Here is a 72,089-nt window from a genome sequence, read left to right as displayed (position 1 = left end):
TAACAAAATGTGGAAAAAGTAAAAGGGTCTGAATACTTTCCGAATGCAATGTACACTATAGTCATTTAGCAGACACTCTTATACGGAGCGACTTACAGGAGCAATTAGGGTTAAGTCCCTTGCTCAAGGGCACATCAACAGATTTTTCACCTAGTCGGCGATGGGAATTTGAAACAGCGACCTTTCGGTTATTGGCCCAACCTGCCGCCACCAATGCACTTCAAGCAATGATGATAGTTGGAGCGATAGATGAAGGGAGGCAGGAAGTGTTGCTGTTGTTGTGGCCTGTGATGGCTGGCTGGTCGGGCACTGAGGAGTTTATCTTTCTCTCTCTCTGCTTCCAAATCTGCTAATTGGAGACTGAACATCTGTTGTGTTTGACCTTCTGCTCTTACAGTTACAGTATATGGGTTATACAGCTGAGTGATGGGAGGGTGGAGGGACATACATAGACTTAAAACAGAAGCAGTAGCACTACAAACCCAAACTATCCCCAGATAGAATAGGAGAGCACAGGACAGGACAAAATAGGGTAGGATAGGATAATATAATACATTGATGTAAAATAGAATAGTATTTCTCAAACAGGCTAGGGAGTCATTCAAGGACAGCAAGTGGAGACTGTATGAGTTTCTTCACAGCGAGAGGCAGACTGTATCTGGCTACAGAGAGTGAGAGTGAGATATTGCAACGATTGCATGTGCCTAGTAGGAATAGATGAGGTTGGTTAGCGGCTTGATAAAGGCTGTGTGTGCAGTGACACACCTCGCTGTGTTTTCCATCCTGACTATTAGATTCAAATGGATAGTGTTCCTTCCCAGTGATGCATCTGACGCACATAAAACAATCTAATCCCACTTCAACAACCATCGCCGGGCACACGCATGCAGACACACACGCCCACACACACATTACGCATACGCATGCAATCACTGTATACTCACATTTAAACACACAGATAGACACAGTACTAAGCCCTGAGCTCACTGGCTGATGGGTCATCAGTGGGCCTGGCTGTAAGAGTGTGTGTATTATTTAATCAGGCCGTCCCTCTCTCGCCTGCAGCTGTGCTTCTGCACCTCCACTCAATTCAACTTAAAGGGGCTTTATTTGGCATGGGAAACTTGTCTACAGTGCCAAAGCAAGTGAAATAAACAATAAACAAAAGTGAGAAGACACAAAACCACACCAACAAAAAACTATTAGAATTGAACAGTGAATATTCAAATCAAATCAAATCAAATCTTATTTGTCACATACACGTGTTTAGCAGATGTTATAGCGGGTGTAGCGAAATGCTTGTGCTTCTAGCTCCGACAGTGCAGTAATATCTAACAAGTCATATCTAAAAATTTCACAACATATACCCAATACACACAAAACTCGTAAGGAATGGGATGTAAGAATATATACATATATGGACAAGCAATGACAGAGCGGCATGGACTAAGATACAGTAGAATATTATAGAATATAATTCAGTATATAGATATGAGATGAGTAGTGCAAGATATGTAAACATTATTAAAGTGACTAGTGTTCCATTTCTTAAAGTGGCCAGTGATTTCTAATCTATGTATATAGGCAGCAGCCTCTAATGTGCTAGTGGTGGCTATTTAACAGTCTGATGGCCTTGAGATAGAAGCTGTTTTTCATTCTCTCGGTCCCAGCTTTGATGCACCTGTACTGACCTCGCCTTCTGGATGATAGCGGGGTGAACAGGCAGTGGCTCGGATAGTTGATGTCCTTGATGATCTTTTTGGCCTTCCTGTGACATCGGGTGCTGTATGTGTCTTGGAGGACGGGTAGTTTGCCCCCGGTAATGCGTTCGGCAGACCGCACCACCCTCTGGAGAGCCCTGCGGTTGTGGGCGGTGCAGTTGCTCTACCAGGCGGTTATACAGCCCAACAGGATGCTCTCAATTGTGCATCTGTAAAAGTTTGTGAGGGTTTTAGGTGCTAAGCCAAATTTCTTCAGCCACACTGTCTGTGTGGGTGGACCATTTCAGTTTGTCGGTGATGTGTACGCCAAGGAACTTGAAGCTTTACACCTTCTCCACTGCAGTCCCGTCGATGTGGATAGAGGGGTGCACCCTCTGCTGTTTCCTGAAGTCCACAATCATCTCCTTTGTTTTGTTGATGTTGAGTGAGAGGTTATTTTCCTGGCACCATACTCCCAGAGCCCTCACCTCCTCCCTGTAGGCGGTCTCGTCATTGTTGGTAATCAAGCCTACTACTGTTATGTCGTCTGCAAACTTGATGATTGAGTTGGAGGCGTGCTTGGCCACACAGTCATGGGTGAACAGGGAGTACAGGAAGGGGCTGAGCACGCACCCTTGTGGGGCTCCAGTGTTGAGGATCAGCGAAGTGGAGATGTTGTTTCCTACCCACCTGGGGGCGGCCCGTCAGGAAGTCCAGGACCCAGTTGCACAGGGTGGGGTTCTGACCCAGGGCCTCAAGCTTAATGATGATCTTGGAGGGTACTATGGTGTTGAATGCTGAGCTATAGTCAATGAACAGCATTCTTACATAGGTATTCCTCTTGTCCAGATGGGATAGGGCAGTGTGCAGTGTGATGGCGATTGCATCGTCTGTGGATCTATTGGGGCGGTAAGCAAATTGAAGTGGGTCTATGGTGACAGGTAAGGTAGAGGTGATATGATCCTTGACTAGTCTCTCAAAGCACTTCATGATGACAGAAGTGAGTGCTACAGGGCGATAGTAATTTAGGTCAGTTACCTTTTCTTTCTTGGGTACAGGAACAATGGTGGCCATCTTGAAGCATGTGGGAACAGCAGACTGGGAAAGGGAGAGATTGAATATGTCCATAAACACACCAGCCAGCTGGTCTGCGCATGCTCTGAGGACACGGCTAGGGATGCCGTCTGGGCCGGCAGCCTTGTGGGGGTTAACATGCTTAAATGCCTTAATCACATCGGCCATGGAGAAGGAGAGGCCACAGTCCTTGGTATTGGGCCTCGTCAGTGGCACTGTGTTATCCTCAAAGCGGGCGAAGAAGGTGTTTAGCTTGTCTGGAAGCGAGACGTCGGTGTCGTTGATGTGGCTAGTTTTCCTTTTGTAGTCCGTGATTGTCTGTAGACCCTGCCACATACGTTTCGTGTCTGAGCCGTTGAATTGCACTCAAAAAGAGGACTCTTCTCTAGGGTCATCTCTCTGTAAGTGAGGGCTTTGTGGTGGAAATTGTGGGCATTTCTTCCTTTCAGGTGGTTGTAGAATTTAACAGCTCTTTTCCGGATTTTGATAACAAGCGGGTATATTCATAATTCTGCTCTGCACGCATTGTTTGGGGTTTTGGGTTGTACACAACGTATATTTTGCAGAATTGTGCAATTGGGTGTTTGTCCCATTTTGTGAATTCTTGGTTGGTGAGTGGACCCCAGACACCACAACCATACAGGGCAGTAGGTTCTATAAATGATTAAAGGCCCTTCTTGCCTTGTCTTTTAGATCGTTCACAGCCTTGTGGAAGTTACCTGTGTTGATGTTTAGGCCGAGGTAGGTATAGTTCTTTGTGTGCTCTAGGGCAACGGTGTCTAGATATAATTTGTATTTGTTGTCCTGGCTACTGGACCTTTTTTGGAACACCATTATTTTTGTCTTACTGAGATTCACTGTCAGGGCCCAAGTCCGACAGAATTTGTGAAGTAGATCTAGGTGCTGCTGTAGGCCCTCCTTGGTTGGGGACAGAAGCACCAGAACATCTGCAAACAGTAGACATTTGATTTCCGAGTCCAGTAGTGTGAGGCCGGGTGTTGCAGACTGTTCTAGTGCCCTTGCCAATTAATTGATATACTGTATATACATTCAAGCTGCATCCCTGTCTCACCCAACGGCCCTGAAGAAAGAAATATGTGTGTTTATTGCCAATTTTAACTGCACACTTGTTGTTTGTGTACATTGATTATATAATGTCATATGTTTTTCCCCAACACCATTTTCCATCAATTTGTATTGCAGACCCTCATGCCAAATTGAGTCAAAAGCTTTTTTGTAATCAACAAAACATGTTTTGTTTTGTTTGTTTGTCAATACGGGTGTGCAGGGTGTATATGTGGTCTGTCATACGGTATTTTGGTAAGAAGCCAGTTTGACATTTGCTCAGGAAATTGTTTTCACTGAGGAAATGTTGGAGGCTACTGTTGATACTGCAGAGGGATTTACTGAGATTGCTGTTGACGCAGATTCCACAGTAATTATTGGGGTCAAATTTGTCTCCACCTTTGTGGATTGGGGTGATCAGTCCTTGGTTCCAAATATTGGGGAAGATGATGATACTGAGTTTAAGTATAGCCAATTGGAATTTGTGGTCTGTATATTTTATTATTTTATTTAGGATACCATCAACACCACAGGCCTTTTTGGGTTGGAATCCAATAACAAGCCCCCCTCACACACACACACACACACACACACACACACACACACACCCATCCATTCACTGTCAGTGTCTCCTGAGTCCCCCTGCGGTCAAATAAATTGTCCGTAGAGCTCCGAGACAGGTTTGTGTCGAGGCACAGATCTGGGGAAGGGTACCAAAACAGTTCTGCAGCATTGAAGGTCCCCAAGAACACAGTGGCCTCCATTATTCTTAAATGGAAGAAGTTTGGAACCACCAACTCTTCCTAGAGCTGGCTGCCTGGCCAAACTGAGCAATCAAGGGAGAAGGGCCTTGGTCAGGGAGGTGACCAAGAACCTGATGGTCACTCTGACAGAGCTCTAGAGTTCCTCTGTATAGATGGGAGACAGAAGGACAACCATCTCTGCAGCACTCCACCAATCAGGCCTTTATGGTAGAGTGGCCAGACGGAAGCCACTCCTCAGTAAAAGGCACATGACAGCCCGCTTGGAGTTTGCCATAAGGCACCTAAAGACTCTCAGACCATGAGAAACAAGATTCTCTGGTCTGATGAAACCAAGATTGAACTCTCTGGCCTGAATGGCAAGAGTCACGTCTGGAGGAAACCTGGCACCATCCCTACGGTGAAGCATGGTGGTGGCAGCATCATGCTGTGGGGATGTTTTTCAGTGGCAGGGACTGGGAGACTAGTCAGGATTGAGGCAAAGATGAACGGCGCAAAGTACAGAGAGATCCTTAATACCTGCTTCAGAGCACTCAGGACCTCAGACTGGGGAGAAGGTTCACCTTCCAACAGGACAACGACCCTAAACACACAGCCAAGACAAAGCAGGAGTTGCTTCGGGGCAAGTCTCTGAATGTCCTTGAGTGGCCCAGCCAGAGCCTGGACTTGAACCGATCAAACATCTCTGGAGAGACCTGAAAATAGCTGTGCAGCAACGCTCCCCATCCAACCTGACAGTGCTTGAGAGGATCTGCAGAGAAGAATGGGAGAAACTCCCCAAATACAGGTGTGTCAAGCTTGTAGTGTCGAGGCTGTAATCGCTGCCAAAGGTGCTTCAACAAAGGACTGAGTAAAGGGTCTGAATACTTATGTAAGTGTGATATTTCAGTCAATTTTTTTTTATAAATTAGGAAAACTTTATAAAAACCTATTTTTGCTTTGTCATTATGGGGTATTGTGTGTATATTGATGAGGGGAAAAAAACAATTTAATCAATTTTAGAATAAGGCTGTAACCTAACAAAATGTGGAAAAAGTCAAGGGGTCTGAATACTTTCCGAAGGCACTGTATATGCACAAACTCTACCGAACTGTTCCGACTGGGAAGCATGCGGACGCCTTAACCCACAGAAATTGCCTTCCTTTACCCCCTATCAAGCCTCAAGGTGACCGCTAACATTTTTATATTACTGGTTTATATAAGCTAACTTAGCTAGCTAACTAGCAACTTGGCTAGCTAGCTATCTTGTTCCAGTTAGTTTTCACGTCAGGAATGAAGGTAGAGTAGCTACCTTGCAAAATCAACACAATTTTCATTCATGATTTATGCATTTACAGTTTGGAGTGGACCACAGAACAACACTACCATCACGTTGGGTCTGAACTGCGAGGGACCACCGCTGATGACCCAATCTGCACTCATCGCATCTATCGTCCATAACAAACAGGGCAAGCAAGGGTATTGAGGATGTGCAACTTTTATTTTCTGTTAAATAAATAAAATACGTTTTTTAGCAAAGACAGGCCTAAATTTGCATCTTTACAGAAAACATGTGCTTTGATTGGAGCTCTGGATTTGCTAGGCTGCATTTTCCAAAAATAAATAGCAGAGATGTGTTTTGTAAATAGCATGCTTAGTGATGTGGACACCGAGGAACTTGAAGCTCTCGACCCGCTCCACTGAGCTGTTTGTAGGTTTGATCAGAGGCTTGCTTTCTACCACTATCACTCACTGGGGACTTCTGGAGTGGTATTATTTTTCTCTAAAATGTTCCTTTCCCTTTCTCCACCCTCTATTTATGTCTCTTCTGTGCCTTATATTTGGGGATTCTGTGAGGAATGTATCCTGAGCCTCTCTGGGAAGGGGGATGAGAGGGATTGAGAGTGTTCTTTGAACACTGTTGCAACGTTGTTGGAATGTTGTATAAACGTTGTTACTTACATCATTGGGCGACATTGTCAGCACGCTTCTGCTCTTCCTCATCTTCCGTGGAGTAATCCTTCCTATTCAACCAGCTTCACATACACACCTGGAACAACACACACACGCACGTGTTACTGTTGTAGAGTGCAAAGAGGAACACGCACATACATGTGATGTTATTGTTGTGAGACACATATAAGTGAGACACATGTTAGTGTAGTTGTTTAGTGTCTGTTATAAAATGTACATAGTAAAATAAAAGACAAGATGGTTTCAGAAAGAGAGAGAGAGAGAGAGAGAGAGAGAGAGAGAGAGAGAGATTTTTTCATTTCATAAATTTTTAGGATACAGCTAATTTTGACTTTGCAGCTGGCCCACCTAGCGGAAATCGCTCAGTTCTGCCTCCAGGACAAGATTCATGACAATAAACGTCAAGCTGCTAAAAACGCTTTTTAAAAACTCTGCTGCCACCAATGCAATGCGCCGTTTGGAGGATTCGAAGCTTGGACCATCTGCTATGTGAAAGATAAGACTTGGACACAAGACAGCACATGGATCTCAACAGGACGTGACTTTATTCCAGGACATGTGACCCCCATCTCAATTAGTTCACGTGACACAGGTTAATTTATAGACACAGGTTCTGCATTAGGAATCCATGATGAACATCCAATTCTCATCCTTACAATTTTTTCCCAAAATTTTGACGGATCACTAGCAGAGTCTGATATAGAACTTAGAAAGTAGCTAAGTATCTATTGTACAGTATACAGTAGGGGTTGTGTCTAGATTACTGTAGTATGTAGCTTGAGTGTTACACAACCTCAGGGTGAACCCTGCCATGTAACAGTGATAAGAATCTACAGGATGTGGAGGAAATGAACACCTATTACTTATGTGGTTATTGAATTGAGCAAACAGTGATGTGAGATGCTAGAGACAGACAAATGTCTGTTTTCACTGTACAGCGTCAATGCCATTCACATGGTGGTCTATTAAGAACTACTGCAATGTGTGGGACAGAGAGCTCTTTGACTGGGATAGATCTGACCTGGGTGAGAGGGGGAGAGAGGGAAAGGAGTAGAGAGAGAGGGTGTGTTCAAACCCAGGGCTTCTCTCACCCATGACACTCCTCTCCAACACTACATCAGATGGTGTGTGAAGGAATAGATCAGGGTAAGGCAAGCACACCAATGATAAGTAGACCCACAGTGAGTTAGACTGAATGATCCAATCAACCTGGGAAAACCAGGGTATTTGCTTACAGTATGTTCTTTATAGTTTCACTCTGTGTTTTGGTGTGGAGTAAATCTGCCCTCCTCAATGGCTCTGTGTTCGCTCTCTGTCTCCATTCAGGCCTCTGTGTTCGTACACTATCTTATTCTGACTGTTGACTCACCCTCCAACCCCCATATCAGTTCCATAGTGCACTGCTACTCAAGGGAGAGCCGTTTTCTGTCAAACCTGAGGTAACTGATCAGATTTGAGAGTTCCACAAAAACATGACACTTTCAAATACAGTATCTATTAAAGCTGCAATATGTAACTTTTTGTATTTTTTTAATGCTCAAAAGCTCCAATAGGTCAGTAGTGGTCATGTGATGCAACAGTAACAATATTGCGCCTCTAGCCTGCCTGAGAACCGTTGTATTCATTGGTTTATATTTTCCCTGTCGGGTCAGATTTCCCCGCCAGATTTTGTGGGGCGCACAATGAGTGACGTGTTTTCCGTCAGTGAGGAGGTGGTGTGATACTGTAGCTAGCTAGCTGAGCCCATGGCCAACACTTGGCTAATGGCTAGCGGAGATAGTTAGCTTACAGACATGGGAGACGCGAGGGGCAAATAACCTGACCCAGCAGTAACTAGTCCTCCATCTAAGGCAAAGAAACAGAGAAATTTGGAGAGCAGACAGGCAAAAAGGGAAAGCGACAGAGCCCGGGCCAAGACGAGAGTAAACCTCGGATTTGCGTTCACACAGTGGAGTGTCACGAACGGCAACGTAACAAAAGGCAACGTAACGTGACACTCACTATGGCTAAAACACATACAAGCCAAACCAGAGTACGAACAAGATCCCACAACCCAGGCAGGACAACTGGCTGCCTAAGTATGATCCCCAATCAGAGACAACGAGTGACAGCTGTCTCTGATTGGGAATCATACCCGGCCAAACATAGACGTATAACAACTGGACTCTAAACATAGATATACAACAACATAGAACTAAACATGCACACCCTGACCAAACTAACTAGAGTTCTATAGGTCAGGGCGTGACATGGAGAGAACTAAGGGAGTTGAAAGGATTCAAAACCGACCCAGAATTAGCTTTCTTTCTGCTGAAAAGGTAAGACATAGCTAGCTAGATAATATCCTGCTAGATATAAAGTGAATTGTTGCTATTTAGTTGTAAATATATATTCGAGTAATATTTTGGATTACTTGTTTTGATTGATTTCAAGCCACGCGTTCAATAGTTTGTATTAGCTAGTTAGCTTGTTAGCAGACTGCAACATTGGTTTGTTTCATTTGAATATAAAATGTCGCTTCACTAGTTAGTGATAACTAGCTAACTTATGTGTATAATGTTACTTGATCTTGTGTTACATTTCTGATGTCTGTGGTCTGAAAACCACGCTGATATTGGCTACTTAGCTAGCTACTTCAGTTCACACAAGGGCACTGGCACTGAATAGCTACAAAGCCCAGTTCAGATACATAAGATTATACACAACGCGATGGTGTGTTTTATCTGTACGGTCTAGTTTTAGAACATCTCATGTCGCTGGCTGGAGTATTCAAGATTCAACATGTCAACTTCAGCCGAAGTCTTGCGACGAGATGGATCCATTTAGCCATTCAAAGACCTGTGCGCTAACATTGTCATGAAATACATGCACCAGAAACAGGGTAAAGTTTTTGACTTGTCAGAAATGTCAGTAAGCCAGGGTACCTTTGTTCAGCTAAGCAGCTCGCTAGCTAGCCAAGCAGAGAGCTAGCTAGCTGTTTTGCTGTACATAGCTAGCCTGGCTTGCTGACATTTCTGACAAGTCAAAAACTGTACCCTGTTTCTGGTGCATGTATTTCATGACACTCGTTTACTGGCAACTTTGTTTAAAAGTTTCATCACGGAATTGTAAAGGCGCACCGTTACTGTGGAAACGTTCTCAACTGCACATCTCGTGTTCTTGATCTGAATGTCCCGTCTTTGGTAAGCTGTTGTACAACCCAACATTCTAAAACTAGCTTGTTTTATATCTGATCTAGGTTAGGGATGGTTAACTCCAGTCCTCTGGACTTGATTGGTGACACACTTTTGACCCAGCCCCAGCTAACACATGACTCCAATAATCAACTAATCATGGTTTTCAGTTTAGAATGGAATTAGTTTCAAGTGTGATAGTTAATTCTATAGACAAAATACTCACCAAATATTATTCTATCTTTCAGCTAAAGGAGACTCTGCAATAACAAGTCTCGAAGGTGGTGTCTACACATTGAAAACTGCAAAGGACTACACTGACATCCCAGAACTTCAGAGAGCAGTGTTGTGAAGACTGAACTCTCAATTGGGGCTACCAAGAAGAATGATCCTGAGACTCTCTGAAGTGTCACCACCAACAATGCCTGAACTGCTACAACTTCAAGGAGACGTCGCCACGCAACACAGGGTGCAGTAAGCACACCTCAGGTCAAATAGTTTTATTAGGGAGATAAACAAGAATGCAAGGTAGTATCTGTAACGTTCCTCAAAATAACAAAAGCACAGTGTAAGGGACGCATTCTGATAAAGTACTGAACTGATATCACCCAGACCAAAAAAATATATATATACACTACCGTTCAAAAGTTTGGGGTCACTTAGAAAATGCTGTGTACTACTCCCTTCACAGAACAGCACAAACTGGCTCTAACCAGAATAGAAAGAGGAGTGGGAGGCCCCGGTGCACAACTGAGCAAGAGGACAAATACATTAGAGTGTCTAGTTTGAGAAACAGGCGCCTCACAGGTCCTCAACTGGCAGCTTCATTAAATAGTACCCGCAAAACACCAGTCTCAACATCAACAGTGAAGAGGCGACTCCGGGATGCTGACCTTCTAGGCAGAGTTGCAAAGAAAACGCTATATCTCAGACTGGCCAATAAAAATTTAATATTAAGATGGGCAGTCTGAGATATGGCTTTTTCTTTGCAACGTGCAACTTTGCAACTTTTTCTTAAATGTGCTGAGAATGTTCCAAAGCCAAGCAACTATCGTGGACCATTCCCAGAATGTTGTGTATGCAAAATAACCATAGCTCTCACCAAGTTCTAAGAAACATATGGTTCTCAGAACGTTATGTGTTAGCTGGGTAAGCATTTCACTCTTAGTCTGCACATGTTGTTTACGAATCATGTGACAAATAACATTTTATTTTATTTTATTTAGACCAGACTAATGAACTACCATTTGGAACTACAACCTGTGATGACGTTGAATCATATTGAATTACCCCTAATCGTCGGAATGAAAAACTGTATGTGGGTTTTCGGTGGCTGTGTTTGATCAATGGTCGTCATCCGTTCTGTCTGTATACTGTAGCCAGATCCATTCAAATTACTGTATTTGTTTGAAGAACCTTTGTGTTTCTCAGAAGAGCTGTTCATGTTCTCCATGTAGCTTAAGACGGATGTGTGTGTTTGTGTGTGAATGTGCATGCATGCATGCATGCGTGTACAGCAGGGGTGTCAAACTCATTTTAGCTCAGGGGCCACATGGAGGAAAATCTATTCCCAAGTGGGCCGGACCGGAAAAATCATGGTATATATAACTTAAAAACAACAACTTCAGATTGTTTTCTTTGTTTTAATACGATCAACATACAACATAAAGCTGGAGCCTGAGGACAGTGTGTCCAAAATAGTACAAGCACAACATCACTATTAATCATAAAACACGTCAAGTTTATTTGAAAATTCTAAAGAAAAAGAACACACAAACACACAATGCCTCAGTGATTAACAGAACTGTTTCACAGATCACAGAACTATATCAGGGTGTCATTTCTCAGGCAGAAATGTAGATAAAAATAATGAAATCCTGTTCCCCAAACAAGTGCAAGAACCACAGAGTCAAGAATAGGTTAAATATACAAATAAAATAAAATCAATTAAAAACAATAGCACATCAACATAAAAACATATAAACATAAAGCTGGAGCCTGAGGACAGTGTCCAAAAGCACAACATCACTATTAATCATAAAACACCTCAAGTTATTTGAAAGTTCTGAGGACAAAGAACACACAAACACACAATGCCTCAGTGATTCACAGAAGTATATCACAGATCACAGAACTATATCAGGGTGTCATTTCTCAGGCAGAAATGTAGATACAAATAATGAAATCCTGTTCCCCAAACAAGTGCAAGAACCACAGAGTCAAGAATAGGTTAAATATACAAATAAAATCAATTAAAAACAATAGCACATCAACATAAAAACAAACATAAATCTGAAAGCGTTGCTCAAACTCCCGTAACAGTCCCGTTATTTTATCTTTGAACCGCTTCATGTCTGCCACATGTTGGGTCGCGCACACATTTTTCAGACAGGGGAAGTGAGCTGCATCACCACCGGCAAGTTGCGTCTCCCACAATGACAGCTTCAACTTGAAAGAACGTATGCTGTCATAATACTGCGTGACAACTTTGTTGCGCCCTTGCAGCTGTTTGTTCAAGTTATTCATGTGCTCTGTAACATCCACCATAAATGCAAGGTCCTGCATCCATTCTGCGGAATGAAATTCTAACACTGGTTTGCCCTTTTCTTCCATGAACTGTTCAATTTCTTCTCGTAAATCAAAGAAACGCCTCAGCACAGCACCTCGGCTTAACCATCTTACCTCAGTGTGGTATGGAAGGCCATAGATGTGGTCTTTCTCTCTGAGAAGGCTGTCAAACTGACGGTGATTCAGGCTTCTGGATCGGATGAAATTAACAGTTTGGATGACCACCTTCATGACGTTATCCATCTTTAATGACTTGCAACACAAAGCCTCCTGGTGCAAAATACAGTGAAAAGTCAAAAAATCACGTCCTCCATTTGCAGATTGCACTTTCTCTCTGAACTTTGTCACAACGCCTGCTTTTTTTCCCGATCATTGAGGGCGCACCATCTGTAGCCAGGCTGACAGCGCGGACCAGTCCACTCCGACCCTGTCCAGCGCGCTGACGAGTGCGGTAAAAATATCAGCTGCTGTCGTTGTATCTGTCATCGGCACCAACTCCACGAACTCCTCGGTGACGGTCAATGTGTCATCAACTCCGCGGATGAAAATGGCCAGTTGTGCAACATCTGTAATGTCCGTGCTTTCATCAATTGCAACCGAAAACGCAATAAATGACTTTACTTTTTGCTTCAACTGGCTGTCCAAATCCACTGAAAGATCGGAAATCCTGTCTGCAACTGTGTTTCTTGTCAGGCTGATATTTGCAAAAGCCTGCCGCTTTTCAGGGCACACAATCTCCGCTGCCTTCATCATGCATGTTTTTACAAATTCACCCTCACTAAATGATTTTGAAGCCACTGCGATTTCATTAGCAATGAGGTAGCTAGCTTTCACTGCAGCGTCACTGATGTCTCGGCTGTGAGTAAACACAGACTGCTGTTTCTTCAGACCCGCCAACAGTTCATTCACCTTCTCTCATCTCCGCTGTCCTTGAAAGTTGTCATATTTGTCGGCATGAAGACTCACATAGTGGCGACGAAGGTTATATTCTTTCAGCACTGCAACATGCTCTGAACACACCAAACATACAGCTTTCCCATTCAATTCCATGAATAAATAGGATGACCATTTTTCTTGGAACACTCTGCACTCTGCGTCCACTTTTCTCTTTTTTGACAGAGACATATTGGGGCAATGAGGGTGCCAAAGCACATAATGTTAAAAGTAGAAGCCGTAATAAATATCGCGGGCAAAACAAAGTAGCTCATTGGCTGCACGTTCTTGACCTACTTGCTCTGCCCCGGTATAAACAGTTTGCTTGCTTAACACAATTGCTATTGCGCCATCCAGTGGACGCAATTGGAACAGCGGTTTATTTTATTGAAAAATTGCAGCGCATTTTTATACTTTACAAAAAAATAAAAAAAACTTTTTTTTTTTTTTTTTTCTCAAAATCATCTCGCGGGCCGGATTAAACCCGTTTGCGGGCCTGATCCGGCCCGCGGGCCGTACGTTTGATACCCCTGGTGTACAGTAAATACCACAGTAGATCTGAAGAGCAGACATAACCTTGTCATAACCTTATAATTATAATGGCTGCCGCCCAGGCCAGGCCGTGATGGGAGTACTAACTACAGGCCAGAGCCCCACTAAATCACATGAGTGAATAAAAGGCTGGACACTTAAATATGGACGCTTAAATAAATGTCAGCTTTCTGTGGGGATTATTGTATGATTTGGGGGATGGGTAAATGTTGATGTACTGGGGAGGCAGAGGTGGTGGGTGGTGAACAGAGATGATCAGTGAGGTATAGGACCGGGAGGTTAGCTAAATCACCTGTGATAATGGAGACATTGAGGAGCAATTGGGGTGGCATTGGGAGAAACTGAGGTGGCATTTGGGAGATATTGGGAAACAGATGACAAAATCGACTGTTGAATGCTAATTTTTGCAAGTTCATCCTAATGTTTTATCTAGCTTTGCAGAGTAGACACCAGCACATCAACAGGGATTGTATTGTGGAACTCTGTGATATTGTGTTGACATATAAGTCAGACTATTGCTCCTGGGTAGGTACTTTCAGCATCATTCTCATGTTTTCTTAGGAAGCTGAAATATAGAGAGCCTTTATGGTTAAAATAAAATATGAAGTCATCCTCCCTGAACCAAGAGGGAAATATCTCTCTGTGATGAGTATTGAATTATACACATTGGTTGGAGGACATTTAATGGCAATAACATCAATTTTCTCATTACTTTGCCCGGCCTGGAGATGAAATGGTATTTGAAGTGTAACTGTTCAACTGCGTCATTTAAATTACATCTGTCTCTTTGTCTTACAGTAGAGCTGCTAGAACAAAACGGGACAGAGCGTTTTGGGACATACTGTACAAGACAGGAGCGCTCAGCTTCCATACAATATTCAGACAAGCCCCTCTTCTCTGATAATGACTGTTGGTAAAGTCACCAATTGCAAGAAAATTTTGCTTTTTCACCTCCCAAATTCCTCATACCAACACACATGTTGTTAATGGTTACCTCATCTACAGGTGTGTATTATGTGTGTGCTTATGGAGCCTAAGGGTGTACAATGAAGACATATGGATATTGACATTAGCCAAGACTAATGAGGGACAAGATGCTAGCAGAAGTTTGCCCAACAGCCAATCATTGATCAAGAGCGCTGGAGGTGAGTGTTTGATTGGATGAGTAGTGGCCTGTGGAAGAGGAACAGCAGCCAACCTCTCAAACACACTGAACATAATGATTGGGTATGTGACATTAGACAAACCATAGCGGTAAAGCATACTTTGTACTGTACAATATGGGTGCCTGTGTGTTAGTATCCTGCATTAAAAACAAAAAACTATGTTTTAAGTGAGAAGTTGGCATTGGTCTGAAGTGGGAAAATAAAGGAAATTCACATGAGCATCACAATGCCTATTCCACCCATGCTCTACCAAGGTTTTCGAGCACACCGTGTTTACCTACTACAGTAGCTATATTGGTATTGTACTTCAAACTATGTTTAGGCAGGTTGCTTAGAATTCAAACCTTCTCAAATTCATATTAAAATCAAATCAAATCAAATTTTTTATTGGTCACATGCGCCGAATACAACAGGTGCAGACATTACAGTGAAATGCTTACTTACAGCCCTTAACCAACAGTGCATTTATTTATTTATATTATTCTTAGAGGTGCTTACACTATGATGTGATTTTTCCCGCATACAAGGTAAAGTATTGGATTCTTCACACACCACAGTAAGACATTATTTTAATTAAATGAAAGCAAGCTTTGCTTTTATACTTACAAGACCACCAGGATTGATTGAGCTGTTTTGTCTTGTAGTAATGTGGTGCATGCCTGTATTTCCTTAAAACTTCATTTTAGCATGTCTTTGAAAAATAACAATCATAATAACATCCTTTTTGGTCAGTAGATGCCCAACATAACAACAGGTGGTGGCATGTTGGAAACATTAGTTCAGATAGATAGAGAGGTCTATAGAGCCTGTATGCATTTCTGATTTCTGTAAATGTTAGCTTACCTGTGTAATATTCACATAAGCTCAGAAGCACTTGTGTTTCAAACATGGTCCTGTTTTATCAATTGCTGTGCTGATCAATGGACAGTTCATTATCTCTGTCAAAATAAAATGTAGCTTAAAGTTATGTTTGTACTTGTATTTCTTTTTGCAATAAAGATGGTGACAATAATACACATTTGCGATAGGCCTATCTAAAAATCCATACAGCCAAATTATATATATATATACACACACACACACACACACACTACTGTTCAAAAGTTTGGGGTCCCTTAGAAATGTCCTTGTTTTTGCTATTTTTTTGTCCATTAAAATAACATCAAATTGATCAGAAATAATGGAATATCTACATAGGCGTACAGAGGCACATTATCAGCAACCATCAGTCCTGTTTTCCAATGGCACGTTGTGTTTGCTAATCCAAGTTCATCATTTTAAAAAGCTAACTGATTATTAGAAAACCCTTTTGCAATTATGTTAGCACAGCTGAAAACTGTTGTGCTGATTAAAGAAGCAATACAACTGGCCTTCTTGAGACTAGTTAAGTATCTGGAGCATCAGCAATTGTGGGTTCGATTACAGGCTCAAAATGGCCAGAAACAAATAAGTTTCTTCTGAAACTTGTCAGTCTATTCCTGTTCTGAGAAATGACGGCTATTCCATGCGAGAAATAGCCAAGAAACTGAAGATCTCGTACAACGCTGTGTACTACTCCCTTCACAGAACAGCACAAACTGTCTCTAACCAGAATAGAAAGAGGAGTGGGAGACCCTGGTGCACAACTGAGCAAGAGGACAAATACATTAGAGTGTCTAGTTTGAGAAACAGATGCCTCACAGGTCCTCAACTGGCACCTTCAGCTCATTTTCATTATTTAATTTAAACTCCAATATGCTGTGGTAGACAGCTAAAATAATAATAACTTGGTCAATGTCCAAATATTTATGGACCTGACTGTATATATATATATATATATATATACAGTACCAGTCAAAAGTTTGGACACACCTACTCATTCAAGGATTTTTCTTTATTTTTACTATTTTTTTACATTGTAGAATAATAGTGAAGACATCAAAACTATGAAAAAACACATATGGAATCATGTAGTAACCCAAAAAGTGTTAAACAAATCAAAATATATTTTATACTTGAGATTCTTCAAATAGCCACCCTTTGCCTTGATGACAGCTTTGCACACTCTTGACATTCTCTCAACCAGCTTCACCTGGAATGCTTTTCCAACAGTCTTGAAGGAGTTCCCACATATGCGGAGCACTTGTTGGCTGCTTTTCCTTCCCTCTGCCGTCCGACTCATCCCATATGTGTTATTTCATAGTTTTGTAGAAAATAGTTTTAAAAAATAATGAAAAACCCTTGAATGAGTAGATGTTCTAAAACTTTTGAACGGTAATGTCTATATAAAACAAAGGAAAATCGTGTTTTTGACTGAACTGGGCCTTTAAAATTGAAAGATTTTCATTTTCTCTGCTACGCTACAGCATATGCCTGGAGGACATATGGCTATGCTTGATATTGTACTCCAGTACATACTATGGTAAACATGGTAAAAGGTTAAATGGATAACAATTACTTCCTTTGCGATTCATCGACCTTTGGAATGAATATCAAAAACGACTGTTCGTTCCCAGTTTGTTTTCAGTATACACCAAGAAAATACCAGTTGTATTTGGACTGTAACATAAAGTGTTACCATGAAACGTCTGCATTGATATCTCATAACAGTGGTTGAGCTGCAGGCAGATTACCCACCTTCACATGACCCCCAGAAGGTTGTCTATTTGGATTGGTCATGACAGCAAGTACATAGATCTAATAATATTGATCTAATAATTGTCAGAAATTCTTTATACACTGTACTGTACTGTACTGTAATGTCCTCAGCACCCCTGGGTAGAGTACAGGCCATCTGGAGGGTAGACCAAAGCCCAAACTAAAGAACTATGGAGCCATTGTTTTCAGAGCCTGGGTCTTATGTTTACTATTCAAACAAGGTCAACGTCACCGCTGTAATCCAATCTATGAAGGAATCTGTTATAACACATCAACCAACTCATTATCATGGACCATCAACAGTAACGCCAACAGAAGCACCTCCTACTAGACTAGAAGAGGCCAGCTAGCCTACAGTAGCTCTAGCCGGCTGTGTGTAATATCCAACTTTAATCCAATCTATCCAATCTCTGAAAGGATCTGTTATACTACATCATCCAACAGTCATTAGTCAACCAACTGTCATTATCATGGACCATCAACAGCTACTCCAACAGAAGCCTCCTAGATCAGAAGAAGCTGGCTTCACAAGCTGTAGCTGTGTCACACCAGCCTTCGCTTTGGTTCCCACTCCTGTCCAGCTCAGGCGTCACCAGCCATCTAGCTGCTGCCGAACCTACTGCTGGCAAACGCCCTTCACTCGTCAACCCCGGACTTGTCTCGTCATTATTACACACACCTAGTTCCAATCCCCACTCTATCACTGTATATATACTCTGTCTGCCATTTGTCATTGTCGGTCATTGTAAATGTTACCTGTTTTCCTGAGAGGAATCGCGCCTAATATTTCCTGAGTACTTTATATTTTGCACTTTGGGTTCGCCCTGTGCATTTTTGTTTATGAAGATATATTTTGAGCACAACAGCATTTGGGATTCGTCCCGCTTTGATCTATGATGCTTAAATAAATTCAGTAGTTCTAAACCTGCGACTGCCTCCTGCCTACTACTCTCTACACCAGTGACAAGCTGGTTGTTCGTGTAATATTGCGGTATCCATATAATATAATACAATATTAGATCATGCTTTTGTATATATTGGTTTGCAGCAGAAGCAATACATGTTCAATAACAAAGAGTAATATGACATTGCAAAGCAATCATTTCGCCAAAGAAATCCTCTCTCCTGTAGATAGTGGAAAATTTGAATTAGAGGCCGTGTGTATGAAAAGCATAAGATACACAGATTGATCACAACAAATTATAGAGCACACAGAAACACAATTAGATTTTTCTCCTTTCAGGTATTGATGAGAAAAAACATGATTTAATGTATTTTAATACATTATTTCATGCTATGAATTAATCCTACAGTACTTCTGCGTCAGAGTCCACACATGGCTAATCTACTTTAAACCACACAGATGTCTGAAGCACATAGGTGCTTTAAAAACCCTGCATGGATGGATGATGGCACATTTATATAACCCTGTGTGACGGTTTAGAACTAAATAAACATCTTCCTTGGTGATTGATGCCTGCCAAACCTCCAATCTGTTTACATAAGACACACACACACCAGTGAGTGACACACACACACACACACGTGCACACACGCACACACATATGCACACACACACACACACACACACAGAGACACACACACACACAGACAGACAAGAAAATACCATTTCTGAATGAATGTTTTTTCTGCATTGAAGGTGATGATCCCTGATTGGATTGAGATGTTATGGGATGTATTTCCTGTTGGAATAGGAAGTGAGCTCGGATGTGATATGAAATCGCCCTGTGACATCAAAACTCTATTTGATTGGTCCACAATATGGCTTTTAAAATCTGCGTTTTGTATTGTCAACTATTGTTTCTAACCCTAACTCTAACTCTAGATAGTGTGCAGACAGAAGATAGAGCATTCTCTATTACTAAATGTGACATTTCATGAAGAGATCAAGTCGATATGGATCCAAAACATACAGTGAGGGAAAAAAGTATTTGATCCCCTGCTGATTTTGTATGTTTGCCCACTGACAAAGACATGATCAGTCTATAATTTTAATGGTAGGTTTATATGAACAGTGAGAGACAGAATAACAACAACAAAATCCAGAAAAACGCATGTCTAAAATGTTATAAATTGATTTGCATTTTAATGAGGGAAATAAGTATTTGACCCCTCTGCAAAACATGACTTAGTACTTGGTGGTCAGACATTTCTTGTAGTTGGCCACCAGGTTTGCACACATCTCAGGAGGGATTTTGTCCCACTCCTCTTTGCAGATCTTCTCCAAGTCATTAAGGTTTCGAGGCTGACGTTTGGCAACTCAAACCTTCAGCTCCCTCCACAGATTTTCTATGGGATTAAGGTCTGGAGACTGGCTAGGCCACTCCAAGACCTTAATGTGCTTCTTCTTGAACCACTCCTTTGTTGCCTTGGCAGTGTGTTTTGGGTCATTGGCATGCTGGAATACCCATCCACGACCCATTTTCAATGCCCTGGCTGAGGGAAGGAGGTTCTCACCCAAGATTTGAGGGTACATGGCCCCGTCCATCGTCCCTTTGATGCGGTGAAGTTGTCCTGTCCCCTTAGCAGAAAAACACCCCCAAAGCATAATGTTTCCACCTGCATGTTTGACGATGGGGATGGTGTTCTTGAGGTCATAGGCAGCATTCCTCCTCCTCCAAACACGGCGAGTTGAGTTGATGCCAAAGGGCTCGATTTTGGTCTCATCTGACCACAACACTTTCACCCAGTTCTCCTCTGAATCATTCAGATGTTCATTGGCAAACTTCAGACGGCCCTGTATATGTGCTTTCTTGAGCAGGGGGACCTTACGGGCGCTGCAGGATTTCAGTCCATCACGGCGTAGTGTGTTACCAATAGTTTTCTTGGTGACTATGGTCCCAGCTGCCTTGAGATCATTGACAAGATCCTCCCATATAGTTCTGGGCTGATTCCTCACTGTTCTCATGATCATTGCAACTCTACGAGGTGAGATCTTGCATGGAGCCCCAGGCCGAGGGAGATTGACAGTTCTTTTGTGTTTCTTCCATTTCCAAATAATCGCACCAACTGTTGTCACCTTCTCACCAAGCTGCTTGGCGATGGTCTTGTAGCCCATTCCAGCCTTGTGTAGGTCTACAATCTTGTCCCTGACATCCTTGGAGAGCTCTTTGGTCTTGGCCATGGTGGAGAGTTTGGAATCTGATTGATTGATTGCTTCTGTGGACAGGTGTCTTTTATACAGGTAATAAACTGAGATTAGGAGCACTCCCTTTAAGAGTGTGCTCCTAATCTCAGCTCGTTAACTGTATAAAAGACACCTGGGAGCCAGAAATCTTCCTGATTGATAGGGGGTCAAATACTTATTTCCCTCATTAAAATGCAAATTAATTTGTAACATTTTTAACATGCGTTTTTCTGGATATTTTTGTTGTTATTCTGTCTCTCACTGTTCAAATAAACCTACCATTAAAATTATAGACTGATCATTTCTTTGTCAGTGGGCAAACGTACAAAATCAGCAGGGGATCAAATACTTTTTTCCCTCACTGTACTAATGCAATTCAATACTCTATAATTGTGTATAATTTCATCACTCTTTTGTTGCTGAGAATTTTCCTGCACCACACGAAATGCAGATGAGCTTTTTTTTATTTACATAAATTCACTGAAAACCCACACTAACACATGGTTATATTAACAGTATTTCCCTTTTCATGTAGCCTACTTTTGGCCAGATAATAGCCTAACCACCGATCAAGCAACATTATGGACTAAACGTTCAAATCATGTTGCTGCAGGATTATTTTGCTGTAACAATATAGGTCAAATGACGATCCTACATCTGTAGCCTAAATGTCATGGTAAGCATTCATTCACTTTGTGCTGGCATGTAAATGTCACTTTGCAGGGTGATGTGACGTCAGTTCAGTGCATTGCCTGTTTGTGTGGGAACCAGAGAGCTGTGCAGTGTCAATATTTGACTTGTCCCTCTGTGCATAAATGACAGAGATGTCTGGGGCAGCGATTGCATTACCTTGTCTCTGACATGTTGAGAATTACTACACCTAGTGAGACACATTGGGCGTCAGGTAGCCTAGTGGTTAGGAGCATTAGGCCAGTAACTGAAAGGCTGCTGGTTCGAATCTCTGAGCCGACTAGGTGAAAACTCTGTTGAGGTGCCATTGAGCAAGGCACTTAAACCTAATTGCTTCTGTAAGTCGCTCTGGACCTGCTAAATTATGTAAATGTACTCTGACCACAGAGTCTAATTACACAGTCTGTCACCGCAGGCTGTGTGGCTGTGTCCCAAATGGCACCCCCCTGAAGTGCACTACTTTTGACCTGGGCCCATAGGGACGCAATCATTTCGGATGCATCCTGTGAGCGACACCCAGCAGGAGGAAGGAACAGAATGAGTGCCTAGTCTGGCAGAGATATGAGGCTTGAGAGGGAGTTTCTGAGAAAAGTACATTAGACATAGGGAGATGCTCTGATCTTTCTTTCCATTGCTTCCATCTAAATTAGGGATGTCCCCAACAAAAAACAACAACATCTTGGTCGACCAAGAGTCGTCTGTTCTTTCGACCAATCAACTGGTCGAAATGTTAAAATGTGTATTTTTCCATATATAGAACAAAAATCAATTATACTACTGAGCCTGTCTGATTCTGTGATTAAATAATTAAGAGACACAAATGACTTAAGAGGGAACCAGAGATCAAGATAGCCTAACCAGAAGAAGAAAACCTGTTCCCGAACCTCCTCCTCGCACTGCTGATGGCCTTTGCAGATTCTGCCATTACGCTCCCAAAGTTGCCAGTAATAGGCTAACCAGTGGTTGGCAACCTTTTCCATTTGGAGTTCCAATTTATCTTACAATTTCAACTGTAAGATAGTTATGATAAAAATATGCACATTTCCATGGAACAGTTTCATTTATTTTATAATAAAGTCTTCGTATCTCAAAATCATTGTCATGTGGTTAATACAAATACCATCTAAATCTAAATGAAAATTATACAAATCTAAAAGTAACTTATATTGCCAACTATGTAGAAATAGCCTACATAAAGCCAACAAATAAAAACAGAACATATCCTGATAAAAATAAATCACATTGGCTACAAGGAACATGAAACATTGTATCAACTATCAACTTGGTCCAGCCTGGAAGTTTGCTCTAACAAACTTGCAACATTGTATAAAATATCCTGGACCCTCAGAGTTTCCCTAGCCCTGAGCTCCGGACAGACCCAGCTGTAGGCTATTTGCGCAAGGGATAAGAAGAAATCAGGTAGGCCTATTTTATGATGTTTCCACCAGATCAGAGTGGAGGAACTATTGTCATTTTCAATGGATGTAAAAACCAACTTAGTTTACTTGCTATTTGAGGTGAAGAACAAATTACTTTGAGAAGCTCCACAGTTCATTAGTTGTGGTGAGTTAAGACAATCAGAAACAGTATCAGATCCCCAAATGGACACATATATAAGCCTACATTTGCGCGCAGGCCAGGTAGCCTAGGCCTACTTCTATGTGTAATCAGGTGCGCATCCTTACTCAACATTGACAGGAGCGCTCCAAACAAAACACAATTAATAAATTGACATCTTGTAAATGGAATGAAAGAAACAGAAACGTGTTTCTCACAAGTATAGCCTAGGTTGTGCGCTCTGAAAACAAAGCGTCCACTCCGACAATAAGAACATTAAAAGACTGTAATAATAATATATTGAATGGTTACCATAATTTCTGTTAATGCAAACAAACATTGTAGATTAGAAATTATGGGAATTTGCAGTAAATGTACTACTGGTGATACTGGTGTGCCATCCCTGCTGTCTCCGCAATGGATTAGTCCACTGACACAGGCATCAATCAAGATGTGCAATAACAAAAAAAATGTTTAGCAACTGCTCGACTAAAAAATTATCTGTCGACCAACAGCCTATCCACCAAACAATCCACCAGTCGACTAAATGGGGTCAGCCCTAATCTCAATGTCCCTGTCGCTCTCAGTCTCTCCTTTTCTTTGTTGTTCTCTACCGCTCTTATGTTTCTCTTTCTCTGACAGCCTGTTACTTTCTGTCAGACAGGCAGGAAGGAAGGCAGACAGAGAGTCAGACAGAGTCAGACAGGGCTAGGAGTAAGGTGCTCAGGGGAGCTTCACTAATGTGGTGGAAAACAAAGTGAGAAAATGTCAGCGATTGGCAGCTCTGTGGTAAAAACAGGAACAGTATGATGGCTAAAGAAAACAGATTTATGCTTTTTCTATGAATTTCCCAGAGGAAAGAAAGTTGCACCTGTTCTGTAAGAAACCATGTACCCTATAAATCACACACTTACTAAATGGCTTTTAATTTCCACATTCCCTCCCTCCTTTCTCTCATCTCACCCCTTGACAACCCCAGACATTGATGTGCTGTTTATTTGCTGCAACAATTCCTCTAGGTGAATCACTGTGGATTTGTGATCACCTTGATTTCTGGTGCTTTTCCCCCATGCAGTCTCCTCTAAATGTGCAGGTGAGAATGACCAGTTGGGGATATCGTGCAATCAGACAAATCTGAGTAAAAGCTGAAACATAACACATTGATTAAGATTTTCTCCCAAAAGAGAAAAGAAGAAGAGAAAACATTTTCACTGCTGCTTCAATCTGGAAATGATTTTTGGTTCACAGTAGCGCATTTTGTAATGTGCTCAATAAAAACAAAGACACTGTACATCTTAGATGTGCCCATTAGATAACCTGGGACATTTAGCCCTATGCTAACCTCAACCAAGTAGCAGTGTTTATTTCAAGTAACAAATTCCTCATCAGCCTATCAAAGATTTTAAACGTTTTCTCCACAAACCAATGGCATTTCTTAAAATAGGTCAACTCGGCCACCAGAGGGATATATTTAAACCTCCAAATTCAAGGTTTAACTGTGTTCCCCTTCACTTGGTCTGTCTCAAGTGTAGAGTGCCAATATTGCATGATCGCATCCTTGACAAGACTACTTGACTGCCTGGCTGCACATGTGGATGTGTTACGAGTGTGTTTCTTTTGACAATGAAGCACCGGACGACAGCCATATAGTTTTGAACCTAGAAGGAGACCAAGAGACAGGAGAAGGCAAAAAGGAGTCCACTGAGATTAGCAAGAGGAACGTCGAGTTGGTCATAAAAGCATGGTAAGCTACTGAGTGAGAGTCAAGCTAGCTAGCTAGCTTGGCTTGATAAATGCCTAACTAGAGTGGGCTGGACATGCCGAGAGATTAGTTCGGATTGGTCTGCCATGTAGTACGCATCTGACTATAACATGAGCTGGTCAGTATGTGTAGGTAATCCTTTCTGATGCAGCTTTTTTGAAAGATATCACGTAGTAGAACTGCAAAAGTGTCGCTCTCCACTTTCTGGAGGACCGAGTTTTGAAATCAGTGGAATGCCCGGTGGAATTAGAGTATGATAGCTAAGGAGATGGAGAAAATTCTGGCATTTGATTGCAAATATGCAAACGGAGTCAAACAGAGAACACACAGAAGGCTTTTGTATAAAACACCTGTCTTCGGATTACATCTTCTAACTAAGGGCAACCATGGTATCCGTAACAGAGAGGGAGAAGAGTCCATCCATGTATATGGGTAAGATAGTCTAGCTAGCTACATTTTCAGATATTATGAAATATTTCAGAAAGTCGTTTTCATTTCAAGTTCAAGTGTACTGTTAGCTAGCTAGCTAACGTTAGCTGGCTGGCTCGCTAGCTAATGTTACGTGTATGATCTGTGTAGTAATATTATTCGTATCTCAGAGCAATTTGCATTGCTTGTTATAGCCTAATGTTAGCTAGCTAACATTGAACCTGGTTGGTTAGCTACCTGCAGATTCATGCAGGGTAGTAACGTTATTAGTTGGGATTATGGTTCATTGTTTCGCTAACTAGCTAGCTAGCTAGCTTCATGTCTAAACAAAAGACTCCGCTATGCAAGTAACCATTTCACTACACCTTCTGTATCCTGTGCATGTGACAAATAAACTTTGATTTTACTTGATAAAGTATGTGTTTACCAGAGACGGTAATGTGAAGAACATGATGTGCAATAAAGTCAAATTATGATACAATGTTAGGCCAACGAGACAGTGTCCAAGTTCTAAAATTCTCAGGTAGAATGCCCTGCTTTTATTTCGTCACACTCACAACCGTAAGCTATTTTCTGTAATTGGCTCGCCATGAACTTGTAAATACTGATCTTGTGAGTTTATTTTCCTGTAATAATGAAGACAAATTAGCCAAAGTGAAGACGTTGTCAGCTATATGTGATGGTGATTACTTGAACTGGCTAGCCAGCTAACTTAACATTAGCTAGCTAGCTAACAAGCTAGAAACGAACCAAAACATTATTTAGAAAGTTGCTTTTAGTTGCCTGGTTTGCTAGATTGACATATACTAAATTAATTTTTAAACAGGTGGGTTTATTGGTGTTAAAATACACTAGTTATGCTATTTTGGACCACCAGGCTGCTAATGTCATGCAGCCTGTAGTTTTTGTGTTCATACATTTTCATAATGACAAGTTTTATGTCGGACGACAATAGAATGTTCATGACATCCCTGCGACAACTGTCGATAGACGTAGTATAAACCTGACTTTAGTCTTGAAATCTTTGGTTGTTTAGTACATGGCCTCATGTGAATTCTTAAAGAGATGGCTGGGGCGAAGGCTTAAGAGGGTGTGAACGATGCTGAATGGGTGTAGACAAAAGAAGGGCTCTCTAGTAGGTTTACCAAAACATTCAAGGGCCATTTTCTCAAAAGTGAGGTTACAAGTTTATCAACTTTCAAAGCAGAATTACTTTCCCATTGTTCCTCAACTGTAGTGTATGATTTACCATTTTCTAGCTCTGAGTCTCTACTTTTATCCAATGTAAAAAACACAATTTCAAATGTTGCTACATCAGACTGAATCGAGCCGGTCGGTCACAAATATACACTGGAGTTGCTTACCAAGACGACGTTGAATGTTCCTGAGAGGCCTTGTTACAGTTTTTAAATGAAATCTACTTGAAAATCTATGGCAAGACTTGAAAATGGCTGTCTAGCAATGATCAACAACCAACTTGACAGAGCTTGAAGAATTTTTTAAGAATAATGTGCAAATACTGTACAATCCAGGTGGGAAAAGCTCTTAGAGACTTACCCAGAAAGACTCACATCTGTAATCGCTGCCAAAGGTGGTTCTAACATCAGGGGTGTGAATACTTAGGTACATTGATTATTTCTGTATTTCATATTCAATACATTTGCAACATTTCTAAAAACATGTTTTTACTTTGTTATTATGGGGTATTGTGTGTCGATGGGTGAGAAAAAAAATATATTTAATCCATTTTGAATTCAGGCTGTAACACAACAAAATGTGGAATAAGTCAAGGGGTATGAATACTTTCTGAAGGCACTATATCTTTAACGCCTATTGATGAAGGTATCTTCTTTCGGGGGGACTTTTGTTCTAAACGTTAACACACATTGCTTGGGGTATGGTTTTGGAAACATAAGGAATGTATCTTTCATATCAGCGATAAATCATTTAAAAAAACAAAAGGTTAAATCACTACACACCTTTATAGGGTTGGGTTTAGTGTTCCCTCACGGCCATATCTCCATGATACTGCATTTGTTTACGGAAGGCAAACGGAAGACAGAGGTGACCACCTGTGCTAATTAGCTATCTAGCGTGCTCCGAACACTTGTGTGTAAGCGTAACTGGGGAGGAAGTTCAGCAGAAGTATAGTTTGTCGGCTGTAGGCACACACAGTGTATGGATCTGTGCAAACAGTAGGTGTATCTTTTTATTTGAAAGACAATTTCTTTTTTATCCTGAAAAACTCCCCAGTCCTTAATGATTACAAGCATACCCATAACATGATGGAGCCACCACTATGCTTGGAAATATCGAGAGTGGTACTCAGTAATGTGCTGTATTTCCCTCATTAAAATGCAAATGAATTTATAACATTTTTGACATGCGTTTTTCTGGATTTTTTTGTTGTTATTCTGTCTCTCACTGTTCAAATAAACCTACCATTAAAATTATAGACTGATCATTTCTTTGTCAGTGGGCAAACGTACAAAATCAGCAGGGGATCAAATACTTTTTTCCCTCACTGTACATACATTCATACTCACGATGCAGTCCGCCTCTCACCATCACATCCTGTTATTGAGCAGGACCAGAAACGGAACCCTCCATCTCTTCTTTAGTTCTAGATGTATTAATCTGTCAAACGTCCAGCCAGCAACACATCATCATCTCTGGCTAATGCCCCTCTGCCTGCCCTCCCTCCCGCCCAAGTGGAGATACTCTAGAAATGTAGAGTAAACTAATGCACAGTGAGAAACATGCCCACCTCCCTCTCCCTACCCCACTCAAAATGGGTATGGTGCATACTATAGTATAGGACCTAAGAGGGATTTGACACCTCCAACACACAAGGCATGACTAATAGCATACAGTATGTATGTGTAATATCAACTAGGCCAATACTAGGCCAATGGGCCCCGATTAGAACCCGAGTTAAGCGCGTGTAAATGGAACGTTATTCCCTTTTTATGAACTTCTCTCTCTGTTCGTATTCTGACCTTGAACTTAAGCATGAGAACTGAAAACCCTATTGAATGAAAACTCCACGAGAAAATCTGTTGGCCAGCAAGTGGGAGGGTTTTCAGCGGTTGAATTACATTTATTCAGCGCACTCAAGGGAACCATGCCTGCAAAGCCCGTTACGCACCTTCATAAGGTAAGTCTGAGAAGTTCGTAGGAAAGGCGTGCGTAAGAACGGCGTGATTTCCTAAATCAGAATTGGGCCCATGGTGAATAGAACCACAGTGTTCCAAGTGTTGGTTGGGTTTATAACGCCTCTTCTTCAGGCCCACAGATGTATTATTTCATTCCATCCAAGTAAAATAAGCTATCAGAGAGATTGATGATAACCAGGCGAGCGCACAGGTCTAACTGATTAGACTCCCTCTCACATGCGCACACACACACACACACACTGTCTTCATTGACAGACTGAGTCTATCAAAGGAAAGGAAAGGGAGTGTTATAAATCAGTTGATCAGCCAGCCAGTGTCACAATGTCACAACTTCCGCCGAGGCTGCCTCCCCTCCTTGTTCGGGCAGGTTTCGGCGTTCGTCGTCACCGGCTTACTAGCTACTGCCGATCCCATTCTCATCACTCCACTTGTCATGTCTTGTCTTGTCAATCACACACACCTGGTGCTCATTCACCTAATTAGCATGTGTATAAGTGTTCCCTCTGTTCCCCTTGTCTTTGTGAGTGATTGTTTTATTGTGACAGCGAGGAGCTCGGTTGAGCTACTCTTCCATTTGTTATTGCCAAGGTGGAATATTTCCCTTGTGATAGTTTCGTTTTGACGCTGGGTGCGTTTTATTTATGTAAACAGAGTAAACTCTGGACTTCGGTGTTTTACCTCCTGAGCCTGACTCCTTCATTCACACCTCATCACATCATCAGTATCTCTTTCCCTGAGCCTTAAGGGCTGATTGATGGTCTCCAGGCCCATTGACTACTGCTGCTGAGAAGGAGACCATTTGACTCACACTCTGTTCTCCATCTAAGGTGTGTATGTGGTGTGTGTGTGTTTCCATGTGTGACTCAGACCCTGTTCTATGACCCTGTCCCACAGCTCACCAGATGGTAGATAATCGGGGCCGGCGCCAGAACGAATCAGTTGGACGGGCTTTTCATTTCTATAGGCGGGCAAAAAAAAATCACGGGAACTCCTGTGTACACACATTTTGTTAATGGGTCTTATATTAAAGACCATAGGCAGCTTGTGAGTTTCAAGTTTGGGGAAGCTTACAATTTATCCTACCATTTCTACTAGGGCTGCACCGGACAAAAAAATATATTGTCGACCAAGAGTCATCTGTTCTTTCGAACCAATCGATTGGTTGAAATTTTAAAACGTGTATTTTTCCATATATAGACACATCCTATGTGTTTTCATCAAATCAGCTATATGCACTGAGCTTGTCTGAATCTTTAAGCGAACTGTTTGATAATTAAGACACACAAATAACTAGAGGGAGTCCGACCGCAATTGATTTGATTGTGCCGGGCCAGGCTCAGACTTGCTGCGCTGCGTGAAAAAAAAAGACAGCTAGTGACTGTGTGACTAGCACCCGTTGTCTCTCTCTCCTCCCTGCTGCAGCGAAAATTAACATTAACAGTGTGTATCGTGCTGTCCATGGTGCTGAAGCTGAAAAGTTATGTTACTGAAATCCCAAAAAAACATTCCCTATTTCCTCAACTCTTGCTCTCTTTACGTGACACATGTACACATTGCATGCATGTGACCAATAGGGCCTGACCTATAGCATATCATAATTGCATCAATAAATTGGTTATAACAAACTCTGAACACAGTAACACGTGACAGCAAAATAGATGAATAGGATGTGACAAATAAACTCGAAATGGGGGAATGTTTTACTGTTTGCGCAGGAGGTAAAATAACCTCAGGAGGTAAAACAACCTCAGATGTGTGGAATAAATTTGACTAGTTGTGGAAAATACTGGAGATCAAGAAAAATAAGGTATGGAGCAAGCGCTGCGTGCATATTATGTGTGCCAAACAGGTGCTGTTAGATTACAATAAAACAATTCTGATGATTTGGAACAATGTAAACCACACTAAATAAATTATAAGCGTACCAGAGAGTCTGTTGTAATGTTTTTTTGTTTTTTTGTAAAGCCTTTATTACGGCAAAGACTAAAAACAGTTGTATTCATTCGCCGAAATGGAACAGTTTAGGCCTATTTATTGTTTATGCAAATTATTCAATGGTCGCTTTGTTCTTTTATTTAAAAACTAAAATGCTTGATTGCATTTCTCATCATGAATGACTCATATGCTGTGTGATGACATGATCGCATAAATGATTGATTGATACAGTGGCCTATATACAGTTGAAGTCGGACGTTTACATACACCTTAGTCAAATACATTTAAATTCAGTTTGTCACAATTCCTGACATTTAATCCTAGTAAAAATTCCATGTCTTAGGTCAGTTAGGATCTTGCGGTCGGAGGCCAAGCAGTTGCCATACCAGGCGGTGATGCAACCAGTCAGGATGCTCTCGATGGTGCAGCTGTAGAATTTTTTGAGGATTTGAGGACCCATGCCAAATCTTTTCAGAATATAAAATATAAAATATATTTTCATTTGTTTTACACTTTTTTGGTTACTACATGAATTTCATACTATGTGTTATTGCTACAATGTAGATGTCACGATCGTTGAACGGAGTAGACCAAGGCGCAGTGTGATGAACGAACATACTTATTTTATTGAATGAATGCACGAGCAACAAAACAACAAACGATAACGTGACGTCCTATGTTAAACACGGAACACACCAAAAGGAACAAGATCCCACAAACACTAAGGGAAAACAGACTGTTTAAATATGGCTCCCAATCAGAGACAACCAGCAACAGCTGACACTCGTTGCCTCTGATTGGGAACCACTCTGGCCAACATAGAAATACAAGAACTAGACTGTGAACATAGAACAAAACATATAGAAACTACACACCCTGGCTCAACATATAGAGTCCCCAGAGCCAGGGTGTGACAGTAAAAAATAGTAAAAATAATGAAAAACCCTTGAATGAGTAGGTGTTCTAAAACTTTTGACCGGTAGTGTACATTAAAACGTTTAAACAAAATTGGGATCCTTAGGGTTAAGATGTTTTGTTTTGTTTTTTCCCCCACAAGTGTTTAATCACGGTGCAGCTGGCTCACCTGCTCTTTCTCTTCGCTAATGATGTGAGTGTGTGTTCAGTCTTCGGTCTGCTGCGTGTAGAATGTCCTAACCTATTCATTAATGATAGGCCCTGCTTTACTGAAGTTGCAAGACATTGCAAGCCAAGAAATTGAGAATTACAGCATTCCATTGTGAGATACAGCTTTTGATTGCCAATAGATAGGCCTAGTGCACGGTTCTGACTCTGTCTGCCTGGTGGCCGACCTGCCTGTACTGTGCCCCTCCCCTCTCTCTCCATCCCTCACTAGCTCACTATGAAAGATGGGAGTGTTTGTGTTCTCGGAAGTACGGCAACTAATCATTATCCACCATTCCAAAAATACTGAATCTTAGCAGTCGAATCCTAGCGGAAGATATTTTTTCTTTCTACTAAATGTCTTGGTAAGTCACGGTATTTAACTAACTTTAAAGTACATTTTTAGGAGAGCGTGGCAGGCTGCGCGCAGACAGCTCGAGATTATTTGATTGACAGTTCTGGTCTCCTAGTGATGGACGTTAGTCCCAATTCAGAAGCAGCATTCCTTTACAGACAAGTAAAATGGCCATTCAGTGGCACTTCGAAACTATCTCCAGAGAAGGTTTCGTGTTGGCATTTAAAAAGCTGTAGTGTACCATTACAGACAAACAAACATGCCGTAGCCGAGGTGCTTTCAAGGATATTTAACTGCGGTAGATATAACTTCATTGCACGGCCCTAACGTTCATACATATGCAATAGGACCATTATTCTGCATTGTGAATTGACATGGATTTTTTTTTGTTCTTATCGTTTTAACAGAAAACCGATTTTAAAAATGGCAGTTAAAACGTTAAAACTAGTTTCTATACATGAGGGTGACGGAGAGAGAACCTGCAGGCTGTGGAAATTCAAAATGCTGCATTTTAGACAAGCCGGGAGAACAAAATACAGCCTAGAGGGTCTGAAACTGCAGTTTGATCTAGCCCTACAAAGCTCCAGTGTGTCTCATAGACTCATGTGTAACAGCACAGTGAATACAGGTGGTGGATCAGGAAACAACATTGCATGGATTCGAACTGCGAACACCATGTGCACCTCACAGAAAACATAATCCAACATCAAGGGGCCAATGTCCAGTTTGACATTGTACAGAAAGTCAGCAGGACCATATGAGAGCAGACAGACCTCATGCAGTGATTTCATAAAGATTGTGAGCTGAAACCAGAGTCTGGAAAGCACTTAATCTCAAGTAGAGTGCCATTTAATAACCATATAATACGTGTGATTCTTGATCAGAAGGTGTTTGCTTTGACACCTGGCAGATTCTACCCAAGCTTCCAGAACTTCCAAATAAACCTGTTGCACAAAATGGACTATGAGGAACTATTGTTGTGGATCAACAACCATAAAAAGAACAATATATATATATTAAAAAGTAGAATAAAACAACAAAAAAGTGTTGAGAAAAAAAGAGCAGAGGTAAAATAAAATAACAGTAGGGAGGTTATATATACAGGGGGGTACCGGTGCAGAGTCAATGTGCGGGGGCACCGGCTAGTTGAGGTAGTTGAAGTAATATGTACATGTGGGTAGAGTTAAAGTGACTATGCATAAATAATTAACAGAGTAGTAGCAGCGTAAAAAGATGGGGTGGGGGGGCAGTGCAAATGGTCCGGGTAGCCAAGATTAGCTGTTCAGGAGTCTTATGGCTTGGGGGTAGAAGCTGTTGAGAAGTCTTTTGGACCTAGACTTGGCACTCCGGTACAGCTTGCCGTGCGGTAGCAGAGAGAACAGTCTATGACTAGGGTGGCTGGAGTCTTTGACAATTTTGAGGGCCTTACTCTGACACCGCCTGGTATAGAGGTCCGTGATGGCAGGAAGCTTGGCCCCAGTGATGTACTGGGCCGTATGCACTACCCTCTGTAGTGCCTTGCGGTCAGAGGCCAAGCAGTTGCCATACCAGGCGGTGATGCAACCAGTCAGGATGCTCTCGATGGTGCAGCTGTAGAATTTTTTGAGGATCTGAGGACCCATGCCACATTTCTTCAGTCTCCTGAGGGGGAATAGGCTTTGTCGTGCCCTCTTCACGACTGTCTTGGTGTGTTTGAACCATGATAGTTTGTTGGTGATGTGGACACCAAGGATCTTGAAGCTCTCAACCTGCTCAACTACAGCCTTGTTGATGAGAATGGGGGCATGCTCTGTCCTCTTTTTCCTGTAGTCCACAATCATCTCCTTTGTCTTGATCATGTTGAGGGAGAGGTTGTTATCCTGGCACCACATGGCCAGGTCTCTGACCTCTTCCCTATAGGCTGTCTCATCGTTGTCGGTGATCAGGCCTACCACTGTTGTGTCGTCGGCAAACTTAATGATGGTGTTGGAGTCGTGACTGACCATGCAGTCATGGGTGAACAGGGAGTACAGGAGGGGACTGAGCACGCACCCCTGAGGGGCCCCCGTGTTGAGGATCAGTGTGGCAGATGTGTTGTTACCTACCCTTACCACCTGGGGGCGGCCCGTCTGGAAGTCCAGGATCCAGTTGCAGAGGGAGGTGTTTAGTCCCAGGATCCTTAGCTTAGTGATGAGCTTTGAGGGCACTATGGTGTTGAATGCTGAGCTGTAGTCAATGAATAGCATTCTCACGTAGGTGTTCCTCTTGTCCAGGTGGGAAAGGGCAGTGTGGAGTGCAATAGAGATTGCATCATCTGTGGATCTGTTGGGGCGGTATGCAAATTGGAGTGGGTCTAGGGTTTCTGGGATAATGGTGTTGATGTGAGCCATGACCAGCCTTTCAAAGCACTTCATGGCTACAGACGTCAGTGCTACGGGTCGGTAGTCATTTAGGCAGGTTATCTTAGAGTCCTTGGGCACGGGGACTATGGTTGTCTGCTTGAAACATGTTGGTTCGTCGGAGGGCATAGCGGGATTTCTTATAAGCATCCGGGTTAGAGTCCCGCTCCTTGAAAGCGGCAGCTCTACCCTTTAGCTCAGTGCGGATGTTTCCTGTAATCCATGGCTTCTGGTTGGGGTATGTACGTACGGTCACTGTGGGGACGACATCATCGATGCACTTATTGATGAAGCCAGTGACTGATGTGGTGTACTCCTCAATGCTATTTGAAGAATCCCAGAACATGTTCCAGTCTGTGCTAGCAAAACTGTCCTGTAGCTTAGCATCTGCGTCATCTGACCACTTTTTTATTAACCGAGTCACTGGTGCTTCCTGCTTTAGTTTTTGCTTATAAGCAGGAATCAGGAGGATAGAGTTATGGTCAGATTTGCCAAATGAAGGGCGAGGGAGAGCTTTGTATGCGTCTCTGTGTGTGGAGTAAAGGTGGTCTAGTGTATTTTTTCCTCTGGTTGCACATTTAACATGCTGGTAGAAATTAGGTAGAACGGATTTAAGATTTCATTGACTCGATTTTGTGTATAGAGCACACTTCTGTAGGCAAAACATAATTCAGTTTTTCCTCCAAGTCTTCTTCCATTTTCTGCAATGTGGCAAACTAGCATATGGAACAACTCTCTACAAAATCTGTCCTACCTGGTCCGAAAACAGTGACTAAAGTAACACGTATGTCACGGTTTCGGCCGAGGCTGCCTCTCTCCCTTGTTCGGGCAGGCTTCGGCGTTCGTCGTCTCCGGAATTCTAGCTGCCACCGTTGTATGTTTCATGTTCGTTTGCTTTTGTCTGTTTGTTTTCACACCTGTTTCTCATTTGGCGTAATTAGTGTCCTATAAGTTTCTCATTGTGTTTGTCTAGTGTTGTGTGTTATTGGATTTTGTCAGTCATGTGTAGGGTTTCTACATGTTCGCTCGGTTGAGCTTCCCTCCACTGTTTTGGAGAGTTTACGCACTTGTCTGGTGCGCTCTTGGTTTCGTTTTGCCTTTGTGCGTATTTGTTGCGCCTTTGGATATTGTATTAGTATTTTCCGTGTTGGATTTATACTAAAGTCTTGTGGACTATACTCCGGTGTCCTGCGTCTGATTCCACCACATCACCCACCTACACTTGCGTGACAGAATAACACACCCTACTTGGAATCAGCAGGAGCCGAAGCAGCCCCGACGAGGCTGGAGGCCCAGGTTCGGGAACAACAGGACCAGATACTTCAGATGGGGACCGCCCTGCAGGAGGTGATCACCACCCTCCGAGGCTGGGGAACGCCTCCACCACCTCCCTCCCTGCCAGCACCATCGGCCAGTCCGCCCATTCCAGCGCCAGAACCCCGAGGAATCCGACTCTCTCTCCCGAGGGCCTACGACGGAACCGCGGCTGGGTGTCAGGGATTCCTCCTCCAGGTGGAGCTGTACCTGGCCACCGTACACCCGGCACCCTCGGGGCATGAGAGCGTGTCCGCCCTGATCTCCTGCCTGTCCGGGAAGGCGTTGGAATGGGCCAACGCGGAGTGGAGGAAGATCGACGCCGAGACTATCACATACAACGAGTTCTCCCGCCGCTTCAGGGCGGTGTTTGACCATCCCCCGGAGGGGAAAGCGGCGGGGGAGCGTCTGGTCTTCCTCCGGCAGGGGAGGAGGAGTGCCCAAGAATTCGCTCTTGAATTCCGTACTCTAGCGGCAGATGCAGGGTGGAATGAGCGGGCCCTCGTCGATCTATACAGATGTAGCCTACGAGAGGACGTCCGTCGGGAGCTGGCTTGTAGGGACACCAGCCTCTCTTTCGACCAGCTGGTCGACATGTCCATCAGGCTGGATAACCTACTGGCTACCCGCGGACGTCCTGAGGAGGGTCCGTCCATTTCACCCTCCAGCGCCTCCGAGCCGTGTCCTATGGAGCTCGGGGGCGCTGGCGCTAGAGAGAGGAGGAGTCGGTTGGCTAGGGGGTCCATCCACTGCACCAACTGTGGTCGGGGAGGACACACCGCGGCTAGGTGCTGGGGATGGCCTCCTAGGGGGGATGACGACAGGTCCCGCACTGGGGATTCCCTCCAGGTGAGTAGGCGCCCCACTCACCCAGAGCTCACTGTTGCCCATTTTTGTATGCCTGTGCGTTTTCCACAGGTAGCACCTCATTCCCAGCATAAGGCGCTGGTAGATTCAGGCGCGGCTGGGAATTTTATTGATAAAAAGTTTTGTTTAGCGTTAGGGATTCCCCTTATTCCTGTTGATGTTCCTTTCCCCGTTCATGCCCTAGATAGCCGTCCGTTGGGTACGGGCTTAATCAGGGAGGTCACGGCGCCACTTAGGATGTGTGCGCAGGGGGATCATCAGGAGATGATTCAGCTGTTCCTGATTGACTCTCCTGCGTATCCGGTGGTGCTGGGCATGCCCTGGTTAAGTACCCATAACCCATCTATTTCGTGGCAGGAGAGGGCTCTGATGGAGTGGTCTGCTCAGTGTGTGGGTAGATGTTTGGGCGTTTCCGTAGGGGCTACCTCGGTGGAGAGTCCAAACCAGGTGCCCGCATTGCACGTTCCCCCTGAGTATGGGGATTTGGCTATTGCGTTTAGTAAGGCGAGGGCGACGCGGTTGCCGCCCCATAGGCAGGGAGATTGTGCGATAGATCTCCAGGCAGGAGCTGCGCTCCCACGGAGCCATGTGTATCCTCTGTCTCAGGAGGAGAAGAAAGCTATGGAGACTTACATAGACGAATCTCTGAGACAAGGATACATACGGCCTTCCACTTCCCCTGCGTCCTCGAGTTTCTTTTTTGTGAAGAAAAAGGATGGTGGTTTGCGCCCGTGCATCGATTACCGTGGTCTCAATCAGATTACGGTGAAGTACAGTTATCCACTCCCGCTGATTGCGACCATGACTGAGTCGTTGCATGGGGCGCGTTTCTTCACTAAATTAGATCTCAGGAGCGCGTACAACTTGGTGCGCATCAGGGAGGGCGATGAATGGAAGACAGCCTTTAGTACCACCTCGGGCCATTACGAGTATCTGGTCATGCCATACGGGTTGATGAACGCTCCGTCAGTTTTCCAATCATTCGTGGATGAGATCTTCAGGGACATGCAGGGGCAGGGGGTGGTTGTGTACATTGATGACATTCTCGTGTACTCGCCTACCCGTGTCGAGCATGTGGCCCTGGTGCGTAGAGTGTTGCGGAGGCTGGTGGAGCACGACCTGTATGTGAAGGCAGAGAAGTGTCTGTTTTTCCAGGAGTCTGTCTCCTTTTTTGGGGTATCAGTTGTCTGCGTCAGGGGTGAAGATGGAGGTAGACCGGGTGTCGGCCGTGCGTAATTGGCAAACACCAACCACTGTGAAGGAGGTGCAGCAGTTTTTGGGGTTTGCGAATTACTACCGGAGGTTTATCCGGGGTTTTGGACAGGTGGCAGCTCCCATCACGTCTCTTTTGAAGGGGGTCCGGTGCGTCTGCAGTGGTCGGCCGAGGCGGACAGGGCGTTTGGGAGGCTGAAGGACCTGTTTACCTCGGCCCCGGTGCTGGCGCATCCGGATCCCTCTTTGCCGTTCCAGGTAGAGGTGGACGCGTCAGAGGCCGGTTTAGGAGCCGTGCTTTCACAACGGTCTGGCGCGCCACCTAAACTCCGCCCCTGTGCTTTTTATTCTAAGAAGCTCAGTCCGGCGGAGCGGAACTATGACGTAGGGGACAGGGAGCTGTTAGCCGTGGTACAGGCTCTAAAGGTGTGGAGGCACTGGCTTGAGGGGGCTCAACACCCTTTCCTCATTTTGACGGACCACCGTAACCTGGAGTACATCCGGGCGGCGAGGGAGGCTGAACCCTCGCCAGGCAAGATGGAGTATGTTCTTGACCAGGTTTACTTTTAAGATCACGTACATCCCTGGGTCACAGAATGGTAAGGCAGATGCGCTGTCTCGGCGGTATGACACGGAGGAGAGGTCCGTGGAGCCCACTCCCATACTGCCGGAGTCGTGTCTGGTGGCACCGGTAGTGTGGGAGGTCGATGCTGAACTCGAGCGGGCGTTACGCACCGACCCTAGTCCACCACAGTGCCCGGAGGGTCGGAAGTACGTTCCGCTCGAGGTTCGGGATCGATTGATCTATTGGGCTCACACGTCACCCTCCTCTGGACATCCAGGTATCGGCCGGACAGTGCACTGTCTTAGTGCCAAGTACTGGTGGCCCACGTTGGCAAGGGATGTGAGGGTTTATGTTTCCTCCTGCTCGGTGTGCGCCCAGTGTAAGGCGCCTAGACATCTGCCTAGGGGTAAGTTGCTACCCCTGCCCGTTCCACAACGACCATGGTCCCACCTCTCTGTGGATTTTATAACAGACCTTCCCCTCTCCCAAGGGAATACTACCATCCTGGTCGTTGTGGACCGGTTCTCTAAGGCCTGTCGTTTGCTCCCCATGCCGGGTCTTCCTACTGCCCTACAAACTGCCGAAGCACTATTCACCCATGTGTTCCGGCACTACGGGGTACCCGAGGACATTGTGGCTGATCGAGGTCCCCAATTCACCTCCAGAGTCTGGAGAGCGTTTATGGAGCGGTTGGGGTCTCGGTGAGCCTCACCTCGGGTTACCACCCGGAGAGTAATGGGCAGGTGGAATGCGTAAACCAGGATGTGGGTAGGTTTCTCAGAACATACTGCCAGGACCGGCCGGAGGAGTGGTCAAGGTACGTTCCCTGGGCCGAGATGGCCCAGAATTCCCTACGCCATTCCTCCACTAACCTAACTCCATTTCAATGTGTTTAGGTTACCAGCCGGTTCTGGCACCCTGGCAGCAGAGCCAGATCGAGGCTCCTGCGGTGGATGAGTGGGCGACTCGTGAGGTCCATCTTGGATTCGAGACGTCGGATGGGGGGTCTCCAGTATCTAGTGGAGTGGGAGGGGTACGGTCCGGAGGAGCGGTGCTGGGTGCCGAGGAGAGACATTTTGGACCCGTCGCTCCTGGACGGAATTCCATCGGGGGCATCCGACGCGCCCTGCTCCACGTCCTCCGGGTCGTCCCCCGAGGCCGAGTCGGCGCACGTCTGGAGCCGCGCGTCAAGGGGGGTACTGTCATGGTTTCGGCCGAGGCTGCCTCTCTCCCTTGTTCGGGCAGGCTTCGGCGTTCGTCGTCTCCGAATTCTAGCTGCCACCGTTGTATGTTTCATGTTCGTTTGCTTTTGTCTGTTTGTTTTCACACCTGTTTCTCATTTGGCGTAATTAGTGTCCTATAAGTTTCTCGTTGTGTTTGTCTAGTGTTGTGTGTTATTGGATTTTGTCAGTCATGTGTAGGGTTTCTACATGTTCGCTCGGTTGAGCTTCCCTCCACTGTTTTGGAGAGTTTACGCACTTGTCTGGTGCGCTCTTGGTTTCGTTTTGCCTTTGTGCGTATTTGTTGCGCCTTTGGATATTGTATTAGTATTTTCCGTGTTGGATTTATACTAAAGTCTTGTGGACTATACTCCGGTGTCCTGCGTCTGATTCCACCACATCACCCACCTACACTTGCGTGACAACGTACCACCCCCACAAGGAGTGTGTTGGGGGGAGGGTTCTTGAAATGTAACATCAAATCAAAATCTTGCCACTGGGAGCCAGCAGACCATTCAAACCATTTTGGCTAATACAAAATTCTCCAGGCCTCCAAGGGAGGTGTGACAACGACGTGGTTTTTGAGGTTCAACGCGAGACTAGGATTACCCAAACATGGGTTAATTTAACCATCAATAACCACCATATTTTTATTGTCCTGCTGGGTTGACCTAGCAGCTGGGTCTTTTTTTATGTAATCCTTAGGTTATTTTCAGGAAGCGCTTCTTATTAGGGGTGTGGCTTTCATCTGGATCTTATTGGCCACCCATGAGAGTGAATGTCATTCCTGTTCATCATGTTCATTTCAATACTGCAGATTCACATTTTCCTCTTTTTTGGGGGGCTTCTACAATGAACAAAAATATATACGCAACATGCAACAATTTCAGAGATTTTACTGAGTTACAGTTCATGTAAGGAAATCATTAAATTTTAATAAATTCATTAGGCCCTAATCTATGGATTTGACGACTGGGAATACAGATATGCATCTGTTCGTCACAGATACCTTAAAAAAAAAAGTAGGGGCATGGATCATTATCATGCTGAAACATGAGGTGATGGCGGCGGATGAATGGCACAACAATGGGCCTCAGGATCTCGTCAAGGTATCTCTGTGCATAACATTTGCCATCGATAACATGCAATTGTGTTCGTTGTCTGTAGCTTATGCCTGCCCATACCATAACCCCACCGCCACCATGGGGCACTCTGTTCACAACGTTGACATCAGCAAACCGCTCGCCCACATGACTCCATACATGTCTGCCATCGGCCAGGTACAATTAAAACCACAATTCATCCATGAAGAGCACAATTCTCCAGTGTGCCAGTGGCCATCGAAGGTGAGCATTTGCCCACTGAAGTCAATTACGATGCCGAACTGCAGTCAGGTAAAGATCCTGGTGAGGACTAAGAGCACACAGATGAGCTTCCCTGAGACGGTTTCTGACATTTTGTGCAGAAATTATTCGGTTGTGCAAACCCACAGTTTCATTAGCTGTCCGGGTGGTTGGTCTCAGACGATCCCGCAGGTGAAGAAGCCAGATGTGGAGGTCCTGGGCTGGCGTGAATACATGTGGTCTGCAGTTGTGAGGCCGGTTGGACGTACTGCCAAATTCTATAAAACGGTAACTGCTCTGGTGGACATTCCTGCAGTCACCATGCCAATTACACGCTCCCTCAAAACTTGAGACATCTGTAGCATTGTGTTGTGTGACAAAACTGAACTTGTATTGCCCCCAGCACAAGGTGCACCTGTGTAATGATCATGCTGTTTAATCAGCTTATTAATATGCCACACCTGTCAGGTGGATGGATTATCTTGGTAAAGGAGAAATGCTCACTAACAGGGATGTAAACAAATGTGTGCACCAAATTTTAGAGAAATAAGATTTTTGTGCATATGGAACATTTCTGGGATCTTTTATTTCAGCTCATGAAACATGGGACCAACACTGTTGTTTTTATATTTTTGGTCAGTATATAATATTAAGATGATTTATTACACATTATAATAAGGTATACCACCTTATTGCATAATAAGGTATACCAAATTATTGTATCTGAACAATGGGATTTACATAGGCTTTTATGGAACTTCTGTAAGCCTCATTGAAGCAGTTGGGTAAACCAAACAACCCAGCATTTGTTAAAGTGTGGTGATCAGTAACGACACCATACACACACACACTCACACACCCCGTGGTGCACACACTCTGTGGTACACACACCAATAATGAAATCAGATTACTGTCACCACAGATAGCACTCTAAATTCAATTTCACCCACTCTGGGGTCTATCCAATTTCATGTTGATTTAATATGTGTAAATACTATGATTGCATGATTAAAGAGACTCATTGATTTATCAAGCTTAGGTATTGAATATTAACGCTTTGCTCTCAGAATCCACTCACAACACTGCTTATTTATCAGTGTTTTTACTATACTTCACACACACACACACACACACACACAGAGAGAGAGAGAGAGCGAGAGCGAGAGAGAGAGAGCGACTGTGAATTGTCTGATTGATGGACACACTAAAAGGGTTTGATTTTGGGATGAAATTAAAGGAAGAGAAAGTGATGTGTTCTCTGAGAGAGGGATGGAGGAAAGGAGGGAGAGACAATTATGAAAAGACACAGAGGGATTTGAAGGTGAGAGGTGGAAGAATGGATGTACTGTGATGGAGAGAGATGGAAAGAGGAAGCTTTCGAGAGAGAGAGAGAGAGAGAGAGAGAGAGAGAGAGAGAGAGAGAGAGAGAGAGAGAGAGAGAGAGAGAGAGAGAGAGAGAGAGAGAGAGAGAGAGAGAGAGAGAGAGAGAGAGAGAGAGAGAGAGAGAGAGAGAGAGAGAGAGAGAGAGAGAGAGAGAGAGAGAGAGAGAGAGAGAGAGAGAGAGAGAGAGAGAAGGAGAGGGCTGTGGGAAATCAGGGAGAGATAGAGAGTGAGATGAGAGTGAAGAAGAAGACAGACCAGAGAATATGGCTGTCTAATGGCATCAGGACAGACAGGCTTGTTTGCTCAGGGAGGGTTCATTCGCAAGCCCGTGTCCTTTAATCATTCAGACTAGACCCACTCTCTCTCTGGCACTGTCAACTCAACACAAGGGTGAAGGAGATGCAAAACATGTCTTGCAAACTCTAACGAACATAGGAAGCTTCAGTTCTGTATGATATGTAGTTCCTCTCTAACTATAAATATAGACGTTAATCATTCATTCAGAAAATACAGTACCAGTCAAAAGTTTGGACACACCTACTAATTCAAGGGTTTTTCTTTATTTTTACTATATTCTACATTGTAGAATAATAGTGAAGACATCAAAACTATGAAATAACACATATGGAATCATGTAGTAACCAAAAAAGTGTTAAACAAATCAAAATATATTTTATATTTGAGATTCTTCAAATAGCCACCCTGTGCCTTGATGACAGCTTTGCACACTCTTGGCATTATCTCAACCAACTTCACCTGGAATGGTGGAAAAGCCGCCAACATGTGGTCATCAAATGTGGGAACTCCTTCAAGACTGTTGTAAAAGCATTCCAGGTGAAGTTGGTTGAGAGAATGCCAAGAGTGTGCAAAGCTGTCATCAAGTCAAAGGGTGGCTATTTGAAGAATCTCAAATATAAAATATATTTTGATTTGTTTAACACTATTTTGGTTACTACATGATTCCATATGTGTTATTTCATAGTTTTGATGTCTTCACTATTATTCTACAATGTAGAAAATAGTACAAATAAAGAAAAACCCTTGAATGAGTAGGTGTGTCCAAACTTTGGACTGGTAGTGTATATCAATTACAGTGGGGAGAACAAGTATTTGATACACTGCCGATTTTGCAGGTTTTCCTACTTACAAAGCATGTAGAGGTCTGTAATTTTAATCATAGGTACACTTCAACTGTGAGAGACGGAATCTAAAACAAAAATCCAGAAAATCACATTGTATGATTTTTAAGTAATTCATTTGCATTTTATTGCATGACATAAGTATTTGATCACCTACCAACCAGTAAGAATTCCGGCTCTCACAGACCTGTTAGATTTTCTTTAAGAAGCCCTCCTGTTCTCCACTCATTACCTGTATTAACTGCACCTGTTTGAACTCGTTACCTGTATAAAAGACACCTGTCCACACACTCAATCAAACAGACTCCAACAACTCCACAATGGCCAAGACCAGAGAGCTGTGTAAGAACATCAGGGATAACATTGTAGACCTACACAAGGCTGGGATGGGCTACAGGACAATAGGCAAGCAGCTTGGTGAGAAGGCAACAACTGTTGGCGCAATTATTAGAAAATGGAAGAAGTTCAAGATGATGGTCAATCACCCTCGGTCTGGGGCTCCATGCAAGATCTCACCTCGTGGGGCATCAATGATCATGAGGAAGGTGAGGGATCAGCCCAGAACTACACGGCAGGACCTGGTCAATGACCTGAAGAGAGCTGGGACCACAGTCTCAAAGAAAACCATTAGTAACACACTATCCCGTCATGGATTAAAATCCTGCAGCGCACACAAGGTCCCCCTGCTCAAGCCAGCGCATGTCCAGGCCCGTCTGAAGTTTGCCAATGACCATCTGGATGATCCAGAGGACGAATGGGAGAAGGTCATGTGGTCTGATGAGACAAAAATAGAGCTTTTTTGTCTAAACTCCACTCGCCGTGTTCGGAGGAAGAAGAAGGATGAGTACAACCCCAAGAACACCATCCCAACCGTGAAGCATGGTGGTGGAAACATCATTCTTTGGGGATGCTTTTCTGCAAAGGGGACAGGATGACTGCACCGTATTGAGGGGAGGATGGATGGGGCCATGTATCGCGAGATCTTGGCCAACAACCTCCTTCCCTCAGTAAGAGCATTGAAGATGGGTCGTGGCTGGGTCTTCCAGCATGACAATGACCCGAAACACACAGCCAGGGCAACTAAGGAGTGGCTCCGTAAGAAGCATCTCAAGGTCCTGGAGTGGCCTAGCCAGTCTCCAGACCTGAACCCAATAGAAAATCTTTGGAGGGAGCTGAAAGTCCGTATTGCCCAGCGACAGCCCCGAAACCTGAAGGATCTGGAGAAGGTCTGTATGGAGGAGTGGGCCAAAATCCCTGCTGCAGTGTGTGCAAACCTGGTCAAGACCTACAGGAAACGTATGATCTCTGTAATTGCAAACAAAGGTTTCTGTACCAAATATTAAGTTCTGCTTTTCTGATGTATCAAATACTTATGTCATGCAATAAAATGCAAATGAATTACTTAAAAATCATACAATGTGATTTTCTGGATTTCTGTTTTAGATTCTGTCTCTCACAGTTGATGTGTACCTATGATAAAAATTACAGACCTCTACATGCTTTGTAAATAGGAAAACCTGCAAAAACGGCAGTGTATCAAATACTTGTTCTCCCCACTGTAATTGTTGAAGTTTAATGGAAGGAAACTCAACAAATTCTGCGTTGAATTATTTACTAGTATATTACCATGTAACAAGACATTTCATCAGGAAATGTACATTATATTTGACTACATGGTATCTGTGCAACTTCATGTAAAGTGTGACCATGTTTCTCTTTTTCAATTTAGGAGGGTGGCCATGGATTTAAAACTTGTCTGGCTTCAGAAAGAAACAGGTTGAGACCCTTTGGAGAGAATAACCTGAGCAAACAGAGAGAGACTCTTCTAGAGTCTAGGCTGAATATGATCCCACAGCAGGCTATTTCAAATCAGTGTCACTCTCATACCTGCCCTTATCCAGACAGACCTAGGAGAATATCAAAGTGTGTCAGAGGGTCCCCTAAAATGAAAATATCCCGTCACTGATTGAGAGAGAGCACCTGTACAACTATTGTGATTTAATTATCACTTCAGTGGTGTCAGTTATCTGTCAGTTTTCTGCTTTGAAGGCATTACTATTCAGTTATTAACCCATTTGAAGCCAAGTAGGTTAACCTGCCAAGTAAGCTGCTTAAGTCAGGTTGGCTAACATTATCTAAGACAGAAACAATGTAACATCTTGAAATGTAGCCTGCACAATGTCCCCTATCATTTAGTATGGGTCGGTGTCACCCGTTACAAATTATGATAGTTTATTAGAAGATACAAAAATAATAATAATCTAATCGTCACAGACTTGAAAAATTATAAACGTAGCCAACCATATGTGTTACTCAATCCAATCGCCTATCAATAGGCTATAGCCTAGCCATTATAAATAACACATCAATCAGGATAGACCATTGGATTTTGCTACAGTGAAATCAAAGAACTCCCAGAAATCCCAGAACCTAATGCATGTTGGTGTTGTTTAACATTATTATTAGTCTTATCCACCAATAGCCTAACAAAACAACAATATACAGAATTAGACAAACTACAACCTGGTCGTTTGTGCGCTCAGGTGCACCTTACCTAAAAAGCGAATCCACGGTATATTATCTTGGGGTGACAAAGCGGTCTTGCTGAATACTTGAATTTTCGGTAAAACGCGAATTTGTCAAAAACCAAGGATGGTTCCTATTGTTAGCCACGCGATTTATTTCGCTGGCGTTCTATTGTGTATCCTCTTCCTCGAGCCAACTTCGTGCCGTTATAATGGTCCAGCTAAAAACCCTTTTTAGGGAATCTCTTCCAGCCCTTTTTAGGGAATCTCTTCCTGAGACATCCGGTATCGTTCGTTGCCCCAACCCCCCAAAAAACAGCACCTCCTTAATGTAGTGACTTGTCTGTCACCAGACAATCACATGGGCGTAATTCTGAGAATTATATAATTGGAGGAAGATACTTTCCGAAGAGCTTCTCAAAAAATATATCTCTCAAGTCGGCATTCCCTCCCTCACCGCACAGGAGAGTATTCTGGACCAATCGAGCGCGCAGAATAAACGAATGAATAGGCTACTCTACCGCACGTGGTCCTCATCTCATCTGAGTCATCTATGTGGCTCTACAGTGTGACATGTTGACAAGTTGTTCTGTATCAGCCTTTCCTTAAATTTGAGCAAAAATGTATTTGAAAAGCCCATAGTCTTTGTCACATGAAAATTGCGAGGGACGGATAGATGGCCACTTTATGTATGCTGCCAGGGGCGCAACTTTCTTTGGGGATGGGGGACATGTCCGCCCCACATTCTGAAATTTCATTTTTGTTTTGTTTTATCAATGCAATGTGATACAAAAATAGGCGAAGGTGTGCTTTAGAACCATGCGGATGCCACAGAGGGGGGCTGACAGGCTGTGTGAAGGCAATGCTTCTGGAAGGCTGGCTGAACCAGCAAGGGAGATTTGAGCATAGTTCAGTGTGTATGTGTTGCGCTCTTTCACAGAGTTTTAAAAGCAGGGAGAAACTGGCTACTCTTTAGTTGACTGATGTAGCTGGCAAGGTACATTGAGGGAAAAAGTATTTGATCCCCTGCTGATTTTGTAAGTTTGCCCACTGACAAAGAAATGATCAGTCTATAATTTTAATGGTAGGTTTTTTGAACAGTGAGAGACAGAATAACAACAAAAAAATCCAGAAAAACGCATGTCAAAAATGTTATAAATTGATTTGCATTTTAATGAGGGAAATAAGTATTTGACCCCCTCTCAATCAGAAAGATTTCTGTCTCCCAGGTGTCTTTTATACAGGTAACGAGCTGAGATTAGGAGCACACTCTTAAAGCGCGTTTTGACTTTTCCTTTTCAATGATGATTACATCTTTTGATTGCACTTCGACTCACGTTGGTTGAGTGCCCTCCACTTCTTTCCATTATCAATATATATTGACAGACACTGTAGTAAACTACAGTATAATCATATTTAAGTTAATTTCAAATTCAAGTTAACTGCCACGTGATTCTCCGCCCATGTACTGTAGGCAGCCTACTCTATTTCAATGAGACCACACATACTAGGCGCACTTGAACTCTCACGCCCAACTAGGAGAGGTAGGCTACTGAAGTTGAAACTGCGAATTCTGAGTTTGTGAATAATGTGAAAAATATGTGCTTTTAATACAAGAGGTAGGCGAACACATACAAAGCAGAAAGAGGACTGTTTCCAAATAATCTGTGGGACAACAAAAATATTTTCGTCCCAAAGTCGTCTGTCTGATTGCCCGCTGCCGCCTGCAGCATGAAAAATTCACGCAGGTCCCGCAGGCATCCCGTGGGAATGCAGCCCTCCAGTGCAGTCAGTACACAACACTATGCTCATCATGTCTTAGCAGGATCAGATGGTGACACGGGTCCCAGCAGGATCAGACAGCCAGGGAAGACCAGTCTATGGAGTGCAGGTGAATTTTGAAGTTTATTAACAATATCAGTGAATGACACACAGTTACATCTTGAATTGATGGGTAGACCTACAGTAGCTACAGGACAGCAGCTTAAGCTTAACGCTACAGTCTGGGATCTGGGAATAATGGTCATTTCAATTATTGAACCATTGATTCTATTCTTGGAAAATATAATGTATAAATGTACACCAAGGTAATTCTTTGTCATGCCTCATTTTAGGAGGATCAGATGGTGACAGGGGTCTCAGCAGGGTCAGGCAGCCAGGGAAGACCAGTCTGTGATGGAGGTGAGGTGAATTTTTTCAGATACAACACTTTATTCTCTCTGTGCAGCAAACACTGGACAAGCCAGATGCTATTTTAAGGCAGTCTGACCAACCTCCAAAGATGATTTCCAAACTGGATCAAGGGTTGATAGAGGCTTTTCCGATGACACAAAACATGTAAAACAAAAATGTGAAGAAGACCTGGTTGAAGCTATTGATGATGAATGGATACAGATATGTTTGAATGCCCAGTCATGTTCATATCATCTCAGACATAAATTACTGCAGTTTAAGGCCATCCATAGAACGTACTATATGCCAGTGAAACTGAATTACATGCACTCAGAAATGTTATTCCTCTGCTGGAGGTGTAAAACACAAAAGGGGACATATTTGCATATGCTATGGTCTTGTGAAGGCTGGCTGAATTCTGGCAAAGAGTATGTTCTTTGATCTCAGCATGTCTACAGATTCTCCCTTCTCCCTGTTTTTGTTTGCTTGGAAATGTTGATACTGTAGACTGTTATCTGAAGAAACTGTGTAACCAAGCATTTATAGCGGCTAAGAAATGCATTGCTACTAATTGGAAGGTTGTATAACTAGATTTGATTTATTACAAGATTAAGGGTATACTGGGCAACTTTCATAAGGTCTGGATGCCTTATATGGAATAGAGTACGACTAAAGAAGTCTGTATTGAAAACACGCCCACACCCACGATACCTATTTAGGCAATCCCTAGGGGGTCTTCCGTCCTGTGGGTTGTCACTCTGGCCTTGGCCTAACACACCCGAAACCAATAATTAATGTTTCACTAAGATCCTAAAGCTGAGTGGGGTGTGTTGGGTTGGGGCGCTGCAAGGTGGTGGACCCCTAGGGACAGGATGGGGCGACCCAGCTATATTTTTTTTACATTTTAGTCATTTTAGCAGACGCTCTTATCTAGAGCGACTTACAGTTAGTGAGTGCATACATTTTTCATACTATTGTGTGCAAGTAAAAAGAGCTCTACAGTACTATTTGTCCTATGAGACTAATTGGAGCTCAATTGGTAGAGCATGGCGCTTGAAGGAGAGGAATAAAGATTTTTAAGCCTGGAGACAATTGAGACATGGATTGTGTATGTGTGCCATTCAGAGGATGAATAGGCAAGAAAAAACATTTACGTGCCTTTGAATGGGGTATGGTAGTAGGTGCCAGGCGCACCAGTTTGAGTGTGTCAAGAACTGCAACGCTGCTGGGTTTTTTACACTCAACAGTTTCCCTTGTGTATCAAGAATGGTCGACCACCCAAAGGACATCCAGCCAACTTGACACAACTGTGGGAAGCATTGGAGTCAAAATGGGCCAGCATCCCTGTGGAACACTTTCAACATCTTGTAGAGTCCATGCCCCCAATGAATTGGGGCTGTTCTGAGGGCAAAAGGGGGTGCAACTCAATATTAGGAAGGTGTTCCTAATGTTTTGTACACTCTGTAAATCTGAAGAGCTCAGCTGATTCCCCAATGAGCTTATTTTCCATGCATCTCTGCACACTGAGAAACAACTCACACTGGAGATCCCTACATGGACTGAAAACACCCACAGCAGTATGATGTATCGGTTACATAATCAACATCATGTACACTATGTATAGAAAAGTATGTGGACACCCCTTCAAATTAGTGGATTCGGCTATTTCAGCCACACCCGTTGCTGACAGGTGTATAAAATCGAGCACACAGCCATGCAATTTACATAAACAAGCGATGCAGTAGAATGGCCTTACTGAAGAGCTCAGTGACTTTCAACGTAGCACCGTCATAGGATGCCACCTTTCCAACATGTCAGTTCGTCAAATTTCTGCCCTGCTAGAGCTGCCCCGGGCAACTGTAAGTGCTGTTATTGTGAAGTGGAACGTCTAGGAGCAACAACGGCTCAGCCGCAAAGTGGTAGGCCACACAAGCTCACAGAACAGAACCGCCGAGCAAGTAAAAACCGTCTGTCATCAGTTGCAACACTCACTACCGAGTTCCAAACTGCCTCTGGAAGCAACGTCAGCACAAGATCTGTTCGTCGGGAGCTTCATGAAATGTGTTTCCATGGCCGAGCAGCCGCACGCAAGCCTAAGATCACCATGCACAATGCCAAGCGTCGGCTTGAGTGGTGTAAAGCTCGCTGCCATTGGACTCTGGAGCAGTGGAAACGCGTTCTCTGGAGTGATGAATCACGCTTCACCATCTGGCAGTCTAACGGACAAATCTGGATTTGGCGGATGCCAGGAAAACGATACCTGCCCCAATGCATAGTGCCAACTGTAAAGTTTGGTGGAGGAGGAATAATGGTCTTGGGCTGTTTTTCATGGTTCGGGCTAGGCCCCTTAGTTCCATTGAAGGGAAATCTTAACGCTACAGCATACAATTACCTTCTAGACGATTTTGTGCTTCCAACTTTGTGGCAACAGTGTTGGGAAGGCCCTTTCCTGTTTCAGCATGAAAATGCCCCCGTGCACAAAGCGAGGTCCATACAGAAATGGTTTGTCGAGATCGGTGTGGAAGAACTTGACTGGCCTGCACAGAGCCCTGACCTCAACCTCATCAAACACATCTGGGATGAATTGGAACGCCGAATGCGAGCCAGGCCTAATCACCCAACATCAAGGCCTGACCTCACTAATGCTCTTGTGGCAGAATGGAATCAAGTCCTCGCATCAATGTTCCAACATCTAGTTGAAAGCCTTCCCAGAAGAGTGGAGGCTGTTGTAACAGCAAAGGGGGGACCAACTCCATATTAATGCCCATTATTTTGTAATGAGATGTTTGACTAGCAGGTGTCCACATACTTTTGGTCAGTGTATTGGTCGAGCTTTTTTCGCTTAGTAGGGTCCTTGCCTAAGGATGTGTTGACTGGTAAACGTCATGTCAGGGCTACCTTCTTGATCATTCATTCATTAGCTTGAGGCTTGAGTCTACATCCAAACAATGTTGAAGAGTAATTGCCAATTATATAATATTGCATGTTACAGTGTAACGTAATGACCTAGCCTGGTTCTATGTGCTGTAGGCAAGTCTTCTACTTCTGTCACGCCATACAAAGCAAGTGATTGTATAGGATCTATATAAGACCCAAAATTGCATTTGTAATTCAGTGTCAACCCTTACAAAAATACACAGAAACGTGCTTTTCGGACACGGGAGAAGTGTCAAATTTTCATTTTTCAGTGTTTTTCCCTCTTGTGAAGAAAATAAATATCCAGGCGACATTTCTTTTCCACAGGTTTCTTTTCACCACTTCCAGCTCGATCTGGTCTCCCATCCAGGGACAGGCCTGCTTATCTTCAGAGGCAAATCAGCAGTGTGATGCAGGGTGCTATGTTGCTGGAGTGAACGTGCCAAAACTTGCAACTGAAAAAAAAGCAGTGAATGCAAAGGCCATGGTAACATAACCAAAGATGGGGGAAATTGCAGGAAAGAGGGGGGCGTTTTATTTAATCGCTTTATCCCAAAAAAAACGATCACCACATTTTATTTTTGCACCATTTACAATTCTTTATTTTCTCGCATTTCTAAATTATTTCCTTGCACTATTTTGTTTAGCTTTCAATACTTTTGGATATATGTTTTGCTTTCAATATATATTTTTTTGTTTACAAAACTAAGACTTTTGTTCTTGACTTCAGAAGTTTTGCTTGATATTAATGACACAAAAATAATTCACTCACTAGAGCAGGGGTTTTCAACTCTTACTCTACAATGTCCGGAGCCTGCTGGTTTTCTGTTCTGCCTGATAATACATTGCACAGACCTGGTGTCCCAGGTCTAAGTCAGTCCCTGTTCACGTGGAGTTTTCTTACATGTGAAACTGCTAATTAGATTTGGAATTGCAAGTTCACATGTGAAAAACAATCACGTGTACGTTTTTCACTTATGAAACTGCAAATGTGATTTTCACAGGTGACTTGCAATTCCTCATGTAAAGGTGTGATTTTCACATGTGGAGTTTATTTATATGTGAAACTGCAAATGTGATTTTCACAGGTGGAAGTTCATAACATGTGAAACCACAAATTTCATGTGAAACTGCAATTCACATGAGGTGAAAACATGTTATTCTCCTCACATGTGAAAAGGTGGTGTTAACATGTGAACTCTACATTTAATAAAAAAATATGGTTTCACTTGTCACGCCCTGACTCTGAGGACTTGTATTTGTTGAGTCAGGGTGTGTATTTTCCGTGTTGTGTGTTGCTATGTTTGATTTCTATGTTTTGGATCTAGCATGTGCAGATCTATGTTGGCCGGGGTGGTTCCCAATCAGAGGCAGCTGTGGCTCGTTGTCTCTGATTGGGGACCATACTTAGGCAGCCTTTTGACACCTGTTAGTTGTGGGATCTTGTTCCGTGTAAGGTATGTTGTGTGTATGCTACCTTGGACTTCACGTTTCGTTTGTTGTTTTGTTGTGGTGTTTATTCATTAAATAAACATGTATGCTTATCACGCTGCGCCTTGGTCCTTCTCGTCCGTAAACGACCGTGACAGAAGATCCCACCAATCCTGGATCAAGCAGCGTGACGAGGAGAGAGGATGGACTTGGGAGGAGATGAGCGAGAGTCTGGCAAGAGGGATGGAGGCCATGATCACGGGGGAGAGACAATCCCCCCAAAAATTAGGGGGGGGGGCTCACGCCGTGGACGACGAGGCAGCAGGAGGCCGCGATAGAGCGGTTCAGCTGTTTAGCAGAGGAGGCCACCAGATTAGGGGGGTCATTGGTTCAGAGGGAGCAGAAGGAAAGTGTAGAGGCACGGCGAGAGGAGCTGGTTAGGCAGCTGGTGCGTGTCGCCAGTCCGGTCCGGCCCGTTCCTGCTCCTCGCATCAAGCCAGTGGTGTGCATCGCCAGCCCGGTCCGGCCTGTTCCTGTCCCTCGCACCAAGTCAGTGGTGCGCGTCGCCGGCCCGGCCTGTTCCTGCCCCGCGCACCAAGCCAGTGATGCGCGTCGCCAGCCCGGTCCGACCTGTTCCTGTCCCTCGCACCAAGCCAGTGGTGCGCGTCGCCAGCCCGGCCCGGCCTGTTCCTGCCCCTCGCACCAAGCCAGTGGTGCGCGTCGCCAGCCCGGTCCGACCTGTGCCTGTCCCTCGCACTAAGCCAGTGGGGCGCGTCACCAGCCCGGCCCGGCCTGTTCCTGCTCCCCGCACCAGGCCAGTGATGCGCGTCGCCAGTCTGGTACGGCCCGTTCCTGCTCCCCGCACAAAGCCAGTGGTGCGCGTCGTCAGCCCAGTCAGCCCAATTTCTGTGAATATGGATTTAGTGATTAGCGTTACAGTACATGAATCGAGAATGAGCTAAAAATCCTGCTATACTGATGTCGTTGTTTTGCGGTTGGACATATTGTTTGGTCTGAGCAAGGTGCTTTCACATTTCACACGCTCACACACACACACACACACACTGATGTGTATTTTTTATGGATTATCAGATAAAACTGGGTTAATCACGAACATACAGTTAGAATTATTTGTTACTGGGCCAGGATTTTAATTGGGTCATTTCACTGTGTGTGTGGGGGTAAAGAGGGAAGCTGACCCAGGGTCAAATTGCTTGCTCTTACTTAGATCCACGGTTGTCTTATCATATCAAAGACTGAAACTGGCTTGGGCCTTTTGTTTCTATCTTCAAACACAGTGAAAAGAGCCGGTGTTGAACAGAGTTTAAACTAAACATGAGTGTTTTTGCAAGATAAGGATTGATTGATTGTAGTACTATGTGATTCTGAACTTAATGAAAGTCGAATTTAGCCGCCCTCAGAGACAAAGGAGCGGGAAACTGAAGAGGGAGGGATTTGAACCTAAGGTGGGGAAAAGGATACTATATAGGTAGGAGGGAGTGAGAGAGAGGGGACGAATCTGCAGATTGGCCTGGCTTTGTTGACATTATAATAAAGTCATTCTTAATCCCACAAACACTCTGGAAGGACTGATTTGTAATAAAGTATAGTGATTATTTTCCACAACACACACACACACACAATCACACACACACACACACACACACACACACACACACACACACACTGCTCACATGACCGATGACAGCGCTGTGAGAAGATAGAGACATAAACAGCCGGACCACTGTGACGCAGCCGTACAGAGCGCTTCTGTGTGTGTGTGTGTGTGTGTGTGTGTGTGATTGTGTGTGTGTGTGATTGTGCTCAGGCCCAGTTAAGACACTACACACGTCTGCTTGGAACAGCGGATGACAGTCATGAAATGAGAGAAGCAGAGAGAAGGAAGCAGAGATGGAAGATGGACAGAGAGGAGGGAATTGGGACCAACAGAAAGAGAGGGAGATTTGGTATAAGGAGGAAAGGGGGATGGGTATCAAGTTTGTAACATCTCCTAAGCTGAATGGGAAAGAGAGGTGTCAGTGTTCTGTGTGCATGCATGTGTGTGTGCGACTGAGTGTCACAAGGGCATGTTGTAGTGATTACTCCTCATGACTGTTCCCGTGATCTCTAACTCCTTTAAGACTTGTGTACTGTGAGCTGATTGACTTTCACTGGATTGGAGCAGAAGAGAACAGGAAAGGTAATACTAGCCCACACACACACACACACACACACACACACACACACACACACACACACACACACACACACACACACACACACACACACACACACACACACACACACACACACACACAGAGAATAGGAGAAACAGCACTGTAGCAGTGTGTAGTAGCCTGGCCTGAATGCAGATATTAATCTTAGTTCCATTACTGGAAATCCTCTGCAGTCTGTACCACCGGCTTTATTGATTAATATAAATGGATGAGTCAAGTGAAGAAGTGAATGTATATTTTACTTCACTACACTCCTAAAGAAAATAATGTACTTTTTACGCCATACATTTTCCCTGACACTCAAATGTACTCGTTACATTTTTTATGCTTAGCAGGAAAATTGTCCAATTCAAGCACTTATCAAGAGAACATCCCTGGTCATCCCTACTGCCTCTGATCTGGCGGACTCACTAAACACACATGCTTCGTTTGTAAATTATGTCTGAGTGTTGGTGTATGCCCCTGGCTATCCGTTAAAATAAGATAAACAAGAAAATCTTGCCGTCTGGTTTGCTTAATATAAGGACCCTTACTTTTACTTTTGACACATACCGGTAAGTATATTTAAAACCAAATATTTTTAGACTTTTACTCAAGTAGTATTTTACTGGGTGACTTTCACTTTTACTTGAGTAATTTTATATTAAGGTAACTTTACTTTTACTCAAGTATGACAATTGGGTACTTTTTCCACCACTGGACAGGACGGACGTGTATCCTAATTCGTTATACTAACACAACGCACAACACAGCAACACACATTACCCCTCTCACTAGGCTAGCCGATTAGCCCTTGATGCTATGTCCTGGCATTGTGCACATGGGAATTCCCTCCAGCATCCGCTAGCATTATTGCAGAGTCAAGCACTTAAAGCATTAAAGGCTTAACGTTTTCTGAATGTGGTGGCAAGATATTAACGGAAGGACTGGGAGACCCTTTCATATCCACTCTGTCTGTTGGCAATTACAGCAGGGCTGTGTGTGTATGTATGTGTATGTGTGTGTGTGTGTGTGTGTGTGTGTGTGTGTGTGTGTGTGTGTGTGTGTGTGTGTGTGTGTGTGTGTTGTGTGTGTACGTAAATGTACAGCCTGTGTGTCCATACACAGGGCAGAAATCCTATTATCATTGCCAATCTCTCTGCTGCCCTTTTTATACTGGCACACACTGGGAGAGAAGCCGAGAACTCTAACATAAACTGTTGCCTCCAGTAATGTTTCCATTACTACCAACGGGACATTAAAAACTGTAATATCTTATGTTTCACCGAGTCGTGGCTGAACGACGACATGGATAACATACAGCTAGCGGGCTATACGCTACATCGGCAGGATAGAACGGCTGACTCCGGTAAGACAAGGGGTGGCGGTCTGTGTATATTTGTAAACAACAGCTGGTGCACAAAATCAAATACTAAGGAAGTCTCGAGGTTTTGCTCGCCTGAGGTAGAGTATCTTATGATAAGCTGTAGACCACACTATTTACCAAGAGAGTTTTCATCTATATTTTTCATAGCTGTCTATTTACCACCACAAACCAATGCTGGCATTAAGATTGCACTGAATTAGCTGTGTAAGGCCATAAGTCAACAGGAAAACGAGGCAGCGCTCCTAGTGGCCGGGGACTTTAATGCAGGGAAACTTAAATCCGTTCTACCTAATTTCTACCAGCATGTTAAATGTGCAACCAGAGGAAAAAAAACTCTAGACCACCTTTACTCCACACACAGAGACGCCTACAAAGCTCTCCTTCGCCCTCCATTTGGCAAATCTGACCATAACTATCCTCCTGATTCCTGTTTATAAGCAAAAACTAAAGCAGGAAGCACCAGTGACTCGGTTAATAAAAAAGTGGTCAGATGACGCAGATGCTAAGCTACAGGACTGTTTTGCTAGCACAGACTGGAACATGTTCCGGGATTCTTCAGATAGCATTGAGGAGTACACTACATCAGTCACTGGCTTCATCAATTAGTGCATCGATGATGTCGTCCCCACAGTGACCGTATGTACATACCCCAACCAGAAGCCATGGATTACAGGAAACATCCGCACTGAGCTAAATGGTAGAGCTGCCGCTTTCAAGGAGCGGGACTCTAACCCGGACGCTTTTAAGAAATCCCGCTATGCCCTCCGACGAACCATCAAACTGGCAAAGAGTCAATACAGGACTAAGATTGAATCGTACTACACCGGCTCTGACGCTCGTCGGATGTGGCAGGGCTTGAAAACTATTACAGACTACAAAGGGAAGCACAGCCGCAAGCTTCCCAGTGACACAAGCCTACCAGACGAGCTAAACCACTTCTATGCTCGCTTCGAGGCAAGCAACACTGAAGCATGCATGAGAGCACCAGCTGTTCCGGATGACTATGTGATCACGCTCTCCGTAGCCGATGTGAGTAAGACTTTTAAGCAGGTCAACATTCACAAGGCTGCAGGGCCAGACGGATTACCAGGACGTGTACTCCGAGCATGTGCTGACCAACTGGCAAGTGTCTTCACTGACATTTTCAACATGTCCCTGACTGAGTCTGTAATACCAACATGTTTCAAGCAGACCACCATAGTCCCCATGCCCAAGGACACTAAGATAACCTTCCTAAATGACTACCAACCCGTAGCACTGACGTCTGTAGCCATGAAGTGCTTTGAAAGGCTGGTCACATCAACACCATTATCCCAGAAACCCTAGACCCACTCCAATTTGCATACTGCCCCAACAGATCCACAGATGATGCAATCTCTATTGCACTCCACACAGCCCTTTCCCACCTGGACAAGAGGAACACCTATGTGAGAATGATATTGATTTACTACAGCTCAGCGATCAACACCATAGTGCCCTCAAAGCTCATCACTAGGCTAAGGACCCTGGGACTAAACACCTCCCTCTGCTACTGGATCCTTGACTTCCTGACGGGCCACCCCCAGGTGGTAAGAGTCGGTAACAGTACGTCTGCCACGCTGATCCTCAACACGGGGGCCCCTCAGGGGTGCGTGCTCAATCCCTTTCTGTACTCCCTGTTCACCCATGACTGCATGGCCAGGCACGACTCCAAAACCATCACTAAGTTTGCCGACAACACAACAGTGGTAGGCCTGATCACCGACAACGATGAGACAGCCTATAGGGAAGAGGTCAGAGACCTGGCCATGTGGTGCCAGGATAACAACCTCTCCCTCAACATGATCAAGACAAAGGAGATGATTGTGGACTACAGGAAAAAGAGGACAGAGCATGCCCCCATTCTCATCGACTGGGCTGTAGTTGAGCAGGTTGAGAGCTTCAAGATCCTTGGTGTCCACATCACCAACAAACTATCATGGTTCAAACACACCAAGACAGTCGTGAAGAGGGCACGACAAAGCCTATTCCCCCTCAGGAGACTGAAGAAATGTGGCATGGGTCCTCAGATCCTCAAAAAGTTATACAGCTGCACCATCGAGAGCATCCTGACTGGTTGCATCACCGCCTGGTATGGCAACTGCTCGGCCTCCGACCGCAAGTTACTACAGAGGGTAGTGCGTACGGCCCAGTACATCACTGGGGCCAAGCTTCCTGCCATCCAGGACCTCTATACCAGGTGGTGTCAGAGGAAGGCCCTCAAAATTGTCAAAGACTCCAGCCACCCTAGTCATAAACTGTTCTCTCTGCTACCGCACGGCAAGCAGTACCGGAGCGCCATGTCTAGGTCCAAAAGGCTTCTAAACAGCTTCTACCCCCAAGCCATAAGACTCCTGAACAGCTAATCAAATGGCTACCCGGAGTATTTGCATTGTTCCCCACCCCCTGTTTTACACTGCTGCTACTGTCTGTTTATTATCTATGCATAGTCACTTTAACTCTACCTACATGTACATATTACCTCAATTACCTCGACTAACCTGTGCCCCCGCACATTGACTCTGTACCGGTACCCCCTGTATATAGCCTCGCTACTGTTATTTTACTGCTGCTCTATAATTATTAGTTTTTTTAATTTTGTAGTTATTAACTTTTTACATAACACGTATTTTTCTTAAAACTGCATTGTTGGTTAAGGGCTTGTAAGTAAGCATTTCACTGTAAGGTTTACACCTGTTGTATTCAGCGCATGTGACAAATACAATTTGATTTGATTTGAGATCTGATATTACTCATCTTTGTGTTAGCGGGGCATGCTGAGAGGCTACATGATCCAGCCGCAATCATTCCAGGGAGATTGTTCAGGATCGATGTCGAAATTGGACGTCTATCCATGTCTTGAGGGGAAATGCCTTCAAAAACCAGCCACTAGTGGCAAAACTGAGCACTATTAGCATCAAGTAGGCTTGGTTTTTGCTAGGGTGTTGTGGACGGGGTCGTGGATAGGCGTAATCCCATGGCAAGGTTGTGTGTTCGATCCCAGTCGTGGACACCGGTTTCTTATTTTTTGTTTTAATCCCAAACTTTAACCTTTACCTTAACCATTTGGAATGAGCGCCTAAACTTAACCCTTAACTTCGAAATTTGACGTTTGGAGAAATGGAACGATAGAGAGCAGCAGGAAGAATGATACAAAGCAACAAAAAACACTAAAATGGTTTGGAGCATCTTTGAAATTTAACGTTTGGAGAACGTGGATGAACGTATAATTCTGCAGTGAGACTGCGAGAGTTTGTTGATCATTCGCCATAACAACCAGCCCTGCTATCACTGTAACAACCAGCCCTAGCAGTATGACCTCCAGACATGACTCATCAAGCTCACATTGTTGCCACGAAATCTCTCTCTCTCTCTCTCTCTCTCTCTTTCTCTCTCTGTGTGTGTCTTACATATTTATACAACGGGTGGGTCTAATAATGGATGCTGATTGGTTAAAACCGCATTCCAGCTGGTGTCTATTCCACAAGTTACCACCGGCTAAAGCTATGACGTTGAAATGACTATTTACTCTGTTCCATCTCACTGTGCAATCCACTGTCTCATCAGCCCAGCCAGGCAAACTTGATCTCCACTATAAAAAGCATCTACACATTAACACACATTTCTTTTAGACTAACATTTGGTTTTCAACAGCGGAGATTAGTATAAACATTGCTGTCTGTCGCTCCGACATTTGCAACATTGTTTCACTATTGAAATTCGATCTCCAGCTGTCCCATAGTAATGAACGTGTCGGGAGTCGGGACGAAATAGACAGGCGGACAGCTTTTCTAAGCAAGTCAAAATCATGAATCAGCTGGCATCATTTTTATGGATATATACAAAGAAATGTCAAGAGAAAACTGGTCAAACGAAACAAAATGCAGTTAGTTTGCAGTCTTTCCAGCTTCAGTTTGAAGTGATTGTGTTAGCTATGTCGTTTGCTAGCTCCTCTGAACAACAGTGTCCTGACGAAGGGCACATGTTCGATGCCAGGCAAAATCATGCATCATTAGCTCATTGTTATCAAATCAAATCAAATCAAATTGTATTGGTCACATACACATATTTAGCAGATGTTATTGCGGGTGTAGCGAAATGCTTGTGTTCCTAGCTCCAACAGTGCAGTAGTATCTAACAATTCACAACAAGACACACAAATCTAAAAGTAAAAGAATGGAATTAAGAAATATATAAATATTAGGACGAGCAATGTCGGAGTGGCATTGACTAAAATACAGTAGAATAGAATACAGTATATACATATGAAATGAGTAAAGCAATATGTAAAGATTATTAAAGTGACTAGTGTTCCATTATTAAAGTGACCAGTGATTCCATGTCTATGTATATGGGGCAGCAGCCTCTAAGGTGCAGGGTTGAGCAACCGGGTGGTAGCCGGCTAGTGATGGCTATTTAACAGTCTGATGGCCTTGAGATAGAAGCTGTTTTTCAGTCTCTCGGTCCCAGCTTTGATGCACCTGTACTGACCTCGCCTTCTGGATGGTAGCGGGGTGAACAGGCCATGGCTCGGGTGGTTGATGTCCTTGATGATCTTTTTGGCCTTCCTGTGACATCGGGTGCTGTAGGTGTCCTAGAGGGCAGGCAGTGTGCCCCCGGTGATGCGTTGGGCAGACCGCACCACCCTCTGGAGAGCCCTGCGGTTGCGGGCGGTGCAGTTGCCGTACCAGGCGGTGATACAGCCCGACAGGATGCTCTCAATTGTGCATCTGTAAAAGTTTGTGAGGGTCTTAGGGGTCAAGACGAATTTCTTCAGCCTCCTGAGGTTGAAGAGGCGCTGTTGTGCCTTCTTCTCCACACTGTCTGTGTGTTTGGATCATTTCAGATGGTCAGTGATGTGTACTCAGAGGAACTTGAAGCTTTCCACCTTCTCCACTGCGGCCCCATCGATGTGGATAGAGGCGTGCTCCCTCTGCTGTCCATGATCAGCTCCTTCGTTTGTTGACGTTGAGGAAGAGGTTATTTCCTGGCACCACTCCGCCAGGGCCCTCACCTCCTCCCTGTAGGCGGTCTCGTCATTGTTGGTAATCAAGCCTACTACTGTTGTGTCGTCTGCAAACTTGATGATTGAGTTGGAGGTGTGCGTGGCCACGCAGTCATGGGTGATTTTTTATTTATTTAAACTTTATTTAACTAGGCAAGTCAGTTAAGAACAAATTGTTATTTACAATGACGGCCTACCCCGGCCAAACCCTCCCCTAACCCGGACGATGCTGGGCCAATTGTGCGCCGCCCTGTGGGAGTACAGGAGGGGGCTGAGCACTCACCCTTTAGGGCCCCTGTGTTGAGGATCAGCAAAGTGGAGGTGTTGTTTCCTACCTTCTCCACCTGGGGGCAGCCCGTCAGGAAGTCCAGGACCCTGTTGCACAGGGCGGGGTTCAGACCCAGAGCCCTGAGCTTAATGATGAGCTTGGAGGGTACTATGGTGTTGAAGGCTGAGCTATAGTCAATGAACAGCATTCTTACATAGGTATTCCTCTTGTCCAGATGGGATAGGGCAGTGTGCAGTGTGATGGTGATTGCATCGTCTGTGGATCTATTGGGGCGGTATGCAAATTGAAGTGGGTCTAGGGTGTCAGGTAAGGTAGAGGTGATATGATCCTTAACTAGCCTCTCAAAGCACTTCATGATGACAGAGGTGAGTGCTACGGGGCGATAGTAATTTAGTTCAGTTACCTTTGCTTTCTTGGGTACAGGAACAATGGTGGACATCTTGAAGCAAGTGGGGACACCAGACTGGAATAGGGAGAGATTGAATATGTCCGTAAACACTCCAGCCAGGTGGTCTGAGCATGCTCTGAGGACGCGGCTAGGGATGCCGTCTGGGCCGGCAGCGTTACGAGGGTTAACACTCTTAAATGTCTTACTCATGTCGGCCACGGAGAACGAGAGCCCACAGTCCTTGGGAGCGGGCCGTGTCGGTGGCACTGTGTTATCCTCAAAGTGGGCGAAGAAGGTATTCAGCTTGTCCGGGAGCAAGACGTCTGTGTACGCGATGTAGCTGGTTTTCCCTTTGTAATCCGTGATTGTCTGTAGACCCTGCCACATACGTCTCATGTCTGAGCCGTTGAATTGCGACTCCACTTTGTCTATGTACTGACTTTTTGCCTGTTTGATTCCCTTACGTAGGGAATAACTACACTGTTTGTATTCAACCATATTCCCAGTCACAAAACAACCTTGAAGCATGGATTCAGATTGGTCAGACCAGCGTTGAATAGACCTTAGCACGGGTACTTCCTGTTTGAGTTTCTGCCTATGGGAAGGAGGAGCAAAATGGAGTCATGATTTGATATGCCGAAGGGAGAGCGGAGGAGGGCCTTGTAGGCATCCCGGAAGGGGGAGTAGCAGTGGTCAAGCGTTTTTTCAGCGAGAGTACTGCAGTCAGTGTGTTGATAGAACTTCGGTAGCATTTTTCCTCAAATTTGCTTTGTTAAAATCCCCAGCTACAATAAATGCGGCCTCAGGAAATGTGGATTCCAGTGTAGTTTCTTGAGGGCCGTTGTGGTATCGTGAAAAGCTTCAAGTTCCTCGGCGTACACATCACTGACAATCTGAAATGGTCCACCCACACAGACAGTGTGGTGAAGAAGGCACAACACTCTAACTACCACTCTGGTCCACATTGCATCAATATTACAGTAGCATGCAGTGCAGTGTAGTGCACTAACACAACCTGTGTGTCTCATTCCCATTCTACCAATCTTACTCTTCCTGAGCATTTGGAAGGATTCCTCTGCATCTCCTTCTCCAGCTCATCTCCATCTCCATGTCTAAATATAGGGATGGAAATCAAGCGTCATAAGTATCCCTGCATGGTTGCTAAAGCACCATAGCAAATCAACCATCACAAACATAGGGATGCATTTATTCAGACACAAACATATGCAAAAACACATTTATATTTATATTTGTTTTATTTTTTATTTAACCTTTATTTAACCAGGTAAGCCAGGTGAGAACAAGTTCTCATTTACAACTGCGACCTAGCCAAGATAAAGCAAAGCAGTGCGATAAAAAACAACAACACAGAGGTAAGGCAATAAATAGGCCATAGTGCAAAATAATTACAATTTAGTATTAACACTGGAATGATAGATGTGCAAGAGATGATATGATAAGGACTCAGATGAGCTTTACTTCAAGTCTCTCCACTGTATACAGTGAAGTGAAAAAGTATTCTACATAGTATTCATCTACAAGTATTCTATATATTCTACACCTGCATTACTAGCTGTTTGGGGTTTTAGGCTGGGTTTCTGTACAGCACTTCGAGATATTAGCTGATGTATGAAGGGCTATATAAAATAAAATTGATTGATTGATTGATTTGATCCCCTGCTGATTATGTACGTTAGCACACTGACAAAGAAATGATCAGTCTATAATTTTAATGGTAGGTTTATTTGAACAGTGAGAGACAGAATAACAACAAAAAAATCCAGAATAACGCATGTCAAAAATGTTATAAATTGATTTGCATTTTAATGAGGGAAATAAGTATTTGACCCCCTCTCAATCAGAAAGATTTCTGGCTCCCAGGTGTCTTTTATACAGGTAAGGAGCTGAGATTAGGAGCACACTCTTAAAGGGAGTGCTCCTAATCTCAGCTTGTTACCTGTATAAAAGACACCTGTCCACAGAAGCAATCAATCAATCAGATTCCAAACTCTCCACCATGGCCAAGACCAAAGAGCTCTCCAAGGATGTCAGGGACAACATTGTAGACCTACACAAGGCTGGAATGGGCTACAAGACCATCGCCAAGCAGCTTGGTGAGAAGGTGACAACAGTTGGTGTGATTATTCGCAAATGGAAGAAACACAAAAGAACTGTCAATCTCCCTCGGCCTGGGGCTCCATGCAAGATCTCACATCGAGGAGTTGCAATGATCATGAGAACGGTGAGGAATCAGCCCAGAACTACACGGGAGGATCTTGTCAATGATCTCAAGGCAGCTGGGACCATAGTCACCAAGAAAATAATTGGTAACACACTATGCCGTGAAGGACTGAAATCTTGCAGCACCCGCAAGGTCCCCCTGCTCAAGAAAGCACATATACAGGCCTGTCTGAAGTTTGCCAGTGAACATCTGAATGATTCAGAGGAGAACTGGGTGAAAGTGTTGTGGTCAGATGAGACCAAAATGGAGCTCTTTGGCATCAACTCAACTCGCCGTGTTTGGAGGAGGAGGAATGCTGCCTATGACCCCAAGAACACCATCCCCACCGTCAAACATGGAGGTGGAAACATTATGCTTTGGGGGTGTTTTTCTGCTAAGGGGACAGGACAACTTCACCGCATCAAAGGGACGATGAAGGGGGCCATATACCGTCAAATCTTGGGTGAGAACCTCCTTCCCTCAGCCAGGGCATTGAAAATGGGTCGTAGATGGGTATTCCAGCATGACAATGACCCAAAACACACGTCCAAGGCAACAAAGGAGTGGCTCAAGAAGAAGCACATTAAGGTCCTGGAGTGGCCTAGCCAGTCTCCAGACCTTAATCCCATAGAAAATCTGTGGAGGGAGCTGAAGCTTCGAGTTGCCAAATGTCAGCCTTGAAACCTTAATGACTTGGAGAAAATCTGCAAAGAGGAGTGGGACAAAATCCCTCTTGAGATGTGTGCAAACCTGGTGGCCAACTACAACAAAACGTCTGACCTCTGTGATTGCCAACAAGGGTTTTGCCACCAAATACTAAGTCATGTTTTGCAGAGGGGTCAAATACTTATTTCCCTCATTAAAATGCAAATCAATTAATAACATTTTTGACATGCATTTTTCTGGATTTGTTTGTTGTTATTCTGTCTCTCACTGTTCAAATAAACCTACCATTAAAATTATAGACTGATCATGTCTTTGTCAGTGGGCAAACGTACAAAATCAGCAGGGGATCAAATACTTTTTTCCCTCACTGTACCTAGTCTTATTCCAAAAAAAAAAGCTCCTGCATTCTACAAAAGTACATATCTTGCAGGCACGAATAAATACACCAAATTAACCTCTACGGGATCGGTGTCCCGTATACGGGATGGTTGACCTAACGTGCGCTAATGTGATTGGCATGACTGTTGTAAGTAACAGCAAACTTTCCAGGACATTGACATGTCTTATGTGGGCAGAAAGCTTACATTCTTATTAATCTAACTGCACTGTCCAATTTACAGTAGCTATTACAGCGAAAAAATACCATGCTATTGTTTGAGGAGAGTGCACAACAACAAAAAACGTATCACGGCACCTGGTTTGATACATTCACCTCTGAAGGTAAATAATGTACTTACATTCAGTAATCTTGCTCTGATTTGTCTACCTAAGGGTCCCAGAGATAAAATGTAGCATCGTTTTATTTGATAAAATCAATTTTTATATTCAAATGTAGGAACTGGGTTCTACAGTTTGAACGCCTGCTCTCTCTGGCTCCACACCCACCCCGCCCGGCCATCTAGATGTGTGAAAGTGAGTGTATAAGGTAATGATCCATCATGTATGACATTCCTGGGAGTGTGTAAACTTACAAAAATGATATGGGAGTACAAAATGTATGTTTTCTATAGTTATGTACTTGAAAATGTATCAATTGACCAATTCGGCACATTTGGGCAGACTTGATACAAAATAGTCTAAAATTGAATTAAGGGTCCGATCCTTAAGAGGTTAAATGCTAAATATGTAGCTTACATGAAGATATCTGAAACAAACACACCTGCTGCCACTTGGTTTACCATCCCATTTCAATCTGTATGAGCAGCAAGGACTGACCCTAGGTCAGAGTTTAGTCTGTGAGACAACCAAAACCCTACATGCACTAACCCTACAGGTTCTATTCAATCAGATCCGCTTTAGCCGACATCCGCATATAGGTTGTTTGGGTGGTGTTGGCGTTAGAGCTATCAAATCCACAAGCGGCTCCTGGCATTATACCTAAAGCGGACATTGACAATGGCTGCACTAAGTCGCATTAAGATAAATCCCATACAGCCTTGTTTACAAGTTCGAACACTGGAATGTGAGATGTAATCTACACCTCGATTAGGATGATAGAAATCCTCATTATTTTGTTTAATGATTTTTCCATTTGAGTGTAATTACTTCTATATAGCCTTCACTTTCTTGTTCTGAACTTCTAACTTGAGTGGGGCAGGTGTTGATTTGTGACAATGATCGCAAGAGCAGCTGCTCACCGAGTTGACGGCTCCAATACAGTTCCACCTCCAACACCGCAAAAAAATACGCTATGCGGCTGTCTGCTATCTCAGGTTAATGCTTGATCTGATTGAATCTAGGCCTATGAGACAACTGATCCTGGGTCTATCTATACAGAGCGGCTGAGAGGCTGCTTTGATGCCTTGGTCCCTGGGTCTGTCTGAGTGACAGAGAGTGCTGAAGACACGGGCTGCATATCAATCCACTACTTTAACATTCTGCCAGAGAGAGTCAAGGACTAGGAAGAGGATAGGAGAGAGGTCTCACATTGGAATGTTGACACTTTACCTCACTCATCACATATCTGAGCATCAACACACACGCATAAACATATCACCCAGATTGGAGTGTATGAGGGGTGTGTGTGTGTGTGTGTGAGTGAGTGGAGTGGGGGTCTTCACTCATCACCTGGCGGTCTTGACTCATTTCCATGGTGATGGGGGCATCCCCTGTGTGTGATGAGGTCGTTAGTCTTGGCCACTAGAGTAGGAACACAGCCTTACTGATTTATGAACACACATACAGCCTAGCCTAGCCATGTGTGTGTTTGTGCGTGCGTGTGCATGTGTGTGCGCTAGCGCATGCTTGCGTGCACGCAGTGGACCGTCACAACAGGACAGGGACTATGAGTCTGGGGTCACTGAGCCACAGGTAATCACAAAAGTCGTTCTAAAGCATTTCTGACCTTCTCTCTTCATCACTTCCTGTTTTTCTACTTCATTCTATCTATCACTTGCTCTCCCTCTTACTCTCTCCCTCTCTCTCTTTCCCTCTCCTTCTCACACACCCACACCCCTCTCCCAACATCCCAACATCCCACCCACACACACACACAGCATCACTGCCTCTCTATTTTTCTCTCTATATCCATTTCCTCTTCTCCCATTCCCTCCTTTTCTCCCTCACCTTCTCCTGTCACTCAATCAATCAGTCAAATGTATTTTAAAGCCCTTTTTACAACAGCAGTTGTCACAAAGTGCTTATACAGAAACCGAGCCTAAAACCCCATAGAGGAAGCAATGCAGATGTAGAAGCACGTGGCTAGGAAACACTCCTTAGAAAGGCAGGAACCTAGGAAGAAACCTAGAGAGGAACCAGGCTCTTTCTCCATCCTTCTCTCTCTCCCCCCGTCTTTCTCCTCTCACCTATTCTTGTCGTATCTCCATCGCTCCTCTCCCTCCACTCCCCATCTTCCTTTCCCTCTCTTCCCCCTCTCCCTTTCACCCCCCCTCTCCCTCTCTCCCCTCTGCCCTGCTGTCACTCCAACACCAGTCGGGTAATCACCATCTCTGTGGGTGTCATTACTGAGTCATTTAGCTGTTTCTGCCTGTTCATTCACTCTCACCCACTGCTGTTGAATATAGATGAACTGTATCCACCTCAACAGGGCCAGTTACTGAATGAATAAGTGATCCGCTTTAATGAAGCTAAATGTTAGCCAAGCACGATCTGTCTTTCATTCGATCATCCCCCATGTATGTGTAATTATGCACACACACTTACACATACATGGAAGTACACACACACAGACATACACATAAACATGTACGCACAAACACAAACGCGTGCACACACGTGCACACACACAAACATGCTCTCTCACACTCACACACGCTTTCACATATGGAGGTTCAAGAGCAATCTACTGTACATCATAAACCCCTATGTGCTGTCATTACTCAAAACTTTTGAGGAAACCCATTGCACATAATATATCTGAGTGCAGTTACTTAAAGTGATTTTGTAGTCATTTCTCAAACCGATAGAGTCACTGTGACCCTGTAGGGGGTCCAGATTTGAGTTGTATCAGCTTGAATATTTTGAGTAACGCCCCCACTAAGCCATGCCTCCAATATAATTTGGCCTTATTGAGTGAATTGTAGAGTTACCACCCATGATTGTATTTATTAGTGACAGGGACATGTTGAATTCGTTAATTTTCAGTCCTGTGGCCTTCACCAAGTGAGTTCCTAGGTGAATATTATCATTATAATTAAACTCTTTATGACAATACATTACATCATAAGGCCTTATTTCGAGACCTAGCTTTATCCCAATACAGTGGCCTGAAACTCATGGTGTACAGGCCACATCAGGCCTGCAAGTACGGTTGCAAAATTCTTGCAACTGTCCTAAAAAATATCCTGGTTGGAGGATTTCCAGGAATCTTCCAACCGGGATTTCTGGAAAACCTTGGAAATGTACCCACATTTTGTAACCCTAACTTCAAATCACATTATGCTGGCTTGCAAAGTGATGTGTAATTCCCATTGGAATCCAGCCAGAGGATATCCAACAGTTCGAATTGTTATTCACCCGCAACCTGCATTCATGATGACTGCCAGGGTTAGGAACAGTGTGAGGAGATTACATAAGCCATTTAAACTGGAACAACCATTTCAGTAATGAAGGTAAATGATTGGATTCGTTTAGAAAAATGTATGTTATTTATCATTGTGTAGCATAACATGAATCAACCAATCACGCAATGCACATGCAAAAACACAGATATTAAAAACAATTCCCAAAAATTTACCTGCAGTAGAGCATTCTGGGTAAAACATTTATTTTTTATCATAACTTTAAAAGATTTAGTTGATGTGACTTCTCATTTTGTTGAGTCAGTACCACCTAAAACATTTTAAGAAATAATCACTTTTCATTGACTGAGTTCAACTTGCTAGAAGTATTTGAGGAAAAGTGCCTTGGGGTTCACAGTGTAGACGTAGCTTGGACAAACTTAGTTCCAAGCTAAATCAAAGTGGCCCAAAAACGAGCTTATTCACTGTTTCTGTAGTTCCCAGAATCAGATGCGTCACTAAATAAATCTGTTTTAAAACTCAGGCCCAAACAGCAAAGCTGCTTCATACTTTGGAGTTGGATTGAGAGGACGAGGAAGAAGATTAAGTCGCCATCTGTTACAGAGTGGTGAAGTTAGCACAACACACACACACGTTTGCACACACACACTCGCTGCATACACACAAATGCTGTATACACACACATGCCGCATACACACACACGTACACACACAAAGTATGGCAGGTTGATAAACTAAGAGGTAGGGTGTCCAATCAAAAACACATATTTTGACCAATAGGTGAAAATGATATGTTAATTGTGTAGATGACCCTCTAAGAAAACCAATGGTCCAAACCTCATCCCACTGGGCAAAAACTGGTTCAATCAACGTTGTTTCCAAATAATTTCGACAAAATAATTCATTGTGATGACATTGAATAAACGTGGAAAACGGATTCGATTTGCAAAAAGTCATCAACGTAAGGAAATTTCGTCTTTTTTAAAATCCAACTTTTAACCTAAATCCAATCACATGGTGAAACATTTTGTTGATTTCACATTGAATTCACGTTAGTTGACAACTCAACCAAATATAAATAAAAAATAAAGGTTGAACTGATGTCTGTGCCCAGTGGGATGTCTCTATCATAATCCGTTCAAAAGTTATTGGAGTTGTTACCCTTGTAGGATGGCCATAATTAGGGGGACTAAATCAATGGGGCCAGACAAAAAAAAGTTTGACAAAATCTGTACAATTTCATTGCGTCAGCTAAACTGGATCTGTGCACTAATTAAAGCTACTGGCTACGTGACAGGCACTTTCCCGTTGAACTCGTCATTTTTGTTCTCGAAACCGCAGGACATAAAATAATATAATATGCCATTTAGCAGACGCTTTTATCCAAAGCGAATTACAGTCATGTGTGCATACATTTTTACGTATGAGCGGTCCCGGGGATCAAACCCACTACCCTGGCATTACAAGCACCATGCTCTACCAATTGAGCTACAGAGGACCACAAGGGGTAAGATGGATATCAATTTGGAGGCATTTTCATATTTTATAATATGCTTTTCAAATCAAATCAAATGAAATTGGATTTGTCACATGCACTGAATACAACAGGTGTAGACCTTACCGTGAAATACGTACTTACAAGCCCTTCATCAACAATGCAGTTTTAACAAAAACAAGAGTTAAGAAAAAAGGCTATATACAGGGGGTACCGGTACCGAGTCAATGTGCGGGGGTACAGGTTAATCGAGGTAATTGAGGTAATATGTACAGTACCAGTCAAAAGTTTGGACACACCTACTCATTACAGGGATTTTCTTTATTTTTACTATTTTGAACGTTGTAGAATATTAGTGAAAATAACACATATGGAATCATGCAGTAACCAAAAAAGTGTTAAACAAATATTTTATATTTTAGATTCTTCAAATAGCCACCCTTTGCCTTGGTGACAGCTTTGCATACTTTTGGCATTCTTTCAACCAGCTTAACCTGGAATGCTTTTTCCAACAGTCTTGAAGGAGTTCCCACATAGGCTGAGCACTTGTTGGCTGCTTTTCCTTCACTCTGCCGTCCGATTCATCCCAAACCATCTCAATTGGGTTGAGGTCGGGGGATTGTGGAGGCCATGTCATCTGATGCAGCACTCCATCACTCTCCTTCCTGGTAAAATAGCCCTTACACAGCCTGGAGGTGTGTTGGGTCATTGTTCTGTTGAAAAACAAGTGATAGTCCCACTAAGCCCAAACCAGATGGGGTGGTGTATCGCTGCAGAATGCTGTGGTAGCCATGCTTGTTAAGTGTGCCTTGAATTCTAAATAAATCACAGACAGCGTCACCAGCAAAGCATCCCCAAACCATAACACCTCCTCCTCCATGCATTACGGTGGGAAATACACATACGGAGATCATCCATTCACCCACACTGCGTATCACAAAGACAGCGGTTGAAACCAGAAATCTCCAGACCAAAGGACACATTTCCACCGGTCTAATGTCCATTGCTCGTGTTTCTTGGCCCAAGCAAGTCTCTTCTTCTTATTGGTGTACTTTAGTAGTGGTTTCTTTGCAGCAATTCGACCTTGAAGGCCTGATTCACACTGTTAAGAAGCTTTCTGGACCTAGACTTCGCGCTCCGGAACCGCTTGCCGTGTGGTAGCAGGGAGAACAGTCTATGACTAGGGTGGCTGGAGTCTTTGGCAATTTTTAGGGCCTTCCGCTGGGCCTTCCTTTACATATTAATTCGAAATTCCTGTTATTTTTCAAAGATTTCTCACAAAAACAAGGTTATCGCTGTGAAATTTCAATGAAGAATATACCATGCTTTTTATTTTCAAAGCCTGTAAAAAAGGCCAGCGTAAGGACTCAGAGGATCCTCCACGACACAGGACAATCCGGGGCGGCCCCTAAGCCCCTTATGTGCACCGGAGCCGGCACCCTACTAGCCCCCATGGTCTTCTAAAGTGACAGTAGTAACCAGCTGCCCTTCTAGTTTGGACAGATGCACACTAGGACTGGACCTGACTTTTGTCTGGTCCCTACGCTGCTCTGCCCCTCTGCCTTGCATGTCCTGCCAGATAGGACTGTGCGCTTAAGGACTAAGCCCCCCCACTGAGGCCTTTTCAGATGTGTGGATTGCCATAAGAAATCCAGGGGAGGATGTAAAAAAGCCATGCCTGTGCATGTGACTTTCCCCACAGTCCCGTTAGGGTGATTTCTCCCCTTCTCAGCTGTCTATCACAGCCTCCTGGTTTCCACCAATCAGAGTGCCCGAATGCACATTTGGACTCTGACCCCTCCCACCGTTGTCGGCAGATGAAGATGCAAGTTTGGCTGCCGACCAAGTCATCAGTGTGTTTACTAGGAAGATTGTGCATGCATCCATAAAGTGAGTTGTGGGTTTTAGACTGTTAGCAATGCTGTCACTTATAGTTACTTTCTTACATTTGTAACAATGCATACAGTACTGTTTGTAACATGCAGCTAATGTTTGTGTATATTTCAAATACGCCATCTGGATTTTGTTTATAATGTCTGTGCCAGCATTGCCCCTTAATTGCATGAGTATTTATGCATAATATATTAGTTTAGAGATGGTTATTATATAGCCTGTAGTTTACGCACATTCTACCACTGCACATTCATAGCTTGTGATTGTGCTATGCCATGGAGAGTTTCTAGAACCTAATAGAAGTTTCACAG

The sequence above is a fragment of the Coregonus clupeaformis genome, chromosome 26 (assembly GCF_020615455.1).
Source record: "Coregonus clupeaformis isolate EN_2021a chromosome 26, ASM2061545v1, whole genome shotgun sequence".
Classification (NCBI taxonomy): domain Eukaryota; kingdom Metazoa; phylum Chordata; class Actinopteri; order Salmoniformes; family Salmonidae; genus Coregonus; species Coregonus clupeaformis.
The sequence above is the reverse complement of the archived record's forward strand: the minus strand, read 5'-3'. Positions refer to the sequence as shown.